We start from the raw sequence: 72,089 nt of genomic DNA, 5'->3' as shown, positions 1-72,089 counted from the left end.
AGAACATTAGCACAATCTGGACGAGAACAGGCCGTTGAGCCCAGCAAAGCTCGCCAGTCCTGTCCTCTTCATTCTTCCAGAAAACATCAAGTCGAGTTTTGAAAGTCCATCCAACCATCCATTTGCCAACCCGCTGAATCCGAACACAGGGTCACGGGGGTCTGCTGGAGCCAATCCCAGCCAACAAGGCAGGAAACAATCCTGGGCAGGGTGCCAACCCACCGCAGAGTTTTGAAAGTCCCGAAAGTCTTACCGTCCACCATGCTACTCGGTCCCTTATTCCAAGGGTCTGTGATTCTCTGCGTAAAGTTTAATAAGTTTCGCCCTGAAGTTTTTTAGTGGACACCGCGGCGGCGCTCGGCCTCGTAATCCGCGGCTTTTGTCAGGTCTCTCGTATCGATGAGCTGTCTGAGTCTGAGCACCGGACAGGTCAGTAAGGCTCACCAAACTCCCCGCTATGCCTCAGGACTCGCCGGACAGACAGAGATGTCTGCTAGCACAGGTCGATGCCCGTGACTCGGCTGTGGCGCTCGCAGATGTCACCATTTAAATGTTTTGTCGCCATTTTTAATTTGTTCCTAACCTGTCGGGCTCTCCGCGCCGCTACTGCGGATTTCTTTTCCTCGTTGCCATTCCTGATAACCCGAGGTGGGCTTAGTAGGCGTGTCCTGGTCGTGTATAGCGCCTTTCGAGTGTGCTAAGTGCACGGTAGGGTACGTGTGCGCCACCTGATCTGCCGCCTTCACGTTCATATTCAAAGAGCGCCGCTTTACCCCCCCCCTTTATTCCGTTCAGCGCCCTAAAGTTCAAGACAACAAAGTTAACGCAGCACAACAGCAGAGTCTAACGGTGCGCTGCAGCAAGGCGCTATATAGCGCTCGTCTGTTTGGTCATGAGGATCTGGCCATAATTCGGCAAATTGCGATGCGTCGGTGCCAGGCTCATGCCAGCTGGGATTTGTGTACATGGAGGCTAAATGATGGCAGCAATGCAGCACCCTGGCCGAGATACCAGAGGGAGGGAGTGATGGGGGGGGGCTTCGGATTGGCTGCATTTTGACAAGTAAATGGAGGCGGGCGCCCCGTTAGCTCGACAAGCCCTTTTAAGGCAGCAATTCTAACGGCTCGTGGAAGCTGACACTGCGCAGGCGACCCTTGAAAAGCGCGAAGAGGTCAGCGACATTCGCATTAAACCTGGACATGGAGGATGTACCCCCAAACCACTGGCACTGCCACCTCCTTCCTTAGGTTGGCATCGGCTGCCACTGGCCACGGGCTACATGTGAAGAACACGGACTGTCCCTTCGCCCCTCCTGCTTGTCCCACTGGCTTGGCCTCCCTTAACCTTCTGTCCCCGCAGCTTCGATTGTCACATTTCACAATGTAATGTCACCCGGGGGTCCTTGCGCTTAGTTTCAGTCGCATTACTCCATTCCGACGCCGAGAGTATAGTAGTTATATACATTCATTTATACTTCCCAAAGTGTTTTGGGTTATTTTTTTGGGTTGCGTGCCCACCTTTAAAGTCCCAACTGCTTTCTGCACAGGTGGCACTCGCCTGCCATCAGCGTTGGCCATCAGTTGTGCCACTCGCAGCCCATTAAGAGTCGCTGTTTGCAAGTTCACGCCGGCCGCTTGGGCGTCAGTCTGTCCCCTCGGTGCTTCGGGACTCTACTCCTGGGACCCCCAATCCCCGTGGCTGCAGGTTTTTGTTCCCACTCGTTGGTCTGGTGATGGAGGACGAAGCCCCGCGAAGCTTCTGACGTTTCTTGATTGTTCCGGAAAAAGCGCCGCCACTTCGGAGCTTCGAAAAGAACGGGCACAGTGCCATCTTGTGGTGAGCAGAAGTCATAGCACGCAGAGCTCAGGGCTGCGCACGGGCCACCACGGCTGCGGTAGACCAACGAGGAAATGCGGCGAACATTGATGGTGATGCCATTAGGGTTAGGGTCACCATGACTATGTATGGAGTGGCTCTGAAGCAGGAGTCAGAATTAGGTAACATCAGTCTTCGAGTACCAAGGGGCATAGAGAAGCACAGGGGCTTAGGGGATGTGCAGACTTGATTTAAAAAAGGTGGCTTCTCCTCAGGCGCAATGTTGGGACAGCCTTGGAGATACTTTCACATGGCACCGTGAAACAGGAGGGGTACGTGTCTTTATATGCCAGCTGATATAATGGCAATTATCGAAATGTGACCCTGGTAGGTTAATGCAGCATTAAATGGCACGTTAGGGTCCTGGCTTTGGCTTCAGTTGCCCTGCCGCCCGGCCTTGAATAATCACATTAAGAAGACGGACAGACAGATGGATGGATGGAGAGAAGTTCATTCCATAAGTGCAGCATTTACAGTCAGATAACGGGTCGCCGTGTCCCTGCACAACAGAACTGCTGCTTTCCCATCCCATCATAACCCTAGTGGAGAGTCCTGGTGCAGCACGCCTACTCACCCCGCCATCTTTTCTTCTCTTCTTCTTCTTCTTCTCCGCAGTTGTTCTTGGCACGTGCACATATGAGAGCCAGACCTACGCCAACAAGGACGTGTGGAAGCCGGAGCCGTGCCAGATCTGCGTGTGTGACGATGGCGCCGTCCTGTGCGATGAAGTCATTTGTGATGATGAACCTTTAGACTGCCCGTCTCCCGAGATCCCAGAAGGAGAGTGCTGTCCCATCTGCCCCACGGGTTCACCGCCAACGGTAAGCGAGCGCCGCGCATGCCCTGAGTGGATACGTAGCCAGAGCCGCGCTACAGCGCCCCCCAGAGGCCGGGGCCGACACTGCGTGGCACTCGCTGACTTCTGTCAGGGCGTCTGGGAGGTTAAGCGGGGCGTGAGGTGCAGTGCTGCCCCCAACAGGCTCTTTGCCTTTCCTTCTAATTCTGCACTTTTTGTTTTTTGGCTCAACTTTTATTTTATGTTTCTTTTTAGACAGTTGAAGCCTCCTGGCTCTGGTGCCAGAAGTAATTGTGATCTGGGAAAAGTGCCAGGGTCTTCCGAGGAAAACAATGAAGTCAGGCTTCAGGGAAATGTAAAATTAAGCTGAGGAGGTGGCTTAGGCCCAATGGCTGAAGGGCATCTCGGTGGGCAGTCGCTGAACGTTGAATTAAGCAACAAAACTTCAGGGCTTCTTATGACAAGTCATCCCTGTAAGGGACGTCCCCGAAACATACAGCAGTGATTGGCAGTGCCCTTGTAATGGGGGCAGCAGATCCACTGCGCTTTGCTATTCCGTCTCTCCCCCGGCCCACCCAAATACACACATGAAGTGGCGCTCGTCACCCTGCTTGTGTTGGTGGGCCTTTCTTCATGAATTAATATCCCACATACGTCCAGCAGGGAGCACTAACTCCTCAGAATGGCCCTCGCTGTATGAAGGTCGTGCCACCCACCGCGTCATGTCAAAGGCACAATGGTGACACCAGCCACACGAATACCCCCTTTAAAGGGGCTCGTCTGCGGGCAGAGCCTGACAGGAGACCCTCAGTAGAAGTCCAGTGCACCGGCGTCGTCGTCTTCAGATGCTGTAGGGGTGTGCAGGCGTAAGGGAGTGGGGGGGGCATGTCCAGGGCTCACAAATGCCAGGGTGTGCCAGCGCTTTGGCTGACTTGTATTGGTCTAATAAATCAATGGGACTTCAGCCCAGAGCTGCACCTCCCGCTTTTCAGAGGTTTCTGTAAAATTAACAAAATTCCTGTCAGATTTCTAGGACACAAAACTGAAAATAAAAACAAGAAATGAACAACAAAACATCGAGCAGCGATACGATGATCAGAACTCCAAATAATCGAGAAAGTCATTCGTGACTCGCGAGGAGTGACGGGCGCCGTGATGACAAGACCTACGACGAGCTGACCAGCGTCACCAGGACACCCTTTAATGACCGGACATTCAGACCAATCAGCCGCTGTCACCCGACATGCCAGGCCTGTTTCTTCAACACCACTCACTCCAGTCACTGGTCTGAGTTCACGTCAGACAGGAGGAGGTGACGGAGAGCGGCTGAATGACATGAGTTAGGGGACGAGGAGGTGCAGTGGACTCGGGGTCAGGAAGAGCAACAGACGAGGGGTCAACAGGCAAGAAGGGCGGAGGACCAGGGAGTGTGAGGTGGCTGAGTGGGACCGGAGATCAGGGAGCAGCAGTTAGAAATGCGGAGACGTCTTCCCTTCTGTCTCCGTTGTTCTCATATCTCCTGCTCATTTAATGTCATTTATTTAATAGAAATCACAAGCTGGCTAAACTGGCATTGGGTCTCGAATCCACGGAGTCATCACAGAGGGGCTTGGATGACATTTAATGTCAGTAAATGTAAAGTTTTACATGTAGGAAGCAAAAATGTGAGGTGTGAAAACACAATGGGGGGTCTGAACATTGAGAGTCCCCCTTAGGAGTCAAAGAGGACTATCAACTGGCAGACGGTGTGCAGACGCCATTAAGAAGGTTCACAGAGTGTCAGGTTATATAGCGCCTTGACGTGTGGAGTACAAGTCACAGGAGGTTCAGCTTTATAAGACAATAATGAGGCCTCATCTGGAGTCCTGGGGGCAGTTGTGCTCTCCATAAAGACACAGCAGCACTAGAAAGATAGATAGATAGATAGATAAACAGAGTGAAAGGCACTATATGATAGATAGATAGAGTGAAAGGCACTATATAATAGATAGATAGATAGACAGATAGATAGATAGGAAAGGCACTATATAATAGATAGTTAGATAGATAGACAGATAGATAGATAGATAGATAGATAGATAGATAGATAGATAGATAGAAAGATAAACAGAGTGAAAGGCGCTATATAATAGATAGATAGATAGATAGATAGATAGATAGATAGATAGACAGATAGATAGATAGGAAAGGCACTATATAATAGATAGATAGATAGATAGATAGATAGATAGATAGAGTGAAAGGCACTATATGATAGATAGATAGATAGAGTGAAAGGCACTATATAATAGATAGATAGATAGATAGATAGATAGATAGATAGATAGATAGATAGATAGATAGATAGATAGATAGGAAAGACACTATATAATAAATAGATAGATAGATAGATAGATAGATAGATAGATAGATAGATAGATAGATAAACAGAGTGAAAGGCACTATATGATAGATAGATAGATAGAGTGAAAGGCACTATATAATAGATAGATAGATAGATAGATAGATAGATAGATAGATAGATAGGAAAGGCACTATATAATAAATAGATAGATAGATAGATAGATAGATAGATAGATAGATAGATAGATAGATAGATAGAGTGAAAGGCACTATATAATAGATAGATAGAGTGAAAGGCACTATATAATAGATAGATAGATAGATAGATAGATAGATACATAAACAGAGTGAAAGGCACTATATAATAGATAGATAGATAGATAGATAGATAGAGTGAAAGGCACTATATAATAGATAGATAGAGTGAAAGGCACTATATAATAGATAGATAGATAGATAGATAGATAGATAGATAGATAGATAGAGTGAAATGCACTATATAATAGATTGATAGATAGATACATAGATAAACAGAGTGAAAGGCACTATATAATAGATAGATAGATAGATAGAGTGAAAGGCACTATATAATAGATAGATAGAGTGAAAGGCACTATATAATAGATAGATAGATAGATAGATAGATAGATAGATAGAGTGAAAGGCACTATATAATAGATAGATAGATTGATAGATAGAGTGAAAGGCACTATATAATAGATAGATAGATAGAGTGAAAGGCACTATATAATAGATAGATAGATAGATAAACAGAGTGAAAGGCACTATATAATAGATAGATAGATAGAGTGAAAGGCACTATATAATAGATAGATAGATAGATAGATAGATAGAGTGAAAGGCACTATATAATAGATAGATAGATAGATAGAGTGAAAGGCACTATATAATAGATAGATAGATAAACAGAGTGAAAGGCACTATATAATAGATAGATAGATAGAGTGAAAGGCACTATATAATAGATAGATCGATAGATAGATAGATAAACAGAGTGAAAGGCACTATATAATAGATAGATAGATAGAGTGAAAGGCACTATAAAATAGATAGATAGATACATAAACAGAGTGAAAGGCACTATATAATAGATAGATAGATAGATAGATAGATAGATAGATAGAGTGAAAGGCACTATATAATAGATAGAGTGAAAGGCACTATATAATAGATAGATAGATAGATAGATAGATTGATAGATAGAGTGAAATGCACTATATAATAGATAGATAGAGTGAAAGGCACTATATAATAGATAGATAGATAGATAGATAGATAGATAGATAGATAGATAGAGTGAAAGGCACTATATAATAGATAGATAGATAGATAAACAGAGTGAAAGGCACTATATAATAGATAGATAGATTGATAGATAGAGTGAAAGGCACTATATAATAGATAGATAGATACATAGATACATAGATAAACAGAGTGAAAGGCACTATATAATAGATAGATAGATAGATTGATAGAGTGAAATGCACTATATAATAGATAGATAGAGTGAAAGGCACTATATAATAGATTGATAGATAGATAGATAGATAGATAGATAGATAAACAGAGTGAAAGGCACTATATAATAGATAGATAGAGTGAAAGGCACTATATAATAGATAGATAGATAGATAGATAGATAGATAGATAGATAGATAGATAAACAGAGTGAAAGGCACTATATAATAAATAGATAGATAAATAGATAGATAGATAGAGTGAAAGGCACTATATAATAGATAGATAGATAGATACATAGATAAACAGAGTGAAAGGCAGTATATAATAGATAGATAGATAGATAGATAGATAGATAGATAGATAGATAGATAGATAGATAGATAGATAGATAGATAGAGTGAAGTGTTTAAAATAAGTGAAGGGAGTCAGTCCGGTGGGTCAAGATGACAACTTTAAGATGAGAATTAACAAGGACACGGGGACACAGCTGGAGACGTGTGAAGGGCGAATGTCACACAAACCTTAGGAAGAGAAGCACAGACACACGGAGTAAGTGACCAAGCAGTGTGGTGGACAGAAGGACTTTAGGGACCTCGACTTGCTGTTGTTTTAGATGAGTTAAGTGGACTGGCAAGCTTTGTTGGGCTGAGTGGCCTGCTGTTGTTTGAATTTTTCTTTTGTGCCATTGAAACACTAAGTGGGTCCGGGAACAGCGCCTCCTCCAGTCCACAGCTACTGGGCGCCGCCATGTTAAGATGGCCGCTTTGGTTTCATAATCCGGTTGATACAAGCCGCTCTAAATGCTTTGGTCAGGTGGCGTCTAGTAGTCACCCAAGATGGCTGTGTGGCACTTCAAGGTTGGCGCCGTTGCCCAAGTGCTTTATGTCCTTTGGTTGAGTTGTTTATCTTTTGGTTTTTGCTGACTGGTGTTCTCTGCTGGCGCCCGTCCTTTGCCCCCTCACCACAATAACAGAGGTGCAGGTTCTATTCAGTGAGACGAAGGCGCTGTAGACGTCTGCATCTCAAAGTGACCTTCACTGATTTGACGGTGGCAGATGCGTTGTGCCATCTGAGCTTTGTCTCAAGCCGCTTGCTGCCATCTTTGTGAGGCTCTTTGCTGCTTCTTATGAGATGTTTGCTCCTCCGTGCACCACCTGTTGGAGTTTCCTTTGTCTTGAAGTGTTTCCTTCTCAGTCTTTGTATATGAATTGATTTAGTTTTCCGTGTTGTTCTCTGACGCACTTAACCCTCGACGTCGAGAGGACATTCAACAAGCAGGCCACCAAAGCAGCAGGGCTGACCTCTGTGCCACTGTGCCACCCTTAGCTCAATTTCGCTTTTATTGCTGGTGTTTATTGTTAACACTAAATAGTGAAAAGCTTCTAATGACATGCTGTGCTTTCTGACAAATGCCATTTCTTAGAAGTTCTGCTACTTTAATCTTTAATGCTGTTATTCTCCATTGCATTTGATTCCATTTTCTCTGTTTGTCTAAAATGGACGGAAGCTTCAGCTTTTCAGGGCAGCACAGAACGACAAACCGCCACAGTCTTGTGTCATTTTCAAGTGTCAGGGAGTGTTGAAGTGTGACAGTTAAAGGGACTTCAGTTTATTCTGATGTCGCGCCCTCCATGGCAGACAAAGTCAAAGGGAATTCAATCGAGGCAGAAAGCTGAGGACTCAAATGTGAAATTGAGCACAAGATCAGACTTAATAAACACACGAGGTGCCCACACTCCTTTGGCACGAGGCTCAGGCTTACTGACAAAGGTCCTATCACCTGCACAAAATGGCAGATCACGTCACTGTCTTAACAAGTAAAAAGTGACAAGAATGACAAGAACAAACTTAAAGAAGAGAATGCCATCCAAAAATGAAAATACATGCACTGACATTCTGTGCCCACGTGTTCTAATCCATGTTAAGGTAATAGTTGGCACCTGCCACCCTGAAAAGTTTGGGTGACCACCCAAAGAGCAACTGGCAAACTGGCATTGTTTATTGATTTGTTAGACTGTTGGGCAGGCCAGGTCCAAAAGTGCCATCGGTGACCAAAGCCAATGGGCACAAGCGGGGTTGGTGGAGTCTTTAAAGGACACACTGAAGGCTTGTATGACTTTGTTTTGTGGTGCCAGGAAGGGCACTTTAACCTCAAAGGGGGTACTGGAAACGTCCAGATTGTTAGCACTGATTGACACATACAGCCCGTGAAATCCACTCCTCACTCCTCACTCCTGGCACTCAAAGCTGAGCCACCAAGAGTCCCCCGAAAGCGACAGAGGCTGGCTGGCGAGCTCAGTTTCACAATACCACAGCAGATGGCGACTTCACGGTTACCCCTGCACAGTTCACACCTTCACCAACATAAACGGCTCTCCAAGAAGGCAAGATGGCTGCCTTTGAAGGAGCAAAACGAGCAACAACTCACTAAGACGAGCTCACCTGGGCACATGGCATCAAAAACAAGGCACGTTCAGTGGGAACTTGGCAGGGAAAGCAGGCACGAAATAGCAGAAGTCAAACTGAACGATTCAACTCGGCGTTTGACACAGCGGGCTTTACCTCAGAATTAGCAGGAGAGTCTTCTTCAATTTAAAGAGTCTTCTTCTTCTTAATCCCGCTAAGCCTTCCTTAAAAGGATGTGCCATAATGGAGCAGGGTTGGTCCGCGCTGTGCCGTGCCCTCCTCCTAATGCCCGCGTGCCCTTTTCAGTGCCTCTTCATAGCAGGCGCAGTGTCCTCCATTCTGAAAGCAGGCACGTTGTGTGCTTCACGTCTGTCCACCTCCACAGCTGAATATTCGTCTGCGTCACACCAGTAGGAATGATGGAGAATTTCTCTTTGTGCGCTCGCTCGTCTGTCATCCTAAAGTTACTTGAAGCTAATTGTGAGTCCCTGGACGCCCCCATTCCACGTGTTCTTACACCGCTTCTTAATGTTTGCTCTTCATGCGCATCTTTCTCCCAGAGTTCTCTGTATTAGCAAGTCTGCTTGCATCCCAGAATTCAATGCTGCTTCAGTTTGTTTAGCTGATGGTTCTAAAGTGCCTTGAGCATAGGAAAGGCGCTATATAAGTAAAATGTATTAGTATTCTTATTATTAAAGAATAACACATCTAATGGACCTTTTTCTAAAACTGAAACTTTTCTCGTTCTCATTGGCCCCTCAGATACTCATCTTTGTTCCCCCCGGGTGTCCCGGACACGTCGAGCTCAGTCACCTGCTTGTCACCTCTTCTGGTTTTGTGCCGGCATTGAATGTTTTCTGAACTTTTGCACAGAGTTATACCCAAGGCTACTAGTCCTGGTCACCCAGCTGATTCACTTAAAGCGGCAGCTCATCTAAAATAAAGCGCAAATGAAATATTTAGGGTCAAATTTGTAAATTCTAAATGTAAATGTTTGAGGGAATTTTCTGGGATGTCCGCTGCAGGGAAGATCAATGACTGAAAATCCAATGGAAGACGTCAGCTTGTCCCTCATTGTGGCTGAGCAGCAGCAACTGCTCCTCTCAGACCCCCCGATGTCCTTTGTCATCAGCATGGAGCAAACTGGACAAACGTTTTGATTCTTAATGGCGCTGTTGGCACCTGCTGATTGGTAGACTCGCCACAAATGACCTTTTAGGATTCAGGCGGCGGTAGGAAGTTTTCCTGCTCTGAATAATGTTACTCTTATTTATTTCTGGACATTTTGAGCATTTTCACTGTATGGTTAGTTTCGTAAAATGTGTTCTTTGGAAGGATTGAGACTCCCAAGTCTTCACTTCCATTATGTTCACCAGAGGCTGCATTGTGTGATGTCACTGGTGCCATGTGGACTGCGTGTCATTGTTCATGGCTTAAAGGTTATGCATTTAGCACAAGTGTACGACTATGAGTTCGCGTGTTGATTTCTGATTTATAATTTCAACCCGTAGTGGTCCTTAATGACTACATAAATATGTAAATACATGTCTTAGCCCCCCCATGGTATTGTCACTCACTCCATTTCTTGATCCCTTTAATAAAATTAATCTACTTCATTCTGCGATGGGAAGAACACGGCCTAAGGACCACACAGAAGGTCTTCTTATCTTCCTGTCCATCCTTGTCCTTCTCCTTCACCATCAAGTTCAAGTTCACATTTGTCATCCTCAGTACAAAGAAGTTCTTGATTGCATGTCACCCAAGGACCTGTGACTACAGTACAATCGTGACCAGTGACAGACAAAAAGACAAGAAACACAACATGAGACTCTAAAAAAGAGGATCTACACAGGGAACAACCATCTGGTGGTCAGCTGTCACACAGCCGAGAAGAAAAGCTGTTCCTGAAGTTATTATTATTATTATTATTATTATTCTAGTGGTCCTAAAAGGCAACTGAGTCAGTGTGTATCATGCATGTCCTGGGATGGCAGACATTTTGTGCCCTTCACCACCCTCTGTAGTGCCCAGTAACCCTGGGCTGAGCAGGCGCCCTACTGTAACACTACTTGGCCAGCGTGCTGCCACGGTGGAGTGCCACTCAGACGATACGCACCAAAACCAGGAAATGAGAGACAGCAGGGCTCTGAAGTCAAAAGAATCAAAACCCAAAAGCCAACCTGACCAGGCGGGCTCCCTGAGAAGATTGTGAACTAACTAACTAACCCTTCACAAAGCTTTTACACAATAGCCGGGCTCCTGGACATCGTGTGGTACCGATGGGGGAAGAGAACCAACAGCAGTATTGGACATATTGGAAAACAAGATGGCAGATGTCAATGATAAGAAAAATGGTATCTCAAAAATATCATAATGTTGTAAGTTCAAAGAGCTGTGAAAATTCTATAAAGATCAGAGCAGGAAATGATGGGTTAAGCAAAAGTCTGGGCCAAACGTCATTCTTATCCAACTGGCAAAGCCCAGGACTTGAAATGAGAATCAAAGGTTTGAAAAATGAATCAAAATGTCCTGATGGCCTAAAAAGCTTCTCCCTAAATAATTATTTGGAATCGCGTAGAAGTTTGTTTCATCCACCATCTTGCCTTACTGCGACCTTCATCATCCTCTCATGAGAACTGCTCAGCGGCCGAGTGACTGAATTGTTAGAATCTCCTGACCGGCTACTTGCTGGTTGACCAGGGGGCCAGCTAAAGACTGATGGGGGTCTCGTTCGGCAACGCAAGCTCAGGCCCCACAGCGAGGCCGATGTCTGATCTTTTGTGCAGCTAATAAACTTTAAGAGATGGACGATTGTGTGAACAAACTCTTGAGGTGCTAACCGATGTTCTCAGCACCTTCTTCACTTTCACTCATCGAGCGCTGAGAGGGCGGGCTCTTGGAAATGCTGTGTTTTAATTGGAGGATTGTTGGTTCACCAGACACAAACCTTTAATTTCCTTTTTTTGTAGTCAAGTGTTTGTTGAAATTTAAATGTGTGGCTTATTTAAATCTTAAATATCTGCATATTCATAGACTACAGCTAACGCACGCTAAACATTTTGTTCAAATGTGGACCATGGACCTCCAGCCCTGAACCTCAGCTTTATACCCACTTACCTTTGCTGGCTTTATATTGTTGGTTGTTCCAATTGGCCTCCTGGGCTCCACTCCTACTCTTACTACCCTGACTGTGTGCCCTCGGGCCGGTGGCAGCAAGACAGCTGGCATCACGAGTTCTCAAGTGTGTCCCAGCAGTATGATCTAAAAATGAAGAAGCCAACTGCTATTAATGCACATTGTCAACGTGAAGCATCTGATCCATGTGAAGACTCGAGGAGGAGCTGCAGCCTTGTATTGATGTGGACTCACACCTGCCGTGGTCAGCCATAGACCCGCAACATTGGACTCAGAAGTGGTCTCCTTACAGTGTGAGCTCCGCTAGTCAGCCACACAGAGACCACCTCTGAATACCACGAGCAGGCGCCTCGTGGTGACATCGGCTTACCTCTCTGTCTCTGCCCCCACATCTTCTTGGCGGTGCCATCTGTCACTACAAACCTGAAGGGAGATGTTCAGGACTCCCAGAGGGGCCTGACCATACAAGAAGACAGACAGGGTGGGAGGGCACCACTAGGACTGGAGTTTGAGGGGGCATCGGGTAGGCAGGACACAGATGCTGGATTGTCATGGGATGTCATTGACACATCTGCACACAGGTACACCGGGACACAAGGCAACACAACACAAACCAAACACTTTTAGAGCAGCTGTTAGTCAAGATTTACACGACTCCTCGTGAAGGACACATTCCCAAATTTCTGCTTTCTCTTTATTTTTCAGAAAAATCCAGAAAATAATGGTGGTCCGACACCACCGGTGAGTGCCTTTGTGTCTGTGTGTCCTTCTGCTTGTCTCTCTGTCTGATCATTGCATGCTGTCATGGACTGGCATTAGAGTTTTAGATTTTGTTAATTGAATTTATTTCTCTTGGTTCAGTTAATTTTGTCTCTAAAGTCAATAGACGTTTGTTTCATTTTTCATTTTTTGCATTCTATACGTTTTGAATTCAATAATAAATCTGCAAATGTGTGAGATGCCATGTTTGTTTTTAATGGGTGCTGCCATTTTATGTGTTCCTTGCTAAGATCCACTGTTACGAATTGTGCTGTTGGACGTGAATAAACCAGCGCCGCACTACTGGGAGTCGTCCGAGATTGTGGATTCTCTAAATCTTAAAAAAGAAATCTGTTAGGAGGAAGCCTTTAAGGGTTTACTCACATGTTTACTTTCAGTGAGTTTGACCTGATAGTTTGGGCTGGCGCTTTGGGTTTCATGTTGATCATTCAGCACTTCGTGCTTCGATGTACAGCGTTATGTACGCCTAACTTCGGGTTATCACCCTGAGGCCAACGGGTTAACGGAATGGGCCAATGAAGATTTAGAAAAGGAGTTACATTGTTCAGGTAAAGCTCTCCAGTCCGACTGGGATTCCTGGTTACAGTTAGTACAATTTAGCAGAAAGTTTTGATCTCGTTTCTCAATTTAAAGGTCACCTTTTGAATGTTTGCCTGGTGTTAAGCTTCATTTGTTCGGTTCGCCTTGAGTGCGTCCTTCAGCCTCCAGCCTTTTTGCGTATTTGACTTGGTGTGCAGGATTCAGGAGACTCAAAGGGCGGCAGGGATTGCTGGCAAACGTTCTGCAAATTGCAAAAGTTGTCTGGTCCTTAAATTTAAGGCTGGGCAGAGGGCAAGGGCTTGTCACACAGCACGTTACTGTCAAGAGTCTTGGTCCTGGGTTACCGAGTTATCTGAAGATTTATTTGCCATTCCCCATTTCTAGGTTAAGATCAGTGCAGTCCAGTAAATACGTCAAGGCCAGGATTCCACCCCTCTGATTGTTATTGATGGTGACAATGAATTTGAATTTAAAGAAGCTTGAGATTTATATACAAATAGATCTACTAATTATTATCTAGTTGATTGGAAGGGGAACAGACCCAAAAATCAATCCTTAGTCCAGAGTGATCTACTCAGTGTCCCCAGGTTGGTCCAGAGTGACCTACTCAGTGTCCTCAAGTTGGTCCAGAGTGACCTAGTCGGTGTCCCCAGCTTGGTCCAGAGTGACCTAGTCGGTGTCCCCAGGTTGGTCCAGAGTGACCTACTCAGTGTCCCCAAGTTGGTCCAGAGTGACCTAGTCGGTGTCCCCAAGTTGGTCCAGAGTGACCTAGTCGGTGTCCCCAGGTTGCTGCATCAATTTCATGTTGTGCACCCAGAGAATCCTGGTAGGTGCATTTGGGGTCTGTCTGTGTCTTTGTTAATGAACTAGCAAAATGCTTAGATTTTGTTAAATGAATTTTGGTTAAAATGAATAAAATGTGATGTAACTTAATTTACTTTAGCTGAACACATAAATAAATAGTTTATTGAGGGTTTGTTTCACCAGTTAGTATGAATGGGTGATTTGTTTTTATGCATTACTTGACTCGGGTTCTGCCAAAAATATGAAATGTCTGTGTTTAGGAGAATAAGTGCGACTTCATAAGAGTCCGCTAAAAATTCAGTTTAAAACATTCCTGTGTAGACGGGGATCCAATTGGGAAAGGCTGAGTGGAATCTGCAAAACTTCTCATTAGACTTCAAACCGAGTGACTTGTGCATATTTGGAAGACATTTCTTTTTGTGTTCAAAGCAGTGTAATGACATGAATTGTGAGTCTCTTGGGGTTCTCTACGTTTCCAGACTTGTATATTCCTAATGTCAAGTTACTACCACCTGAACATCATCTCTTCTTCAATGTTTATAGTAAATTTAAATCCTGAATCTTCCTCCACATCGTCCTTACCGCGGTTCCATTGAATTCTTACCTGGTGCTCAGTTTCCTGAAGGGCCCGCTCTAAAGCTGAAACCAAAGTACCAGACGAGTCCATAAGGGAACGTCTAGCAAATGGCTTGATTGGACCTTCTCAAAGTTATATTGAGGATGGATTTTTTTTTTTTTGGAATGAAAGACTTAATTATGGCCATGCATCCACTTTCAGGAACTAAATAAAATAAACCTAAAAGTACAGTGACCCGAAGTAATTTCCCCCATAGGATTGTATGTAAATACAATTAATCCATCCGGACCGTACGAACCAGTGGCGGCTGCTAGCTTTTGAAACAGGGGAAGCTCATATTAGGCCTTCATCATAAAATTCTTTATGTTATTTGTACGTAAATTCTGCCCTCCGTTCCTTTTGCAGAAAATGGTCTGTGACCCTGTCGTACCAATTGGCCGTCTTTTCCAAGGACTTAACCAGTTTCCTCTCAATGGCCAGGAGAGCAAGGTTGCTCAAACGATCTTTGCCCATCATGTTGCGGGTGTATGACTTGACCCGTTTTAAACAGGAGAAGCTCCTCTCTACACCTGCTGATGTAGTGCCAATTGTTGCCACTAACGACAACAGCTTGTATAGCTGAGACATTGCACTATCCAACTCCATGTCTTTAAAAACACCAAGAAATCACACAGCTTACCCCTGCTCCCCTGTAAGTCACGATCTGAATATTGTACTTGAAGTTCAGATCTCAGTCTCCCTGAGTCAAAGAAATGGCCATAACTGTTCAGCACACTTTCAAATGCTGTCAATCAAAAAAGGGGTTCTGCCCTTTAAACAGCTCCTCCAATCATCATGCAGCAGCCCAGCATCCTGGCCCGCCCACTGCTCCATTCACTGAAGTGACGATTTTGGTGCATTTATCCAATCACCGTCCAGCTTTTCTGCAGTGAAAAAAGCTCCTCTGTGCTTGTCCATACTATGGACCCCATAGAGCTCCAGTGAAGCTGGGCTTCAGGAGGGTTTAACGCGCTGTGCTGCACGGAAATGTATGGCAAGAAAATCGCGTCAGACAATCTACAATAAATACCTGATTCTGAACGAGCTAGTCATGAAGGTGAACGCGTTCTAGCGCACTTTTATTAAAACCAATATAAATATGACAGTGCATATATGAGCATTTATTTTCTGACATAGTAGAGGAAGCGGAGCTTCCCTTGTAGTCTTAGAGCAGTCGCCACTGATACAAACTGTATGTAAATATATATTTTTTCAAGATTTTTAAGCACAGAAATAGTTAATTATACCATAGAATGCACAGTGTAATAGTAAACTAAATGTAAAAACATTGAATAACAGAGAAAACTAACATTACAGGAGTTCACGCTAACAGCCTTACGAAGCGCTCGCTGTAAACACTTTTTTTAATAAACAACCAAGAAAACTAACCTTTCATGAGTCGAGTTCTGCCATGAAGGAAGTGAGCAGGAAGCTGAGTGGAGAGGAGGTTACAGTTGTGAGGAGAGTCCTCTCTGCGCGATGCTCGTCTGACCGAGAACAATGCAACACGTGCGGAAGTCATTGGCGCGTACAAACCAGAGGGGGAAACTGGCTTGTTCATCAACCGAGTGTGAGGTCGTGAGCAGATGCAAAACTCTGGTGATTTGTACGTGTTCAGAGACGTTCGTGAACCAAGGTTCCACTGTACAGTAATTATGCCCATTTCCATGAAGGTAATAAGCACGTTCAGTGCTGCCACCGGACATCAGGGGCATTTAAGGGTCCCTTCTGCTTTAGCCAAAGCCCCAGCTGTATGTCAGTGTTTTGTTAACAGCGTATTTGGTGATGTTCTTGATTAGCGCGTTCTCGTTTACACTGATGATATTTTAATATCCTGTCCTGATAAGAAAACACAGCCGACTCCCGTTAATGACGTATTTTCTGATGCTGGACAAAAAAAAAAATTGTGAAATTGGAAAAGTTAAGAACAGGAAACTGGAAACTCTGGCCATTTTGGAATGAAAACCTCGACCATCAAACAAGTGCAACATTTTGTTGGCTTTGGCAGTTCGTCAGAAATGGTAGTTTTGTGATTGTGCCACTCGGCAGTCTGTCAATACGATGTCATACAAGAAATCCATTTTTACATCACAAAGTCTTTTTACTTCCATTCTCCTCCTGAAGCATCCAAACATCAGCCTCCCCTTTGAACTTTCTAGCACCGCGGTAGGTGAGCTGAGATGAGAGCCACTTTATTAATCCTAAGGGGAAATTCAGATGTATAGGGCAGCAGAAAAATGGAAAAAACAAAGATACAGACTCACAGGACAGATAAGACAGCCAATCAATCAATCAATCAATCAATCAATCAATCAATCAATCAATCAATCAATATTGTGCAGATATTTGAGAACAAACTTAATGAGGAGGGAGCACTGAATTACCCGATAGCAGTGGGCAGTAAAGACCCCCAGATGGTGGAATGAGCCAGTCGCTAAATGTGCTCCAAGAGGGCGCCCCCTGGAGGGCATGGAGGGGATCCTGTTTTGCCACCATCCTCTTTTCCACAACAGTTTTCGGTGTTGCTGGGGTTAACCCAGTGATGGAGGTGGACCTGCTCGGAAAGCAGAAGATACAAACAAATTGCATCCTTGCAGCTTTTTGTCCAAAGCAGGAAGTAATTGTGTTGTCGTCAGAAGAGAATTGCCAGCCATTAACCTTCCTCTGTGATTTACCAGAGCATAAAAATCTTCTTTTATTTGAAATCTGTGAAGAACTTTCACTTCCTGATCATCTTCTGTGCTCTCAGTTTCGTCTCACCTGATTTTTCAACCCCGCGGTGGCGACGACTTCATCATTGCAGGCCTACAAGCGGATTTCTCGATTTGGTGTCTTTGATGTAAATCACTCTGAGCTCCGATTGCCATCTTCTGATTTATTATTTTTATTTGTTACCTTTACAATGGCGATGCCACACCGACGTCACTTTGTGAGCTCCTTGTGCCATCTGCCCTGCCATTTCGCGAGTAGTGGCTGCATTGTTTAACTCTTGCTCTGCTGGCTGTTTAAGATGGCGGCACAGCAGGCTTGTCATCCGAGCTTATTGATTGTGCGGTGATTATTGAACTTCTTCTGACATCTGTTCTGATCCTTGGACCTTTTAAACGTCTTCATGGTTCAGTTGAGCTCTCGGTGTTTGACTTCTTTTGCCAGGTTTTTCACTCCAAGTCTGCGTCTCTCTAAAGGAAGTCGTTAGTTTGATCTCTGAATCCCTTCATTGGCGCAGGCTTCTCTATCTGTGCTCGACACGGTGGGCTGCGTCAGGTGTCTTCTTATTTGCCATTTTTATTGTTGTGGCAGAGACGTCACGGTGCCTCTGTTTTTCATTTCGGTGGACATCTTTCTTGCGTCTTTGTGATGTGTGACCTCATCGCTGCTGGCCCCTATGAAGATGGCGGCGCAGTCTCTAGTTCTCCTGGTTTGGAGATTTTCAAGACAAACGGTGGCCGTGTGTGCGCTTCAGCTTTCTCCGCCTGGGGATTTATTTTGGTTGGTTTGGTTGTTGCGGTTAGGACTCAGTTCTTTCTTTACATCACAAAGCTTTGCTGGTTTTGTCCTCAGCTCTGAGTTTGTCTCTCCCTCTGTTCAGCCGTTTAATGTCACAGTCATCGTGTCACAGAAGCTGCTTTTCTCCTGACAGACCCTATAGGTGGTCCAAAGGGCAACTTACCAAGTGTGTTGTCCATCCAGCTGTCCTCCTGGGCCCATGCCATTCTGGTCCAACGGTCAACAATATTTTCTGCAGGGTGAAATGAAAATAAAAATCTGAAATTTCTTCTTTCTCTTTATTTTTCAGGTAAATCCAGGAGATAATGGCCAGCCGGTGAGTGTCTCTTTGTCTGTGTGTCCTTCTCACTGCTCACGGCTGGCTGTTTGTCCTCTGCACACATTTTTCTGGGACAGTCTGCTTACCTCCATGTAGAAGTGGAGTGTGTGTGTCCCCATTGTGCAGAACAACTGTGTGTGTGTGTCAGCCACCATGATGTCCACTGACAAAAAGGAGTCTGCAAAGCCCTGGGTGCCCTGGCTGGAATGGAACACGTCAGGCTGTTGTCCTCCACCCAGGGCTGTGTTACGCTGCACTGCACTGCTGTCGACTGCCATAGTGAGGCCCTGCTCTGAAATGTGCCTTAAACTAAGGAGCGATGGCTTCCTTTACCTGTAAACAGGGTGGCACTTTCCAGTGGACTGCACTGCTAGGCTGTGTCCCACCAGGTGGGCTCCATTTCATGTCTCAGTGCGCCTGACCTTCTTTGTAGGCCACACGTTGACATTTCCCAGCAGCACCTTGTGAGTCAGTCACAGGGTGAGGTGTGTAGGGATGCCCCAGTGCCCTGGCACCCTGCCGTGCGTTGTACCCCAGTGCATGGGCACAAGTCTCAGGTTGTGTAAATGCAGGTGCCTGATATGCTTTCTTTTTCTTTTCAGGGTAAACCCGGAATAAATGGAGAACCAGGACTCCCAGGACCACCAGGCCCTCCTGGCCCACCAGGGGTGTGCCCAGACTGTGGTGGCAGTACCGGCTCAGGGGTGAGTATAGTGGCAGCTTGCTGTTTCTGATGCAGAGAGCTGCCCGGCGATGATGAAGTCCAGTCACACACTCTCTCTGCTCCTGTGCAGCCATATCAGCCTCAGTACAAGGACTCTGGCAAGTATGATGGTGGAGGACCAGGACCAGGCCCCGTCATCGGCTTTCCTGTGAGAGATGTTTCCTCTTTTCCCTTTTTAGCTATGATTATGGGCTGTTCCCTTAATGTAAGACGTGTCTTTGTCCTTTGATTTAGGGTCCCCCAGGGCCAATAGGAAGGCCTGGATCCCCTGGATCTCCAGTAAGTGTCTTCTCACTCAGATTCCTGTCCTGTTCTGCGGTGACACCAAAGTTCACTGTCGACCTTTTGGACGTCACACACGCAGTGCAATGAGGGGCAGATCTCGGAGTGTTTAACTTCTTCTGCTTTGTCTTTCTCTCCTTCTTCCTCATCCTCTTTTGCGGTCTCTCTGGCATAGGGTACACCTGGCTACCAAGGACCCCATGGTGAAACTGGCCCACAGGGTCCCACTGTAAGTATTTGTGTCATTTCTTGACATGTCAGTGTGTGTGGGAGACAAACTCAGCTATCAGAAGGACCCCCGTTGCACGTTACAGTAACGCTGTCACCCTTTCTTACAGGGACCATCAGGACCACCCGGTATAATTGGACCCGTAGGCCCTTCTGGCAAAGATGTAAGTGGCTGAGGTTTCATTTAATTCAAGAAGCAAAAAACGAGTCAAATTTAGCGCAGAGACAGCCCATCCACGCAGGCTCCTTTGTTGTGCCATCAGTGCAGAAACACAGCCATTGAAAATTCTGCCTTCCTTTACAGGGGGAGCCTGGAAGATCTGGAAAGAATGGAGAGCGCGGCTTCCCTGGACCTCCGGTATGACGACTTTAGACTTTTAACAGAATAACCAAAAAGAGAAACAACTCAAATGTACCTTTAAGAGTCCCCTAGTTGTCCCATCGACGTCCCCTTCAGTGCGTCAAAGTGCTCTTGAGAAGAGAAGCCTTTCCGCTAGGCCTCGACCCTAATGGCCCACAACTGAAGTCCGCTGAGCAAAGAATAACGGAGAGCTGAAAGTCTTTAATCTCATTTCAAAAAGACAATTTCAGGGCAGGTGGACGGTCGCCTTGGGGGCTGCTGGGGGTCCGACAGCTCCGTCCATTTAACGATAAAGAACGTGTGAATTACATTTACTTTTATTACTGTACTTGAGTAGATTTTGTAGGGAATTGTATTCTTTAAAGTATTTTTAAATCTAAATAGTTTTACACTTTCAAAAGTATATTTACAGTATTTAACAACAGTCTTACTTTGTTACATTTTCATGGCAGATTGTTACAAAGTACAATTAATCGTCCGTGTTCAAAATCCGCAGTTCAGACTGGAGAATTAAAAAAAAACAAAAAACGAACATTTGGGGATCTCGTGGGTCACGACCTGGAAGTGGTTCAGTAAATGGTTCCTGAGGGGACCATGCGGTAACGGCCCCATTGATTGGCTGTGGCGACTCTGACTCCGCCCCTCACCTGCTCATGCTCAATGCAAGTTTAGTGCTGACAGCGACACTCTTTTTGAGAATTGAAAAGGAGACGGCGCCACACGTCACTGGTCACATGTAGAAGAGATCAAGGACGCTTCATCCAAAAGCTGCCAAGTTACCCGCATACAAGACCTCCGCCTTACATTAAAACCTTAGAAATTTACCCTTCACAAGTTTCCAACTGTGTCCCCATGTTCTTGATGAGCTCATTTTAAAATAACAGTCTCGTTCCACTGGGCTAATTCCCTTCATCATTTTAAACGTGTCAGTTAGGTCTCCTCTTCATCTCCTTTTGTTTAAACTGTGAAGGCTCAGCTCTTTTCATCTTCCCTCATAATTCATCCCCTGTAGCCCTGAATCAGCCCAGTCGCTCTTCTCTGGACCTTCTCTTGTGCTGCTGTGTCTTTATGGAGACCCAAACTGCACCCAGGACTCCAGATGAGGCCTCACCAGTGTGTTATAAAGCTTGAGCAGAACCTCCTGTGACTTGTACTGCACACGTCAAGGCGCTATATAACCTGACATTCTGTTAGCCTTCTTAATGGTTTCTGTCTGGAAGTCGATAGCTTAGAGTCCACTACGACTCCTAAACCTTCTCATAAGGTGGACTCTCGATTTTCAGACCCCCATTGTGTATTCACTCCTCACATTTTTATTTCCTATCTGTAATTCTTTACATTTACTGACACTAAATTTCATCGTCCACAAATCTGCCCAAGCCTGTCTGCTGTCCAAGTCCCTCTGTGATGATATAACGGATTCCAAATGATCTACGAATCCACCTATCTTGGTATCATCTGCAAACTTAACCAGCTTCTTCCTTTTATTCCTATCTAAATCATTTATAGATATTAAAAATAGCAGTGGCCCCCTCACTGCCCCTGGCTGGTCAACACTCTTAACATCACCCAATTCTGATGAGGTTCCTCACACCATCACCCTCTGCTTCCTGTGTCTGAGCCAATTCTGCCCCCACCTACACACCACACCCTGACGTGCCACTTCTTTTAGTTTGATGCCCACCCTCTCATGTGGCACCTCATGAAATGCTTTCTGAAAGTCCTCATCAATCATCTCATCTGCTCCTCTCTGGTCGTGTCCTTTTGTTTCCTCCTCATAGAATTCCAGCCTGTTAGTTAATCACGACCTCCCTCTTCTGACCCCACGTTGACTGTCCTGTCCTTGTCAGGTGTTGCTCCATCTTCTCCTTAATAGTTCCTTCCATTAATTTTCCTGTGATGCCCATTAAGCTTACTGGCCTATAGTTGCTCTGATCTGCCCGGCCACCATTTTTATATAAAGTGGTAATATCTGTCATTTCCCAGTCCTTTGGAATCTCTCTGGTGTGTAGTGACTTCCTAAAAATATGTGTCAAGGGTTTATATCTGCACTCACCAACCTGCTTAAGAACTCGAGGGTAAATATAAAATATGATCCGGTCCTGGGGCCTCATGTATAACACCGTGCGTAGAACTCACACTATAACATGGCATAATCACAAAAGTGGGAATGTGCGTACGCACAGAAAAATCCAGATGCAGGAATCTGTGCGTACGCAAACTTTCACGTTCTTCCGCTACATAAATCCCGATCAGCGTGAAAAGTAACACACGTGCACGCGCCTTCTGTCCCGCCCCAACTCCTCCCAGAATTACGCCTCTTTGAATATGCAAATCGATATAAATAGCCTTCTGTGAAAAGACAATGGGAAAAGCACGGGGGAAAATATAAGAATTTCAGCGAATACCAAGTGGAGGCAAAGGAAAAACGTACTATTTGTGGGTTTAAACAGTGGGATAAGGAAGTGACAGAGTGTTGGAGAAACTCGAAAGCTCAAGTACACAAAGTCGCACAGTGCCCGAAATAAAAAAGAAATCACATATCAAAGTCGCCGTGAAAAGGCGAGTCGTAGCCCACCGTCTGAGTGTCATATGAAAGCTTATTAGGGTACAGACAAAAAAAAAGGCACACAGTGGGAAAAAAGCACGAAATGTCAACTTTAATCTCGAAATTTCCACTTTAATCACGTAGTTTATTTTGCCATTAAAGTAGAACATCATAAACTTCATCTTAAAATCGTTTAATGTACTAGTTTCTCAAATCCCATTGTAACTAAAGTAGGATGTTAAATGCTTTGTTTTGTGTTTGATCTTCTATGTGCTCTGTGTGTGCAAATCACTACGTGCTTCTGTTCTTTCTCTTTCTCCGACAGGACACATAATCCATTACATTCGTGATATTACAGCTCTCTGAATAATTAAAATACTGAGATGTATACGTGATATCTTTTTCATGATCATAGGAGTTAAAGCATGTTATTAAACATGGGAACACGGTGGTGCAGTGATTGTTCATATCTCACGCAAGAGGCTTGCTGCGCCATGCGTGACCTTCGATGAAATAATTTATTACAGAAGTACTGTCTCTTTCAAACGTACTAACCTCCAATTCCTGTCCTTACTTTTCTTTCTCCAATCGCCACACAATCAGCTCTGTAATAGACGTTAAGCCATCTGTAAGCTTAGAATGCCGATTCTTCAAAACTTTTAAGGAACATTGAAATATCTTCGTAGTACATGTTTAATTATTCTATTCGTCTATCCTTCCAGTGTCGCGTCAGCACCAGCAAGAATACAGTGCAAGGCAGGAACAATCCCTGAACTAGCTAGCGCTGCGGCACCGTGTCCTCACATGTTTAATTATTAACAATACAGATTATTTAAATGAAGTTAAAGTTTTATCTGTATAATATAATCAACATATTTTGCTGCATTTCATCTTAAAAATGAATACCATCATCATATGTAAATACGCGCTTTATAAAGTGGCGCAAGTTGTGTAATATTATAACTGTAGTGCAAGTTTACAGTGAGGTGATTGAACTTATAAGTAAACAGTTCTACAAGGAGCACTTGATGGACTGATTGAGTGCGTTTAGAGTTCTTGGGATGAAACGGTTTCTAAACCGCGAGGTCCGTACAGGAAAGTCTCTGAAATGATTTGCTGTGGCTCAGGCAGCGTCTGCTTCATGCTGTATTCCTGATAATTCTCTTTCCAATCATCTGCTGCTGTGATTTCCCACTCAGATACAGTGATATAAATACTCCGAGTGGTGCAGCGAGAGTAATATGGAAAAAGATGATCTGCTGTGGCAACCCTTAACGGGAGCAGCTGAAAGAAGAAGAAGATGCAGTGAACATAACAATGCTAAAGCAGTTCTGGTATTTGGAATACTATGGCTATTACCTAGACCATTATATTGCTGCAGGTTAATTACAATCAGATGCATTACACTAATAAACAATATGCAGTTAGTTTCAGTGTATTTATAAAGCCGCGTCAGGAATGTGGAGCTAAGAAAGAAAGGGTGAGCACACCGGAACAGTAGCACTGCGTTGACGCTGGGTGCCGCCAGTCTGCAAAACCGAGCGGAGAAATTGCGTACACCATGGTATGAGGTACCGTGGAAATGTGCGTGGCTTTACACCAAGTTTAGGTTTTATACATCGCGATTTGAGCGTGGAAACGTTCGTACACAACATTACTGTGCGTACGCACCGTTTATACATGAGGCCCCTGGTGATTTGTTTGATTTCAGCTTATTTAATGTGAGCAGCTCTTCTCTCTCTACAATTTCCAAATCCCTCAGTACCTCCTTAGTAGTCCCTGTTATCTCTGTGAGGTTATACACTTGCTCACTTGTGAACACCTCAGAAAAATGTAACTCTAGGTGGTCCGCTATTTCACTGTCTGTATCTTTTAATCTCCCTTTACTATTTCTGATGCACTTCACCTCCTCCTTGACTGATCTTTTACTACTAAGAATCTCTTTGGGTCGTCTTTCTCCTTCTCTGCTATTTCTCTCCAGCTGTCTCTTAGCTTCCCTGATATCCTTCTTAATGGTTGCTCTCATGTTCTCATACGCTCTACGATTCACTTTGCAGTCATTAGTCTTATATGTCTTATTCATCTGTTTTTTCCTTTGCAACTTCTTTTTTAAATGTTTATTAATCCACCCAGTTGTCCAAAGTGGTAAGCGAGTGCCACAGGGGGCCTCATTTTAAAAAGAGATTCCCCTTTATGTGCATTTAGCACAGACACCATTTCTTAAGCACCGGTAGTACACTTCAGTGAGTTTGTGATGTTTAGCAGGAATGTTCTGTACAAGAATTAAGGGCTTTGCAAAATGTTGGGTTGTAAATGCTGATAACTGTAATGTCAAGTATAGCGCCTGCCATTGTGGTGCATGCGACACCCAAGAACTGGTCTACAGACGACACACACACACACACTCGTGATGTACTGGCACTCTTTGTGGCAAGAAAAGTGCTATATAAATGTAAAGAGTTATTATATTAATATTATTATTAATACAAACATGAACAAGTGACAAAATCAAAGGACTTCTTGTACTTATCGCCCGTTTGTCCTGAATGTACGTGTGCAGCACAAGCACCAAAGTCTCACTGCCGCTTGTTAATCGTTGTTCTTCTGTGCTGTTTAATATGAACTGGGGTTCGAGTTTCTACAATGTGCTCCTTTACGCTGTTTCTCTAAGGCTGAACCTGACGAATGCCACTTTTGTCTGCTAATGCACTTTAGTTACCAAACTGTTTTTCTTTACTGGAATCTTTTCTGTCTCAAGTTATACTCTGATAATAATTAAATAATAATACATTTTTGATATCGTGCTTTTCCCATGCCCATAAAGCTTCATAGAAATTAAGAAAGCTCAACCGGGCATTGGATACGAATAACATGAGCGTCAAACATTAAAGATAAATGGAGGACACGCAAAACACTGAAAGAGAATAAAATACAAAATACTACAAGAGAACCCTGAGCAAGTGGCATCATCACCACAAGTCACAGCAAACTGAATGAAGGGTCCGCATGTCCGGGGGCTCCCTGCTCAGCTGAGTCTGAAGTTGTTTGGGTTTCACTCCAAAGTCAGGGAGCTATAAAGCCCATCCAGAGCAGGGTAGAGACTTTATAACACAGCAGCAGCCTTGCTGACGTCCATTATGAGTAGCGTGAAGCCACACAGCGATGTCGACTAAGTTTAAATCTCGGAGGGAGAGGTCCACGCAGTTGATGAAGGGCCCAGTTTGCTAATCATCAATGCCAAGCTCTTTATTTGAAGTTTGGTTTAAAGATGAAAGTGTCTTCATAGGTTGAAATTCAGCCGAAAGCTGCAAACAAAGAGATGGCACTGGACCCTTCTGTCATATTTGTTCTCTGTTTGGAATTTTATCAGTCAGTTTGTGACATTTAACAGACAAATGAACAGAGCGCAGCTTTGCATGTAAGAGTTTTCTACTTGAGGTGATCCACTGTACGTGAGAACATTTTCTAAAATAAAATCTAAAGAACGAGCATAGCAAGCGTATTGACTTCATATTTTAATGATCAGTGTGTACTTGTGGCCTGCTGCCATACCTGTCAGACTCGTGCCAGCGCAGGGCACGGCGACGTGCCAGGCAGTGGACGGTGGGCCCCTTGCGTTAGGCGTCTGCAATAAGAACCACAAGCTGTGCTCTCCTTGGACTTTTTAGGATTTCTTTTGAAATTGTATAGGCGTGAGCAGATTAAATGCCTTTGAAATGTCGCTGCTTTATGAAGTGGAGTACACCACCGTTTACTAAACACCACTCTGCTCACAGCATGGACATTGCAGGGTTTTTACTAATTTATACTCATTTAGTCTTTCGTTTTTGTTCTAAACTATATCTATCTATCTAAACGCTACTTTTACTTGACTATTTTTTACTGAGCCTACTTCTTTTATTTTTCTCCCAGTAAATTTGTGTCTGCGTTGTAACCCTTCCAGTTTAGTAGACTTGTTCCACCTGTGCACAAGTCAAGGCGCTATATAACCCAACATCCGTCTAGCCGTCTTCATTACACTCTCTGGCTGTAGACACTGCGACCCCCCAGGTCGTCATTCAAAGCCCCACTTTGATTCTCCTGATGCCGTCCAGCTGTGTTTAGCTGAGCTCCAGGCCCGACCGGGTGGTCAGTTACATTTTAATTGAGACCATTTACTGTATGTACATTTACTAGGACTCTGTGAGGTGCCTTGAGCATGGGAAAGGCGCTATATAAATAAAATGTATGATCATTATTACTAAGAGCCCTGATGGACACACCTAACTCGAGAAGCTCCTCTTGAAGTCACCCTTTGATCTTCAGGCATCACGGTGGCACTGCTGTGACATTCCAGCTCTGTGCTCCCCTCTGGGTACTGCACTTGTGCCAACCTCACCAAGAATCAAGCGCCTTTCTGCCCCTCTTGGCTCTAACTCTGGGATGACACTTTACATTTGTTTGCTCTTCATTGCACTTTCTCATATTGTTTGATTTGATTTGTAAGTTTCCTTGGAAAAAGTCTCCTGCTAAATAACCAGCAATGGCAGGTGGCAGCCCAGTCCCCAGGTGGGTTGTCTCCTTTGCCTTATCCTGCCCCTCTCAGCACTTATGGCCTTTAGCCTCAGGTTCATAATGGTGTCAGTGTGAAGGGAGGTGGCATTAGTGGCCACCATGGGTCACCTCCCAGCTAACCCAGTGACTTCCAGTGATTCTCCACCCAACCCAATGACCAGCACTCTCTTTTATTCCCCCAGGGCATGCAGGGCCCATCCGGCTTGCCGGGATTTCCTGGAATGAAAGGTCATCGCGTAAGTTCACTTTGTTGACTGCTGCTGCACTGTTTATACCTTCACCGGCTCCTCCATTTATGTTCTTCTCTTTGTTTCAAGTCTCCTTCCCGTCATGTAATTCCTTTGTCACCTTATTTGAGTGGGTGGTCCCAGTGTGGGTTGTTTGTTCCCTTCTTATCATTTTTATTTTTATTTAAGGGTTTTACTGGAAGGGATGGATCTGCAGGTGAAAATGGCGCCCCTGGGCCAAAGGCAGGTCTTTTTGTCTTTACTGTACTCAATCACGCAGTTGTCTTCACAGAAGACAAGCTAAAGTTGACAGGTGCCCAGTCATTGACTTATCTCTCTTTTTAGGGAGAACCTGGTGGACCAGGAGAAAACGGTCAACCTGGCCTCATGGTAAGTGGACGTTCTTCATGTTGGTCTGGTCAAAGGTCAGACTGCACCTTCTGTTGGTGACCCCCGCTGTGACCATCTAACCCTTTTGTTTTCTGCTTTCAGGGCCCACGTGGAATTCCTGGTGAAAGAGGACGTCCTGGGAATTCCGGAAGTCCAGTAAGTGGCCCCTTTGGCTCCAGCAGCACCTTAGTTTTACAGATTAAAGCTGAACTGAGTGCTCTGCTGTGGAGATTCACCAGTGACCTCGATTCTCTCCTTCCTTCTTTCCTTCTCAGGGCGCTCGTGGGAATGACGGCTCTCCCGGATCGGCTGGATCGCCTGTAAAGAAACTTCAGCTTTTCTTTAAAACAGAAGAGGAGCAGCAATTTGGCTCCCAGAGGATGATGTGTAATATTAATAACGCAGCCTTCTCTACTCTTCTGTTCTTAGGGTAACCCAGGACCCCCTGGTCCCCCTGGATTCCCCGGCGGTCCTGGCCTTAAAGTAAGTCCACAGTGGTGACTTTGTACCTATTCCTTTTCCTTACCCCTGGTCCGCTCTCCTTTGACAAATTTTCTGTCCTTCTTCTGTACCCCAGGGAGAAAATGGCGGTCCCGGAGCGCGTGGAAATGATGGCACCCCCGGACAAAGAGGAGAACCAGGCCCCCCTGGCCAAGCTGGAGCTTCTGGCAATCCAGTAAATGTGCCTTGATATTCTTTTCTCACAAGGGAGCCTCTCTTTGTTCCTTTGTAACCTTCTCCCTGCTTCTGTCGAATTCTTTTAGGGAAGTCCTGGCAGAGATGGAGCAGTTGGTTCCAAGGGTGCAGCGGTCAGTACGTCTTTCCTTCTGCCCGTCCTCAAAGTAGTCAAACAGCTGCTTTACATGCTTTAATGGAGATCTTTCTATTTTCAGGGTGCACCAGGAATCCCAGGAGGCCAAGGACTGCAAGGAGGTCAGGGCCCACCAGGCCCCGCTGGCAGTAACGGTAGCCCCGGACAAAGAGGACCCCCGGTAGGCCTTCCCTCTTACAGACTTTGGGGGTGTGTAGTCCTAGGACACTAAATATCCAGAGTACTTAAATCTGATGTTACCTCCCTGAAGAATTCCCAGTTCCTGGCCCACTGCTGCCCCTGGATTGGGTGCCAGGATGTGGATGGAGTCACATGATTTTTGGATCAGTACTTTCCAACTCCACATGCTGCCCTGCTTACATGCCCGTAAGCTGACCAATGAAGGACACTGGCCAAGAATGTCCTCCCCTGACACTCATGCTGGGAAACACATTTAAAGAAATGAATGGATGGAGTGCTAAATGTATGTCTTGATGGCACCTAGTCACATGAACCATGGGCATACAAATGAGTGGCATCTGGTGCTGAAGATGTACCTGCTCAAAGGTGGCACCTGCGATGAGCTGTCTGCATCCATGGGTCACCTTGGTGTGGTCATCTTAGACAAACGTATGTCCATCAAGGATTGAGAGGCGAGTATGTGACAGACAGACAGGGTCTGCACTAATTCTTTAGAAATCCCCTCTCCCAAGATGCTCTGCTCAAAGGCAGCGTAACGATCCGTTTCAGCACACAGCAGATGCTGGAGTAACAGCCTGGGTTGTCAATGCATTCCTGCTTGCTGCTCTTGCAGTGGTCTCATATTTTTGATGAAAGCTGCTTAGTGTTGTGTTACCAAAACTGCATTTCCTGTGGCCAACTTGAAGGATCAAAAATGTAAAATGGATCACATGACAGGAGAGATTCATATCTATGTTCAAACTTGTGAATTAAACCTCCCAGTACATAACTCGGCAGCACTGGTAGCATTGGGGTCTTTCCTGTGCTGGCTGTCACTGTATTATCGCGTTATGTCCCTCTACTTACCCTTTACTCATGTCCTTTAAGGGTACGTGTACTCGTCAAGTTTATTAAGATTAACACACACACACATACTGTAGACATCCGCAGACATGGAGACCCTCACCACACAAGTACCGTATGAAAGACGTATACACAGCGCGTGATTCCCAGCACTTTAACCCACACAAGTGCCGTATGAGTAACACAAGCACAGTCTGCTATCCCTGGCACCTATCATAGGTTTGACGTCTTACATATATCTCAGACCTAAAGATTACCTTTGGTCTCCAAGAATATATTCAAACATACTAAGACTCAACATCCTCGGCTATCGGCCATTTATCATCGACCAGTGAATGTCTTACTGTAACGCACTCTTCATTACTGGACTGAGCTCTTCATCCGCAGCTTGATAAACCTGGCAGTCCTGGCAGATCATATGGCACATTCTCACTGCTCCAGGTGCTCAAAGACCTCAAATTGACCTTATTACTTCAAGCACCCTAAGTATAGAAAGTTAAAAGCAGCATGGTATTTATTACAGGAATAATAATAATACCAGTAGAGAAAAGCATAAAAGAAAATATGGATGGCAAAGTCTGGATCTATATATACAGTATAGTCTTAGATAAAGCTTGCAAAAAGTAAAGATGACCAGGATGAATGTCGCAGGCGGCCTGTGATCTTAGCACTCGTAGTTGTTCTTGAGATGCTCTTCTGACGATCAGATGGAAACGGCTGCACGTTGTCGGTGCCCTCTTCTAACGTCGCTCTGCTCTCTTCTCCTGACGTCTTCGTACCTTTTTCTTCCTCCCTCCTGTGTCCCTCTTCAGACAAGGCATATTTATTATAAAATTCTACTGGGGGGTTTGCAACACGTGATTGTTAGATATTCTGATTGGCTGGCTGTCCATTTTCCTAAACAGTAAAACTTTTTGGTGTTGCTTAGCGCCTACTGGCATGTCTTCCTATCCCAGGCTGTAAAGCCATTTAGCAACTTGTTGTCCCAGATGCCCACCCTTTCTCAGGTTATAAAGTAATTGATAGCCTGAGGCATCGCCATGTCTTCCTCTTTTTGTCTGAACAGACAGCTGTTTTAAAAGTGAGGTACAACTGGGAAGAGGATATGCTTTGATGTGTCCTGTGTTTAAGTTCATCTGCTGTTGTCTTGAGCAAAATATAAGGAAAATATAAACCAACATTTACAGATTTTGTACCCCAGAATGGTCAGCATCAAGCAAAAGTGAGACCTGACCAATGACAGCCATTAGGTGGTCTTGGTGCTCACCAATGTTCAGCTTATCCTGCTGAAACCTGAGATCTGAGAGACTTCATGTAGGGTCATTGTCATCAGTTGTAGCTCGTGGAGTTGGAATGGTGGCTGATGGCCTCAACGTTTTTATTCTCACACCTCCAAATTTTCACAGTTTCACACAGGCAATGCCATTCTCGTCAGATCGTTCCTTTAATGCTTCCATTTTCTTATGTAAAGCTGACTTTGCCCAGTTTTTGAGGGTGGGCTCAGCGTACAGAATATGAACACAGGAATCCCCAGTCATAGACCTCCGTCGCAGACGTTGACAGCACCCAGTCAGTGCCAACCACAACCAACTTCGACTTCCATTCATCCAATTCTGAGTTATGGAATAGATTCCTAAGCCCATCCAACATGTCCGGTGCTGTCTGACTCGCACCTCATTCACGTAATCCGAGTCAAACCCACAGGCGCAGTGTAAATATCGTGTGCCCCGTTTTCTTAATATCTCCAGATTTATCAAAGAGCCTTTGGCTGACTTCATCTGTTCCCTTGACTCCAAACTGATTGTCTGGGTGCATTGTTTGTGTTCCCCCTTCACGTGAATGATGCCCACCTCTGACGCTCACGACGAGCCTCGCCAGGAGAGCCGTAGACGGGACAGGCGCGATTCGCTATATGAATGGCCTGAACATCACAGAGTGTCTGGCATTGGTCCTCATTTCTTCTGCTTTGCCACCTCACAAATGGCCGACTCGACTTTTCATCTTGGCTTGTATGTTTGTCAGCTGTTGTACGTTCATCAGTTCATATGCTCTTCTCTTTTCAGGTTTGTCATTTAGCAGGTGACTGAAATTCGTTGCCCCCGTAGAAGAAGCTCAGTTTTTATCTGCTAAATGCGGATGTTCACAGCAAATCTTACACCTCATCTCAGGTTTCAAGCCACAGTACCTGCTGCAGCTATTTTTCATTTCTTGAGGCAGCCTCATCTTCTTCACGGGTCGTGGGATGCCGAAGTCGTTACATTTTACGTCTTTGGTTTTTTGACTTGGTGTGCCACGACTTTTAGAAGGCAGTTCAGGTAAAGGTGACCTGTTCTGCTACCCACCATCTAGTTGTGTGTGTGGTGTGGATTTGCAGGTTTGGATGAATCGACACACACATTGTCTCTGTTTGGCCACACGTGTGCGCTGGCACACCACTTACGTGCACTCCAACAATAGAAAAAGCTAAGACTCAGGTGGAGTTCTGCTGATTTTCTATCCCAAGACAATGAAAAGTCAATCCGCAAGCAGCAAGCGCCATGTCCAATCTGAGGTCCGAGACTCTCAGCTCTGCAGCATGTTGGCGTCTGTCCTGAGATTTCAGTGACATTAACAGGTGACAAAGGTGTCTGAGTGCCTCAGTAACGAGATGCTGACTCCATGTTTCCTGTTCTTTGTTTGTTAGGGAGAAGCAGGAAAACCAGGTGGCAAAGGTGAACCCGGCACCAAAGGCGAGAATGTGAGTTGGGCAATCTTTTTTTATGCCATTTGGAAATGTGACTGCTGGAATTTGCTTCTTTTCTTGTAATTCTGAGAGGAAAAGGAGCCAAAACATGGAGGAGGGATGAGTATATGAGAGGCATGACCTTTGATCTGAGCGAAAGGCCCCTGTGCTCCTCTTAAAGCTTCCCAATGTTGATGTGACCCCTTAAATTAGTGAACTGCTCTCGAGGCTCCCACTCACTATGGCTTCACCTCTCCCAGGGTGCCACCGGACCCCAAGGACCTCAGGGATTACCAGGATCAGATGGAGCAAAAGGACAGCCTGGGGAGCCTGGCGCATCTGGACAACCTGGGAATTCTGGAGAACGAGTAAGAATCTTTTCCGAGTTCTGCGTTCACGTCGTCATTCCCAGTTGACGTTTCTCCATTTGCTCACTCATTGCCTCTCTTTATAGGGCTTACCAGGCATGCGAGGAGTGCCAGGTGGCAATGGCCTGCCAGGAGAGAAGGTATGGCTGTGTGTAGAAAGGTTTTGTAGTCTGTCTCAGTTAGGGTGGGTGAAGGGGCTTCACCTGTGATACTCAACAAATGTCACCTCTCACCTTTAACTGGTACCCATCTTCAACAGGGACCTCAAGGGCTGCGAGGAGAAGTTGGGCCATCTGGTCCAAAAGGGCAGCCAGGTGAACCCGGTCAGACTGGAACACCCGGATTTCCAGGACAAAGAGTGAGTGGCAATGGGCCTGCCAAAGGCGAGACCCTCAGGTCAGACTTCCTAACACATCCGGTGTCTTTGTTTCCTTCCGCAGGGCTTGCCAGGCTCTCCGGGACATGGAGGCGCTGATGGAAAAGCAGGCCAGCCGGTAAGCAATGCGTCCACGGTGTGCTGTGCTTCCTAAAGTGTGTCCCTGAGTGTGACATACAGACGTCAATTCGGCTGACATTAAAGAGGGGACATTTTGAGCTGGAGGAAATAAATAACAATGGGCACCAGAGGCTGGCGATGTGTCGCTACATACATGTGGGTAATAAGGGCCCTGTAATGATGAACTATCCAGTCGTCAATGGACATGTGCCCGCTCTCTTCTCTTTCTGCCTTCGTTTTCCTTGCGCTTTTTCAGTTCCTGGTTTTTGACTCGAGGCTCTCGCCTTGTGGATTCAGGAAAACACAGCAGGCAGGCAGTGCCAGTGCAACATGTGGCAAGAAATTGGTCACCATCAAGGACACAGGGCACTGAGTCATTGGCACAAAGGCCCACAAATCCATCACCTCCTGTAGAGAGTCAGGTGAAATTGTATGCCTCGCTGGTAACTGTGGTGGGCTTCTCAGAAAGCCAAAAGGAGACTCTCTGGTGGACTCAAGTGCAACAGCAAGAATGGCAAGAGTAAGCCTCGTCCATATGGCCAGCTGGCACAGACCCATCAGTTGGAGCACAAGCAGGTGAAGTGACTCACTCAGGGTCCCACAGCCTTAGGGTCTGAAGACCAGAGACGTTTTAACCCTTATGCCACTCTGCCTGCCCTCATTTGTGAAACGGACCCCCGAATGTGTAACCTGAACTTTGGTCACCGTTTTCTCCGACACGCTGATGTCCAGCACCAAGGCACACTGTTTCTTCCTGTCTCGCGTCTTTTGCCGAATGCTGTCCATCTGTCTGTCAGTGAACCTCAGGATGGAGACCACTAAAGTGAGCTGCTGCATAAAACAAACTTTTTGTCTCCCAAAAGCTCCTAAATGTCATTTTGTCCACAGGGTCCTCCTGGTGAAAGTGGCCGTCCTGGACCTCCTGGCAACCTGGGTCCCCGAGGTCCTCCTGGTGTGATGGGCTTCCCCGGTCCCAGAGGGAATGATGTAAGCTTCTTTGTCATTTTGTCCTCAGTGACACCTCCACAGATGGTGGCTCTTTGAGCCTATCCAGCCTCTATGGGTGGCACAGTGGCCGCTGGGCATGCCACTTGCCAGCACTGTCATTGAATTTGAGCTAACATGGCATTTGTCTTTCAGGGTCTTGCTGGGAAGCCAGGCGAGAGAGGACCCTCAGGGGGACCTGGCACACCAGTAAGTCTGGCCAGCTATTTGACATTGGGGGAGCGGTGGTGGTCTGTCCCAAAATGAATGACTGCAATGTCCTTTTTTGTCTTGCAGGGGACAGATGGGAAAAATGGTGACCCTGGCCATCCTGGAGGACCTGGCCCTGCGGTGAGTAGATTGGTGTTGTGGAGGTCTTCAGGAGATGCTGATGCCACCTAGAAGCAGGAACAGGGGGTATGAGGTTGAGGTCAGAGGGAGTAAGAAATAACATTTTTAACCTGATGTTGATGAAGGGGCAAAGAACAACAAAATGGGCAAGAGAAGGTGAGATAAAGTCATTGACACACTGGCAGGATGGCATGGGGGAGTGAGGAGATAAAGCTGGCACAGAGGCAGATTGATGAACTGTAAATCCTGGCATTGAAACAGAAAAAGAACACAGGATTAAAGTGTTTCAGTTATAAGAGCATGAGAGCTGGCAAAGGGGCACTGAGCGAGCGAAGGTACTGAGACACCAAAGACAAGCAAAATGCCAACTGCACAGAGACTGACTGGTGCCAAGGCTTGAAGAACCAAGGGTGCAAAGGCAACCTTGGGATTGCTTCCCAGTTGTCTGTAGCTTCACCCTCAGAGCCATGTCTGGACCCTCTGACCTTGACATTTCCTGCTCATTTACTTTCCACAGGGACCTGCTGGAGACAGAGGACCTCCGGGTGGAAGTGGCCCACCTGGATTCCAGGTAATATGACTATGACGTGAGTGCCACTCTGCCATACTATGCTGGGAATGTCCTTTCACTTCCACTTTTTCTTTCCTTTGCCCACATTAGGGATTGACAGGCCCACAAGGACCCTCAGGAGAGCCTGGAAAATTAGGAGATGCGGTGAGTTTTTGGATGAGGTGCTTGGTGTGGACAGATGTGGGGTGAATGTGATGGTAGCGTCACTGCACTCTGAGTTTGTCACGAGTATCTTTAGGACTGCTGGGCACAAGGGGCACACAAATAACCAAATAATCCTGTCTCTGTGTGCAGGGCCCACCTGGAGAGAATGGCCTTCCAGGAGGACCAGGTCCCAAGGTACGTCATGTCATGTTTCCCCTTTAGTTGCTTTCCTTCCATTTTTTACTCACCTGGGTGATGGCTGAAGAGGAATTTCAGCCTTTCATGTCGAAAGCAAGCAGGGCAGAGAAGGAGCCGAAAGCAGAACAAGTGTGAATCGACTGCAAGGGCAAACTCCGAAAAGTCACCCAGAGCTACCACAGGTTGGCAGTGGCAGTAGGTGTGAGCATTGAGCTGGCAGCGGCCATGTTGAGGTACTGAGTATGTAGCTCTGTGTGTCGCTGAGGCACAAGGAGGACAGTAGTGGCACATACTCTAAATGGGGCACCAGTGGGCAGTTTAAAGAGGTCACCAGTGGGCCAGTGTGCTGGGTCTTCAACATGTCACCAGGTGTGAAGGTGTTGACTGGCTTAAGCTTTGTGTGTGTTGGTCCTTGGATTTCAGGAGTGTTTTAGTATTCCACCCTCCGTGGGTTTCCTATTGTTTGGACCACAATCAGAAGAGCAGATGTTGGGGTGCTTCAGTCTTTACTCCAACGAATCACAAATCATAAGGGCAGACATGTTAGACTGATGGTTGGCACACTGGACAGCTCTGCCATGCCATCTGGTCAGTTCTCAGATGGAAAATCAGCAGACCCACATGGTGTACATTTGGCGTGAAGTCTGCTTGGCACGCTGACAAAGGTTCCTTTGGTGGTTCCTTCCAGGTCTGCCATTAATGAGACTTTTTGAAGTCCAAGTTAATAAGAGAGAACGTGACTGGGATGCTGGAGTCCGTGGATGTGTTTTTGTAGTCTTCAGCAATGGCATCGTCATCATGGGTGTAAGAAGAACATGTGGACGTATTCATGAGTGAACTCAGCATCAGGTGAAGCCAATAGTTGAAGAGACTTTCCAACGTGGCTCTTGACTTTCCTTATCTGTCTCCGACATGGAAATGCTAGATGATGCTTGACATACAAGAGATTTGTGGTGTCACTAAGTTAAACTATTTCTGGAGTAGACATTAGACACGCGTGAGACACGAGCACATCGCCGACTGACAGAGTCAGAACTCAAGAAAAACTCCAATTGCACCATAAAATGAGGAGAGCGTGAGATGAGGGAACTCGATCAACATCAGCAGTGCACAGAAAGTGAGGCCAGCGAGGACGTGACGAGGACATGGCAGCCAAGTAGATGGACAGCTTTAAGTCACCGGAGATCAGTGGATTTCTTTGAATGTTTTCATAGGCAGGTTTGGAATCTTTTGGGCTCGGAAGTCTCCCTAAAGATGAGGTGGCAGTTCATGAGTACTCGCTGGGTGCCGAGTCTCTCTGAAGGTTCATTTGATCTTATGTGCCGTTTTTAGGGTACCTCGGTGGGTTTACATGTATAATCTGAAGACGTCTTGTGCAATGAATGTCTTTGCCGTTTTTATTTATTTATTTATTTATTTTTATTTCACTTGGTGTTACTGGGTGAACTTCTAAGGCTGGCATTAATGCATTTCTTGTTTGCTGTCGCTGTAATTAGTACTGCAGTGGCATTGCCTTTTCATCATGGATCTCAGGCCTCTAAGATTTACAGTCTCCGTATTCTATTTAGTTTGGCTTTGGATTAAACGTAAGACATGTCAAGGTAGATACTTAGCCCCTGAGGTTTTATCATAAAGCACTCGCCAATTAAATGGCACGTAGCCTCAGAGGTGAGCCTTCTGTAACCTTAAGCATTATAAATGACAGCAAGTGACGCTACCCAGAATTCTACAACAAAATCCTCCAATGAAAACAATGCTTTCTAGTCTGACTGATAGACCAGATGTGCTGAGGTACCCCAGTCATCGGGTAGTCATCAAGAAGAAGAGAGAATTGACTCGAGTGTCCGAAGTCCTGACCACCTCAGACACCGCCGTCATGAAAAGAAATGGCCAACACACACCAGCGTCAGGGTATGACGCCTGTCTCTGCAAGAAGGAAGAAAAACAATAAATTAGAAATTAGAAGTGTGTGAATGAATAAATGAAATGCCACAGGTAGTCAAAAAGAACAAATCAATAGGCACTTAAATAATAAAAGTAACAAATAAAGTGGAGTCCTTAATTATAGGCTCATTTTTAAGAGTCCTATGATTATAACAGAAGTCCGAAACTATGGTCAGACAGCCAGGGAGGACAGCAGGGTTCAAGGTCAAAAGACCACCGAGCCCCCTCTGGGCATTCGGCCTCTCATAAATTGTCCCCAATTGTCTTTTGCTGCAATGGCCTTGTCGACAGTCACTGCAGAATCAAGTGGTGGACTTAGATTAGGTGGTGGTGATGGCTGTGGTGCAAAAAGCCACTGCAGAAAACCAGAAAAGAAAACGAGATGTGAAGAAATGAATTAAGACAGCAAATCCAAGAAGTGTGTGACTTTTCAACACACACACATAATCTCTTAGAAGTTGAAATAAAATACAAAAGCCAAATTTAAACAATGGCTTTCTGGGAGTTCAGTTCATGGCCTTCATTCTGCCCTCTCTGCTTTGTTTGTTTCTTACAGGGTGAGAATGGCGTCCCCGGTGAGCGAGGACTTCAGGGACCACCTGGACCACAAGGGCAACGAGGAAACGCAGGCCCACCCGGCCCGGATGGTGGAAAGGTGTGACTCGTAGCCCCAGAGCTTTCATTTCTTTGGCCTTTTCTTAGTGCTGCTGGTGCACAGAAAAAGTATCAGAAGGGACATTTTGTTAACAGTAATTGGCCATTTTTCATCCTGACCAGTTTCTCCTTGGCAGCACATGACAGATGGCAGCTAGACGCACCACGTTGCCCACTTCTGTCATACACAAGATCAAGTCAGACATCAATCCAATGTCTAAGCAGTGGCTGCTCTTGACAGGATTGGCCCTTTGCTTGTCCCCACAGGAGACAGAGGGTTATGGTCAGGGGACGATGTTACAAGTGGTGTCCAGCAGGGGTCAGTGCTGGGGCTGCTGCTCTTTTTAATATCCATGAACTATTTGAGAAGGACAATAAGCTGGTGGAGTTTGCAGATCCTACCAAACCAAGTGGAAGGGCAGATAATAGGGAATCATCAAGACTGCTACAGAGGGATGGCACTCAGGCCGGGCATCCGATGAAATTGTGGCCAATGAAATTTAATGGAAGTAAATGGAAAGAATTACACGTAGGAAGAAAATGTCTGAGATCTGAGGACGCAGTGGTAGTCCACATTATGAGGAGGAGCTGAGAGTCATAGTGCACTTGTAACTATCTACATGGGGACCGTGGACAGATGTGATGAAGAACGCTAAGAGGATGTTAGGTTATATAGCGCCCTGCCGTGTAGAGCACAAGTCAAAGGAGGTTATGCTCAAGTTACATAACAAACTGGACAACTGTCTTCAGTTCTGGGCTCCATATTACAAAAAAGAGTGACTGGGCTGATTCTGGGACTAAGAGGTCCGAGCTACGAGGAGAGATTGAAGGACTTGACCTTTTCAGTTTAAGAAAATAGAGATTTAGAGGGGACATTGTTTAAAATTAGAAATGCATTAGTCCAGTAAACTTCAATTGGCCTCTTCCCATCACAGCTAATGTTCTAATGCCATTTATCTTTATCTTTTAAAGCCCTCCAAGGGTCTTCTCTGAGCATTTGTGAGGCTGTGTGTGTTTAGGCAGGGTGACAGGCCCAGTCATAGTGAGTACACCCTGCATGGAGTGACACCTCGCCAGGGTTGCTGGCCCATCTGCACTACACCATCAAGTGGAACGTATTGTGCCAAGTCATTTTTAGAGCCCCTTTCTTAAGACCCTGCCAGGCAAAAGTCTTAACATTATGTGACGAACTTCAGCACCCAGCTGCTCTCACCTCCATGTCCGTGGTGATCGCCCACAATGTTCTTCTTTTCAGGTCACTTTGGCTTCCATGATGTTTGTGTTCCAGAAACAACTGCAATGTGTTTGCTTTGTGATCTGCTTAATTTTCACACATTTGTCCTTTCTGTTTTTTAAAAAAGGGTCTTCCAGGCCCCCCTGGTCCCAATGGACCATCTGGTGGCCCTGGACTGCAAGGGATGCCAGGAGACCGAGGTGGACAAGGAGCCCCAGGACTCAGAGGTGAAAAGGTTTGTATAACGTGCTGCCTCATCTCTTCCACCTCCTTGTTTCTTCCTCTTCCACTTCCTTCCCAATCTTTGCCAATCTTCTTTTCTTCCCTTCGCTGCTACCATCAAATCACATAAAGGGAAGAGAAAATGCCACCTTTGCCAGTCACAGTGGTGGGCGTCTGAAGGATTCTGCTTCATCCTGAAATCTTTTTGTCACTAGAAATTCCTGCCATGGCACATGCCACCACACAAGGACAGGTGGAGGGACTCCGAGACCAGGAGACTCCCAGGTGCTTTGATCCGTGTGCAGTGCCCTCCTGCTTATGATTAATGGAGTTGGCCTTTCCTCCCTGCTGCCTTCTTCTGCTTCTTTATCTTCTTTTGTTAAAATGACATGAGTTGGCCTCAAACTAACGGTGTGTGGTGCCCCCTAACCAGCTCTCAACACGCACCTTTTAAGAATTTAACCCAAAGTTTTATTTCTCTACAGGGAGAACCCGGCAGCCGAGGAGGTGATGGATCACCTGGAAAAGATGGCATGAGGGTGAGTGCTGTGGCCTGAGGTTTGTGCGATTCAAAGTGCGAATGTCGGGGAATTTTACAGAGTGAGGGGTGTCTGTTAGCGCCTTTTTATGTGTGGAAATATGTAGTGGATGTGCGCTCCCTGGGAATGTGTGCTTTTGACATTGCAGTCCAACCTGAACCTCCCAAGTAAGCACGGCAGAGATTTTAAGACAAGATGACTGCTGGTACAAAAGAAAGGAGCTGCTTTTAAATACACCTATAACCACTGGGGAAGCCATCACGGCTGGACAATCGTCTTATGATGTGTTCTGTCGGGTCTTTGACAACCACAAATCAGGTCAGAGACCTTTTCAGATCATCCAAATTAAAAGCTTCATTGAATGATGGAGATCTTGATGGTCTCTTGGCTTGAGATGAACCAATCGAATAAGAACATCTGCTGACGTCACCACACGTGACACCATACAGTCCAGTAGCTCTTATGAACCATGTACAGCAGTTAGTTCAGTAGAATTACATCTTGGAAAATAATCCATTTGCACTCTTCATCCATCTGCCGGACCATCCAGTCACCCCACTTAACCTTTAGAACTGTGTAGCAGTAGAGGCTTTTATCGACCTCTTGAACCCTCAGGTACCACTCCAAACAGCAGGTAAAAGTCCAAGACTCTTTATTTTTGTAATAATACCGTGCACAAAGCATCCTCCACTCCACACTACTCATATAATCAATAAACCAAATACAAATACCAATCCTTCTCTCCCAGACACTTCGCCACTCTACCTCCCAGCTCAGCTCAACGTCTGGGATTTCCCAGCATCCTTTTATAGTCCTTGACCTGGAAGTGTTTCGCCCCCTCAGTCCACGTGACTAGGAACACTTCCAGGTCATATAACAACTCCATTTCTTCACTCCAGAAGCACGCCGTTCCTTCCGGTCATGTGTTCATGACGGACTTCTGGGTTATAGGGCACATAGCAGTCTGAGAGCCTCCCCACAGTGGCTCCTGGTGGCCCCCATGGTATCCAGCAGGGCTGCGCATACAAACTACAAGGTCCATAAGGCCCTGCTGGAATTCGGGGAACCTCCATGCTGTTGGGAGAGCTCCACCTGGTGGCCTGGAGGTGTTGGCCGGAATATATGGCCGGCAATCCCTCACAACTGATTTAAATCACCAACCAGAAACAGAAAACTAGAAAACGGGGCACAGCTACTGAGGAGACAAAAGGCGGACAACAACAGGTTAGGAAACAAAACTTCAGTCAGAAACACGTCGAGTGAAAATCAGTAAATCAAACCTGTTACTGTAGCTTTAGTCAAATCCAGAACATAAATCAGAAACACAATTAGTCACACGCACGACTCTCCCTGAACTCGGGCGATGACCGATCTGCGATGCTGACTGATCTGCTGTTGAGGCCCTGCTGTCACTCGACGTCACTTCAGTGAACGAGTCTCTCATTACCGGTGCCCTCAAAATTCAATGTCAGTTCATTTCGACTGCGGCAGAAGAACATTTCATAACAAAAGCCATCAAATGTTTAGAGTTCTAATGTCCTGAAAACACAACAGAAAAATTCTAAAGCCTAGAAAAAATGAACTAAACCACATCATTGTCACAATTATATTATACCAAGTAATGAAAACCGCCATTTGTTCTTCAAAAGATAAATAAAAAGGAGAGTCAAAAACCAAGCAAGAAAAGACACTGCCAACCTGAGCGTCTCGCCCAAACGTGGATCATACATTCAAAGCACAAGGAGAACGGTCCGCAAAGCTGAGAGACAAACGTTTAAACAAAATGGGAGCAGAGCGAGTTGATTTTAATTTTTTCACAAGACTACAATTAGTATGACGTGTGTAGAACATGACGGGTCTCATACAGTATCTGATGGTCCTGATTTGTACACCAGACCTGAGGTCACCAGGGCACAAAATGGCGTTGTGGCAGAATGCAAAATAAAAATAAAAATGAAGAAAACCTGGAGAGTCTAACAAACTTGAAAGATCAGTCGTGTAGACGTTCATATTGAGGTCTTGTGAGAATCGATGTCACAAGAAGGCTAAAGTCAGCAAGCAGAAACCTTCAACTTCTCGTTCAAGAAGAGCTGCGTACCTCCTTCAAACTGATTCAAAATTCAAGCAAAGAACATTTACAACTGAAATAAGATGGTGACTGCAGTGTCACAAATTGGAGTGATGCCAGTCAGAATGACATCCTGACTAAAACACAATAAATAAAAAGATGGAACACCTGCTCAAATTCCAGAGGTCTCAAACGTCTGTAGGCCTGAGTGACAGCGAGTCAGCTTAAAATGGAGTCTGTGACATCACACGCTGCCATAAGAGGAACACGTCTGCCTCGGCTGCTGCTGCTGTTACTGTCATACGATGGCAGGATTGCCAAACACACAAAATCTCAAAAAACAGTAAGCGGTGCGGTGAGGCGAGGCCAACACAATCGGACCACAAGGCCATGTGAAGAAGTCCACAGCAACCTTTAAAATGAAGAAGGACGAGGGGGTTCAGTAGGGAACTGAAAGTGCCGGGGAGGTGACTGGGGGGCTGCACACATCCCGCGTGTTACGTTACTGACATCGTAAAGACTGTGAAATTAAATTAACAGACATTAAAACTGCTATCTACGACATGGCTGAATTGTTTATGAGATATGGAGAAACATTTCATTCATGTCTGAGACGTTTTGAAAAAATGAATTAAAATCAGATTGTTTGTTAAACTAGAGAAGCTTGAGAGTGTGACTTCTGTAAAATGACAATGTGACCTTTGAGATATTAAGTAAGTGACAGTAATTCAAAAACTGTCCAGAGATTGTGCCAAGGTTTATTGTACAGTATTAGTAAACAATTACAGAAAATGTACTAAAGACAAGATTGTATACAAAATACACACAGAAACTGCATATGAGCGTCATCTCCATAACATCGATAATGAGGAAATCTGCTGAAAAGCTCGATCGGCCCTCCACCACTTCCAGCACCTTCCACTGCAGTTTGACATCCCCAGCAGCAGATGCCACAACACAAGGATGAGTGCGGCTGCAATTTCCCAAAAAGCATTTCCTCCTTTAATACAAAATGACACAAATCTGACCAAACGCATGACTTAGAAGAGGAGTTTCACTGCTGTAAAATTCATATGGACGTGTATATGAGAAGTGCAAAACGGCCAAGTGATGAATAAGCCAGGCGAGCTCTTAGCTTTTAAAGAGTTTGTGGGAAAGCTTAGCATTTCAAGAGTTTCTTTTGTCTTTTCTGCAGGGTCCTGTAGGTCCCATTGGTCCTCCTGGTCCCAATGGTCCTTCTGGTGAGAAGGTGAGTTGAGATACAAAGCCAGGCTAATGTGTGTGACCACCACATGATGGGCTCAGTTTTGACTTTTTTCTCTCAGGGTGAAGTAGGCCCTGCTGGTGGTCCCGGACCTGTTGGTGGTCGAGGCCCCCCTGTAAGTCTCTCTCATATTGCCTTCAAGATGATTGTCTCATGTACTTTTTCTCCTCTTTTAAAATCTCTGAGTTTGTCATCCTCAGGGAGAACGTGGAGAACCTGGATCTACTGGACCGGCTGGCTTCCCTGGAACACCAGTATGTTTAAAATTGAAGTGTTTTATGTAAAGGAACCCCTGTTGTGGTGTCACATGCTTCCTCTTATCACCCTTCTGTCTAGTGCTAGATGGATTACTGCATTTGTGAACTCATTACAGTTTCATCTCCAGTTCATTTTATCAAAGCTTTTCTTGTTATTTGTAATATAAAACGCGACTGTCCCATGGTGTTATGGAAGGTGAATTATATTCTTTCTGGAGTAGCTGATACACCACCAGTGTAGTGCAGGACGTCACGATGAGCGGATCGCTAGACAGCCCAGTCCTGTCATAAGTGACTCCAAATGCTGCTGTCAGAGTAGTTGGGATGATCGTAAATCTGCATATATCTCATAAATCACAAAAGATCTTAACTTACAACATCCCCAGAACTTATGACCTAGTGAGGCAGGAGCTTTGTGGCATTGTTTCAATTCCTGATATATTTTAGACAATATTAATCTGGATTGTGTGTCCAGTATGTAGTTTTCACCTGAATTAGATGAAAAATGAGCATCACAAACAAACGAATTTCACTCCATTTAACATGAACTCTGTGGCAACTGAAAGAAGTAAAGTGCTACCAATACTCTTCTCTGCACTCGTTTGAGTGTTGATGAAGAATGAAGGACGTGAGGCAAATTCATTTTTACAAAGATCAGAACATGTAAATAGAAAAATATGTGAGTGGTGGGGACTCCATACTGAGAGAAGAGCTGATCAAAGTGCCAACGCCATATCACTATCAACATCTCTTAAGGCGGAGATGGCAAATGGAACAAAGTCAATGCAATGGAGGGATGGCTGGAGTGCTGAGCTGTCCTGTGGTGGATCTGCAGGCAGAGGCGTCTCCTCCTTCTCATGTTTCCTGCATTGGTGTCACATTTGAGTGTGAGAATCACAATCTGGTTACAGGAGAACTGATGATAATTACTGACGTCTGGAGAAAAGAGCACACATTCTTCTTCTTTTCTCTGCACATCTGACCGGAGAGGTGCAGTTGGCGCACTTTCCCCTTCTTTCCGTTGTCTCAAACTACTAACACCAATATATTTTCTTATCTGAGTGTGCACCCCACGTGTCTCCTCTCAGGGACTGCCTGCTGTTTGTGACAAGGACGGTTCTTTGTGTTCATTTTTTGAAAATAGGGGCTAAGTGGTGAGCCTGGAGGAAAAGGAGAGAGAGGCCCCAGTGGAGAAAGAGGAGCACCTGGACTGTCAGGAAATCCGGGACCACCTGGTGTCGCTGGGCCAGCGGTAATGAGTCCCTGGGGCTCATGGGAGTGCTTGTCTTTCATAAGTGTCTTTGCCCAGCAATAAGTGTTAATACATTTCTGGATTATTTCAGGGTCTACATGGTCCTGCTGGAGAGAAAGGCGGCATTGGACCTCCTGGAGGCCTTGTATGTATTTCCTCTATAGGTGGGGTGTGTGAGTTTGTCACTCTCTTTACACAGACTTACTGTGCTTTGTTTCCCTTTCTAGGGACCCCCTGGCATGTCAGGTCCTCGTGGAAGCAATGGCCTACCCGGTCCAAATGTACGTAACAAGCCCTCCGCCTAACGCATGTAAAGAATAAAGCGCAGTGCGGTCATGGCGTCTCCAGAAGGCTTGCAGACATGTTTAGTGGCAAAGTTTAGAGAAGAACACATCCACGTGGTAGAATCGAAGAGGGACAGTAATGATGATGATGGCCAAGCTTGTACTGCAGAGCGATTTACTAAAAGCATCATGGTGGTCTAAACTGCCTAATTAGCCACTCGAGTCAGAGTCCTCGAGGGTCTCAGTCCAAAGCTCAGGAGTCCTGGAGCTGAACAATTGTCCAACCACAGCAGTCTTATTAATCCCTCCAACGTTCAGAAAAGTAGCATCTTGTAATAATGACGTGTGCTCCGGCTAAAGCTGTTTAAGGCTTCGTATTTCAGAGCCTGGGTGCCAACGTAGAGCCCTGAATGTAACGTGGTAGTGACCTCGAATGAACTGAAAACGACAAACACAACCATCTGATCTGAGCAGCCCCTCAGTGAATTCCGTTCTGCTTGAAACAAATTCATAAAGGAGCTGCCCTGCATGGCCTCCATTTTCTTGAGATTGCCAAGCTAGAATAAGCAGTAATGGAAGGGCAGGCCTGGCACCGCAGCTAGAATGGCGGGGGTTCTTTCACCCTGCTGGATGGACAGCAGAGTCTGTGGGACGACAGCTGTTATGATTGGTGTTTTTCATTAATTGTTTTATGAGATTTCCTCAAGTCTTATGCACAAAGTATGCAACTGTTTTGGGGTTTTACTAGCTGAAGAACTCCATTCTAGACTTTTTAATCTAGAAGGGTTTTTCATAAAAGTTAAATAATCTTACCATTATACTGTGACGCCATTTTGTTTAATTATGGGTACCACCATTTTGAGAGATTAGCATTATCAGTTCCTATGGTAACACCACTGGTGCGACAGGATAAAGTTCAGCGCTTGTGTTTCTGAGGCATTCGAGATTAGGATAATAGCAACGTCGGTGTGTGAAGAAAGTCCCTGATTAGCGAACTGTCTTTCAGTATTAATTGAATACTCCAGTTTATTAAAATGTTAACGACACTTAATGCTTCATAGTGATGGCCAAGAAAAAAAATTGATGTCATGCGTTCATGCACAATGGAGGTTTATGATTCAACAATCACAGCATGTGACCAACGTAGGATAACAACAAAGAGTATCAAAAACGTCCATGAAACACTCCCGTGTCACTCATGTCGCATTAATCCTCATTCGAAACGCTTTTACTAAAATAGTTTCAAATAAACCACTTCCAGAAAAGGAAGAGACGCACACACACACATATGCAAATATTTTCAGGTTCTTACATTTTGTCACAAGCCAATAATGTGGAGCACTGAGTGACAACACAAGTGTGTCCTTCAGCACGTCACACCACCAAAGCCATTTCATCTGCTGGAGGACTTCTAGTGAGGAGCAAAACAGGCACATTTGGTTCACACGCAGTTTTGAAAGATGACACAAACATTCATTTTGCATGCACTTTGTATCTGTGAAAGACAAATTAATACAAACTAAATAAAAATAGCTTCTGGTTGTTAAAGAATGAGCCCTCATTTCCAGTACTGCATTTTGTTATGTAATGGAGGTGACGCGCTGCTCTCCGGCCACATCACTTCTCTTCTGTGGCTCTCGTTCACACGCTGCAGTCAAGCGCAGCTCATTTTTAAAAATGTGACAGGCTGCGTGTTTTACGCACTAAATGGACCCCATTGTGCACATTCCTGGGTCTTCCTCACAGACGAAGGCACTATATAGGAAGCCCTCCTCTTGCCGTTACCTGGCAGCTGCCTTTTCCTGATTTGTGATTTCTGCACACTCCGGACACAGTGGAACTTCACCTTTAGGACTGTGATCATAACTGGCAAACTGGGCATCAGCCCACCTGAACAAGCACAACGCACACCTCACCAGTGACTACATGTGACTTTTGTTCCACTAGAGATCTTTATTTAAGTATTAAATGACAGAAAGAATACTTGGAATTACTGCAGGACAAGGCTTCCAGACAGAAACTAAACAGCTTTCTTCATGTGACTATGACACACATTTTGCTGGCTATAAAACCATTTTTGCGAAACTTTTTGCAAAGCAAATCTCTAACATTTCTCTGTGAATGTAATTCTGAGTGACTCATCACTAATTGTTTTATTGTCCAAACTTTTTGTGACTGCAGAGAAACCAAACAGATCTACAACAGGTTTGTTTTAGTGGCTTTATGTTCCAGTTTGTACCCATCAGTAAGACCCTAACCCCATACACATTGCTCAGTCTGCCGCCTCTGATGCCAACTGGCAGCCACTAGACACAGTTTTACATGGCCCTGCAGTCTGTGTGTCATGAAGAATCAAATGTACTGGCACTGCACCTGAGCCCAGAGAAGGTGGCAGCGGAGCAGAAGTACGACCATCTGCTTTACAATGACTTGCTGTTGTCCTTTCTTCTGTTAAAGGGAAACCCTGGCCCCCCTGGACCAACAGGTAACCTCGGTAAGCCAGGACCGCCTGGACCTGCTGGCAATGCTGGGCCTCCTGGAGGACCTGGCTCATCCGGACCAAAAGGAGAAGCTGGTAATCCTGGAGAAAGGGGCGATGCCGGACCTAAAGGAGAGCCAGTAAGTGACGTTTCAGTAGTGGGGGCTCTTTGCTGTAGTGATAGGCCAGATGGACATGCAGTAATGGCAGTTGGCCATCAAAGGGTGTTTCAGTCTTTGTCTTGCCAATGTTCTCTGGGTTTCTCAAATTGTCTTTTCCTTTCTTATAGGGTCCAGCAGGACCTGGTGGACCTCCCGGCCCCTCTGGGATTCTGGGACGTCCTGGACTGCCCGGTTCTAGAGGTCCTGTTGGTATGCAAGGCTCAGTTGGCCCTCCGGTAAGTGAAGTGTTCTGGAGAATTCCACCCTTGACTCTAATGAGGTATTTGCTGCCTTCTTTATGTGTAGTTCAAGCACTTTCCAAATGTGCCACCAAATACCACGACAGGGATGCACATTTTGTCCTCTCTTAGGAGTAGACGGAAAAGCATTTTATCAAGTTTCCTAAATTAGGAAATTATTCCTAACTTCACCACGATTTAGCGTGAGCTCTCCTGACTTTCTAGCAGCTGCCAGAAGGTGGCGATCAGGCAGAGGTTTTCATCCCAGGAAAGGTGAATATTTCAGAAATGCTGGACAACAAAGAACTCACAACGAACCTGTAAAAGTACATCAGTTTGACAGAGAGGGGATGAAATTTGTAATATTCTAATATTCTTGCACATTATGTGATTGTGCCATCTAAAAGGTGAAGCCATTTGCTGTCAGATGATATTAAAGTGAAGGCAGCTTTGCAATAGTAAGGCTTTGGGAATGTCACAACCAGACATTTCTTGAATTTTGAATGCCCCTACAACACACAAAGCAATGTTCAGATCATACATTTGCCCACCATGCCACCCGTGGTAATGTTAAAGCAAGCTGCATTCATGCCAATTTGTATGCACCCTAACATCACTTCCCCAAATGTGGATGAGCACCAATATGTCAGTCCCAAGTGATATAACAGCATCAACACACGGGTGGTCTTGGATGAAAACTGTCTTGTAGCAGCCAGCAGATTGCCTGAAAACAGAGGGGTCCGGATGGATGATTGACAGCCAGATGTCACAAAGTTATGCTGAGCTCCGCATCCCACAAACCCCTGGGACATTCGTGTTACACTTTACCAGCAGAGAAGGTCCAATAAGGATAAGTAAAGCCACGCAGAAGGTTCGTGGGGATTGTGGACTGTGGCAGATGATCAGGGCACTGAAATAGTGAGAGAGACGTCAGAAACAGCGCAGTTGTTCAAAAATGGGCCTGAGGTTAAACACATCGCTGTCCTAGTAAGGCTTTTATTGCAATTCTTCAGAGTAATTCACTTGACAAATACGGGCACAGATCTGTGCCACTGTTGTAACAAATACCTTTGCACATGTGCTGTGGGTTTATTTTTGGTTCTGAATTACCAGAAATCCATCCCTGTGGTTTATTTTCGGGTTTAAGATGAACCGAATAAGTAACTCTTTGTGACAGTCTTGTTTTCGATAGTCATGTGACTGCGACTGTCAAGCGTGACATACAAACACCACTGCTGTTCATTTGTCCCTCGTCCCGCGTCCCTCGGTGGATTCTATGTTTTCAAGTTTGTTAGTGTAGTTGGCTGAATTCTAAGTAGGCCGTTGTGTGAGGACTGAGTTTTGGTTTGTCGTCTTTGCTAAGTTTCCACTTCATGGTGTATTTTGCTCGGCCCGATTCTCATCTACCTTATTTTGTTTATGGCTTCTGTCTGTTTTTGACAAATGTCTTGTCTGATGTTTATCAGCTCATATTTATGTTTCTCACAAATATCTTCAGAGAGCTATTTGTGTCATTAACAGCTGCAACTAAAATTCAAAATATGCCAACCAAGAACCCAACCTTAAAGTCAAGAGAACCACTAAACTTCAGGAAGTGCTGGAGAGCAGAATGAGCCTGATGCCCACTAAAACTTGGACATTTGTTTAGTTTTTCCTCAACATTTTCATTTTTATCTGTTCACTTTATCATTTTTCTCAGTTTCCCTAAGTTGTAATTTATAGTTTCACTTTCGTTTTGTATTGGTATTGTGTCTGGGATATTTGCACTGTATCTACTCTTCATCATTATTTTCTGGGTATTATGCATATCAGTAGCCAGGATGTGATGGCCAGCTGAAAGAGGCTTTAATAATTGCAACATGGGATGTCACAAGCCAGACTCTGCCCAAGATTGTGCATATTTGATGAAAGTCGTTCCCCATGTGATCTTCAGAAAGACTTTCGAACATTAAAAGATTAGGAAGAATTAGACGAGAACAGGCCTTTCAGCCCAACAAAGCTTGCCACTTAATCCTTCTAAAATCACCTCAAGTCGAGGTTTGAAGTCCCTAAAGTCCTCTTCTCCGCCACACTACTTGGTCACTGATTCCAGGTGTCTGTGGTTCTCTTCCTAACGTTTGTGTGAAATTTACCCTTCACAAGTTTCCAGCTGTGTCCCCGTGTTCTTGATGAACTCATTTTAAATCACTGGACTCATTCCCTTCATAATTTTAAACACTTCACTCAGGTCTTCTCTTCATCTCCTTTTGTCTAAACGGTAAAGGCTCAGCTCTTTGAATCCTTCTTCATAAGCCATCCCCTGTAGCTCTGGAATGAGCTGAGTTGCTCTTCTCTGGACCTTCTCTAGCGCTGCTATGTCTTTATGAAGACCATAAACTGCACCCAGGACTCCAGATGAGGCCTCACCAGTGTGTTATAAAGCTTGAGCAGAACCTCCTGGGACTTGTACTCCACACATCAAGGTGCTATATAACCTGACATTCTGTTAATGGCGTCTGAACACTATCTGTCAAGTGATAGCGTAGAGTCCACTAAGACTCCTAAATCTTTCACATAAGGTGGACCTCCCATTGTGTATTCAAACCTCACATTTTTACTTCCTATGTGTAATTCTTTACATTTACTGACATTACATTTCCACAAATCTGCCCAAGCCAGTCTGCTGTCCAAGTCCCTCTGTGATGATTCAGTGGATTTTTGATTGTCTGCCCGTCCACCCAGTTTGGTATCATCTGCAAACTTAACCACTTTATCAAATGCTTTAATGAAAGTCCAGGTAAATAATCTCATCTGCTCCACTTTGATGGTATCCATTTGTTGCCTCCTCATAGAATTCCAGCATGTTAATAAAACACAACCTCCCTCATCTTTTCAGCATGGGTTTTGAATAATAAACTCTTTTAATGTCTTCTACAGGGACAAGATGGAAAGCCAGGAAGTGCCGGGAGTCAAGGAGAACGTGGCAGTCCAGGATCACCTGGACCCCCAGGAACGAGTGGACACCCTGGTGAACCTGGAAAAGATGTAAGTATCTAAGTCATTGGAGGTTGACCCCCAATGTAAGTGGATGGTCTGGTGGGAATGTGCTGGCCCCTTGCTCATGGAGCAGGACACGTAAATGCTCCACCTGTAGACTTTATGAAGATGGCTAACAGGTTTGATTCTTGCAGCTGAAAGCTTTCCCCCAGGACAGCTGCACACTTTTTTCAGAACTTTTTTACTGACGACTGTCTTGGCTGACCTTACAAGTCTGTTTGTCTTGGGTTTGGGGCTGAGGGTGGGTTTAAGCTTTGCCCTTTACGCCTCTCCTTGCTCTTCACAGGGTAGTCCAGGTTCAGAAGGTTCCCCCGGTAGAGACGGCTTCTCAGGACCAAAGGTATTTCATGCCATTTCAGTTCTTTAATACAGCAGAAGTGCTTTGGGTTTGAAGGACTAGGTGACCATAATAGTAACTGGAATTCTGTTCTGTCTTCAGGGAGACAAAGGTGAAGCAGGAAATCCTGGAAACAATGGTCCACCAGGACACCCAGGCCCCCCGGGACAACCAGGACAATCTGGAAAAAATGGTGAAAGAGGAGAAAATGTAATTTGAGTTTATTGCAGATTTCTTCTTCCTTTCTGTGTATCCATGCGTCTCTTTTGTCTTTTCTGCTTTCATTTTAAATTGTTTCTTGCTTCCCATTTGGTGTTTCTTATATCACAGAATTTGATTCTGTCAGTGAAACACAATTTTGTTTTTGTTTTGAAGGAATTCAGTGATTCTTACATTTTACTGCACTGCCATTTTGTTTTTTATGGGCGCCGCTCACTCTGTGGTCTAATTGTCTACTGTTTCTAACACTTTGGCACACAGAGGCGACTGGACGTGCATGACATGTGACATGACTGTCACAAACGTATGAAGGTCAGCGTCGGTCACTTCTTCATCATCTGAAATTGCAGATAAATCGACGAACCTTCTTGTGTAGTCCCTTGTGATTTAGGGCTCCGGTTGTCAATCGTTTTGATTTTCGTTGAGTGCCTTGGTTTATGAAGTTCCTGCTATAGACTTTTCACCCATTTTTTCTACTGCATGTTATGTTCTACTTCCTTATTCATGTCAGCATTTGGGCAGAAGGATGGCTCATGGACAATACGTCGGTGCTGTAAGCTCAGGCTTCATTCACTTCTAGCGTGAACTTTGTGTATTGCCACCTGATCCATTAACACATACATTTATGACTGCTGCACCCCACATAGTCCAGACAAAAAATAATAACACCTTTCATATGCTGCAGAAATATTCAAATAGGAATAAATCATAAAACTGTATTGAAGCCAATAGCTCAAATTCAACTTCTGTTCCTTAATCAGCACAAGAAATGAACAGACAAATTAGGATTCATCACAAAACAAATTAGATTAGATTTGATAAAATGTATTAATACTGAGGGGAAATTCAAATGAATACAGCGACAGAAGCATAAAAACAAGGATACAAACTCACAGGACAAATAATACAGCCAATCACGCAGTGGCGGACCGTGCATTTCACACCTAACCCTAACCCTAACCCTAACCCTAATTTATGGTTATAAAAACCATCTTAATATGCAGAAATACAGTATGAAGAGCCGTTGCATCGCAGATAGATAACTCCTGTAGCCACAATAAATGCCTTTACTGAATAGACAAACCCGGGGTGAACAAGTTCCTTTCTACTGTAGCTACAGCCCGCGACACACATAAAAAACATCAATAATAACTCATAAACTTGCAATATTATTTAGGAAAATCGCAACATTTTACTCACCAAAAATTCAGATTATTTGTAAACAAAATCCATCCTCCTCTCTTTCCTCAAAAACAGTTCAATTACTCTGTCGTACAGATTATCCGTGCGCTTCAGTTCCATCATGAAGTCCCTTTCTTTCGCCATCGAAGCTAATGCTGAAAGTCAAACCTGCCCTGTCGTATTTCTGGCATAAGTTTTAATTCACTTTAGGGCTGAAAATGTCCACTTGACAGAAGCAGTGGACACGGGAATGCTCCCCGCCAAACATACCAATGTGTACAGCTGCCCTATGATGCTCTCATTCAGATTTTTCTATTACACCATCCTATCCAATCAACGGGTCTGAATACGGTGACGTTGCCGTACGCCTGCTAGAGGGCCCAAGTGACACCAACTCAAAATCTGATTGGTTGAAGCAACGGTTTAATCGACATTTATTTTGTGTTAAAGGGCCTGCAGAACGGATTGTGAAGGCCTCCGGGCAGACGTCATTGACTTTGACCCTGCCTGGCAACAAATGATGGCTGAAATGTGATTGGTTAAATACTTAAATACGAAAAAACATGTCTGGAAGCAGCACAACCATCGGAAAAGCTATGAAAGGAAGCGGACAGACTATTTGGAATTATATAATAAGTATTCATGGACAAAATATAATTAACATCAGTTTGTGATTCAGATATTTGTTTAGGCCAGCAGAGAAGGCCTTGCAGGCCCTGACGGCCCGCCACTGCAATCACGCAATAAATAAATACATTTAAAGAGTACATTTAAGCTTTGAATGGACTGATAGCAGTGGGCAGAAAAGACCCCCAGAGTTTCGGTGGTGGAATGAGCCTGTGGCTTAAAGTGCTCCATTCAGCGCCTCCTAGAGGGGATTTTCTATGATGGCATCTAATTTTGCCACCTCCCTCTTTTCCTAAAAAGCTTCCAGTGTGTCCACAGCTCATCCTGAGATGGTGCAGGCCTTCCTTGTAACTTTGTTTAGTCTTTGTGCTTCTTTTGAGCTCAAGCTGCTTACCCCAGGAGACCCCAGCGTAGAACACCACACTGGCTACTATGGACTGGCACAACACTTCCATCAGCTTGCTGCACACATCAGAACACCAGAGTCTCCTCAGGATGTCCAGTCTGCTCTGGCCCTGCTTGTCCGGTGTTTCACAATAAGCAGTTTGCTCCATTAGCACATTTGCCCGTCTCTTCTGCACCACATCTTTTGCGATTTCACAAATGTGAAGTCACATGCAAAATGACTTTCTGGAGGGTGTAGAAAAGGTGCTATATAGGCGCCTGACCCGGCACAGAACAACACAGAGGCACATATAAAACACAAGGACTTTTATTTTCTTCTTCACCCGTGGGCGCACATCTTCCCCGTAACCCACAGAAAATACACAGTCCCAAAAGCACTCCTTTTCCACACAACAACAATAACGCTCTTTTCTCCTCTCCCACCACTCCTCCGCAAGCTTAGTCCTCCTCCTCCCGACCCTGGCTCCTCGAGTGGTGGTGGCTGGCCCTTTTTATACCCCACCCGGAAGCGTTCCAGGTGCTTGACCACCTGGTCCTAATTGCATTTCCGGGTGGGGCTGCAGACTCCATGCAGCTCCCCCTAGCGGCCATCTGAGCCCCCAACCAGGCTGTGGAGGACTCCATCTCCCATGGAGCCATGCGCCAGGTTGGGGAATCATCGTCCGCCAGGGAGGCTGCCACCAAGCGTCCTGGGGGAGGTATTGAAGTGTCCATGGCTGCTCCCCCAGAACAGATGCAGCAGGGGCGTCCCTGCCGGGCATGGGACCCGGCTGTCCATCACAAGGGATTACATCTTGCTTGAAGAAGGGGCCTGAGTTGCCTCGAAAGCTTGCATATTGTAATCTTTTTAGTTAGCCAATCAAAGGTGTCATTTTGCTTGGCTTTTCTCTACATTCATAATGGCTAACACGGTACAACACCCTCGTACTGGAGGGATGTCACTAAACGGTATGTCAAATGAAAGTCTGCTGATGGACTTGTCACTGTTTGCTGATCCTGATTGTTATACATCATGTGATTAAGTTAAAACGATGATTCACTATTGTAGGAGAGCACGGTTTTCATTCATTGTGGACATTGCTGTTTTTTTTACTGGTTCATTACGGCTCATCAGCCCTGAAATAAAGACGTCACCTTTTAGCTCATGTAGCGACTTTCCAGCCTGTTTAATTTCATTTTGAGTTTTTTCAGTTTCTTCCTCTGGGATTTCTTTTTTATTGTCTCATTTCTCTCCATTTTTAAAGATTGTGACTCTTTCTCCCATTGTTTTTCTTTTTGGGGGCTCTGTTTCCCCCTTTGCAGAAGTGGACCGTATATAGCGTCTTTTGCACTTTTGCGTTACAAGGCAGGTCCTATTAGAGCACCAAGTCTTTCCAGTGAAAGTCGCTTTAGGCTTTGGTTTTTGACCACATACAGTAGGCTGTTTTAAAGTGGATCATGGGGTGGGACATTCACTTTTACTTCTTTCTCCTTCTAGGGCTCACCTGGATCTGCTGGGTCCCCAGGACCTGCTGGAATCCCTGGCCGTGCAGTAAGTGACCAGTCCAGCATATTTCACAATCAGTAAAAAGCTGTCAAATCAAATCTCCTGATGCTTATAATTTAATTTTACCTCATAAAGGGTCCTCAGGGTCCCCGTGGAGACAAAGGAGAAAGTGGTACATCTGGAGAGAAGGGCATTAAGGGTCACAGAGGCTTCCCCGGAACACCTGGCATACCTGGACCACCGGTAAGTTGAACATGTTATGAGTTTGGAAATCTGAAATGTGCAGAATCTTCTTTGATATGGAGGTTTTGAATATTAGTTCAGACATGTCATCCATTGGTGTTGCTACCACACATGGTGTCATTTGCCACCTGCATTTAAAGTTAAACTTTGTTGTGTTTCCTAGTGAGGATCTTACTAAGAAGTCAGGACTTTTGTATTCACCTCCACTTTGATGAGTGCTTAGCAGTTTGGTTCAGACGTTGTGGTGTTAATGGATTTCCTGGTTTAGACCTTTGCTTGTTTACTTGACTCTCGTTATTCTCTCTGAGCTATTAAGGCAGAACGTGATGCACATGGAGACGCTGAGTGGAGGGGCACAGAAAGACTGGGATGTCTGGAGCCGTAGCTCTGAACACCTCTCAGTGTCTCCCTGACTCCCCAGCTGACTTGTGTTCTTCTCCGTCTTATTCCTGCATTGGCTGATCTTCACTAGCCTGTTAGAAATTCAAATAGTGTGGTGGAGGGGATGACTTTAGCAAATTAGGTGGATAGAATTGGTGACCTTTGTTGGGCTCAATGATCTAAAGTTTTCTGCTGCTTTATCTTTTTAAGAACACTTTGTGGTTTGACCCCCTCAGGTGTGTTGGCTGAAGTCTTCAACGTCCAACCGGAGCACTTTGTTTAGGTTTGAGGCCCAGCATTTGTTTAGCTTTAGATTTTCTTTTTGTGTCAATCCCTTGCTTTTTAATTTGAAGTTCTGCCCTTCTGGTTTGTTATCAGACTTACGTTCATCTTGCACACACATTGCCGGTCCTCAGTCTCTCACAAGCACAATAAACGAATCGGTTTACAGTGTGCTGTATTCTTATATTACTGCTGGGTCATAACAGTTTGCATCCTTTAATGTATCAAAATGACCGTGACGCTTCCCGTCTGTTTGACCAGCAATACAATTTTAGGAAAGCCCATGTGTTTGAAGCCCCGTCATAGGAAAGCGACAGGCCTACTGAAGGAGAAAGCAGCCCCCTTATTCCACATTTTAATCAAAAAGCAATGGCAAAAAGGTCAGGATGCTGCCTTGATGGTTTCAGGCCGTGTCATTTTTCAGTTTTTCCAAGAAGAAGTAACAAGAAGACAGGAGTTGGGAGACGATTAGGGAGGAGTGAGTAAGCCATTGAAGTTAGTCGGGGCTAAAATACACAATGGGAGGCTTAACGCTGCTCATTTTACAATATGCTTTCTTTCAAAGGGACATTCAGGCGAGCCTGGAGCAGCTGGAAATCCTGGAGTTATGGGCCCAAGGGTGAGTAGAACAAAGCAGCAGCCAGAAAATATTGACTTGAAGTGCCATAAGCTACTTTGTCTGCCTTGAGGGACATTTTAAGCACCCTCAAGTTCCTGCTTCTCATCCTTCATTGTAATTGTTCTTGTAAAAACGTTTGTCCAGATTGGTAGGATGTGACTGGAACTGCACTGATATGACAAATCTGGTGTGCCTACCTGCTGGCACCACAACAACAAATAGTAAGAGTGTCTTTCTACCAACAGGGCCCTCCCGGCTCCACCGGAAGTCCCGGCAAGGATGGCGTAAGTGGTCACCCCGGTCCAATTGGACCTCCAGGACCAAGAGGACAACGGGGAGACAGTGGCCCCTCAGTAAGTGACACTAAGGCACAAGAAAAAGTTTTTGCTCAATCAGAGTTTGTAAAGTTTTCAGATATGAGAACATTCATTTAACCTAATTCATTTTAAAGGGACCATCTGGGAATTCAGGCCCTCCAGGACCGCCAGGTCTCCCAGGCCCACCAGGTCCCTGTTGTGGCGATTCAACAGGCCCAGGTGGTGAGAAAGGACAAGACTGGATGCCATACATGGTTGGAGACCAGAACACTGAGGCAGCGACCACCCTGGCCCAGATCACTACAGCCCTGAAGAACATCAACACGCAAATTGAGAACATCCTGACTCCCGATGGATCAAGGAAGAACCCTGCTCGTAGCTGTCGCGACCTCAGATTCTGCCACCCAGAGTTTAAAAACGGTACTCCACCTTTTATTTCTATTTCTCAGAAAGCTATAAAGCTGCACAAAAGATGAATGTTGCATTCTCCTCCACATAATCATCCTGGGGCAGTACAGATGGCACATCTGCCTGTATAGTCCAGTAAGAAATGCTGTAATGTGTGTTGCTAAGCCTTAGACTTCCTTTAAGTGTTTCCCCATGAAGTCTCAGCACTCACTTAAACTTGGCCGGGTTTATACTTCACACATGCGCCTGTGGACGCTACTGCTAGGCCAGCGGTGTGCTGTTAATACTTTATGCTTATACTTTATGTAAATCTGGAAGATTCCAACCAGATGGCAGTGTGAGAAATTATAACAGTGAGGAAAGAACATTCAGCTTCGCTGTCTTGTGAATTTCCCAAAACATCCTTTAAATTCCCGGGACACCCTGACTGTCTCTGAAAAGGATGGATGTTTAATGATTACATCCAGTAATCCAGGGACGCGCCCACTCCAGCTAGCATTGGGTAGAAACAATCCCTGGACAGGGCATCAGCTCATCGCCAGGTGAACACAAGCTCACACACATCCATTAGCGTCATTTTAGTGTCACCAAATCCACAAACCTGCATGTCCTTGGAAGGAAACCACAGCACAGTGTGGAAACCCACCAGGAAAATGCACTGTGAACTCCTGGCAGGGACCACCAGTGACCTGCTTTGCCACTGTGCCACCCCCACATGCGCCATTATCAACAGTATTCATTATTGAAATTAAGTTAACAACTTACCTGTAAAATATAACATACATAGTTTAATGCATTCCATCATGAAAGTGATATCAAGTTGAAATCTAAGGATTCTACATGTGAATATCATAAAAGTAATGTGTTCTGTGTGCCAGTCGCTGCCTGCCGCTGCTGTCAGCCCCAGAAGAACGTAGCGATTGACAACTGAGTCGGTTTTAAGACACCGTATATGACGGTCTACTTTAATGACAAAATAAACTACGAGATTAAAGTTGAAATTTAGAGATTAAAGTCAAAATTTTTCGTCACCCTGTCCCTAATTTGTTTTTTTCTCAATGGTTCAAATACACTTCTGTACATTCTGATGCTGTTGCAAAGGTGCAAAAAAAAAAAAAAAACACGGCACAGAAGATGGTATGTGAGACCTTTAAAATGTATTGCGTCATTGCAATGGCGAATATGCGACACGTGTATTGCCAATGTGAGAAATGGGTGAAGAAAAGCATTTATGTCAGCATTTAAGTCTGATGATTTGCTTCACCACATCAAACCATTCATCAAACACTGAAGTACGCACATTGATCCTGTAGGATCTGCAAAGCGGCCTGCTGTCACGTGTTGATAGAGGAGCTCTGACGTCACGTTCCCGCACTGCTGGTACTTAAACTCGATCACGCGTCTTAATTTCTGAGGACGTGCTCAGAGGATGTGTCAAATGAATGCTGGGACGTGTTTGTGTACGTGTTGTGAGCGTGAACTATAAAGGGCCCCTCATTTGTACGGGCGTTCACTCATGGAGGTTGGAGGAAGCTCATGCAAGGCTGCATCGTGACCCCATTGGTTGTGACTCATGACACTAATGTAATTTGACAGTTCACTGCATCCCCATTTCTGTAGCTAAGGTCGCTCTGAAGATTTGCTGGATCAGTTTCTATCTTACGACTAGCCAACTACATTAAATAAAGTACAAACATGCGATGATGCCAGGAATTGTAACTGCTGGCCAATGGCCCTTAGTATGTCTTCTTTGATGATCCATTCATGATGTTTCTCAGAAGAAATCTCACACAGTCAAGGTTTTCTTTTGCCACAACTTGACTAATTTGTCCTCCTCCTCAAGCGTCCAGGAATTGCCGTCAAGCCTGTGACAACATAAGCGCAAGGTTGCTACCTGATTGCTGAGTGGAAACTTAAAGGCCAGAAGTGGCTCTCATGACATCTCATACCTGACCAACTCTAGCTGACTGACCTTCAGTGAGTTTTGTGCCATTTTGGAGTCCACAACTTGACCCTTCTAAATCTTTGTACATATCCTGTGTTGTCTCATTATAGATCAGTCCATTATGGAGAACACAGTGATGGTGTTTGTTAATTGAGAGTGGCAGAGGTTTTTAATTATGTCGATTAACAGACAGCACCAAGGCACCTGAAGCAAGAATTTATTGCTATAAATAAAGAGGTTAAAACACGCTGGTGTTTACTCAAAACTAAATTCTGTCAGCAAAGTCAATGCCTTTGAATCAAATGAGCTCCATATATCATTTGTGCCACTCACACTTTTATAAAATACCTCTGGTGACGTCCACACCACAGCAGCAAATGTGGTCACAGGTATGCAAAGTCTCACCGATGGTAAAGTCAAATAGATTACTAAATATCAAACATTTATTAACAGCAAAGCAAAACTAAAGCAGCACACCCACAGAAATGTGACCAGATGAAGGCCCTGGACATGTCAGTCAGCGGGCACCACCAGTGTGCAAACTGGCCACCTGCCTCACAACTTGCAGGTCCAGAATATTTTTGTTTTGTATCCCTGATTATTGTCAATGAAAAGAGGAGGCGAAGGTCAGAGACAAGAACAAAGAGCACACGTTGTGATGGCCTTGGGAACGGCAAGCAGAAATGTGTACAGCATGTGGAAATGTGCGGGCAACGACACTTCAGAAAGACACTTACATTTTTTACTTAGCAGACACTTTTATCCAAAGTGACTTACAAAACAGAAATAACTAGACTCACTCGATCGCTAAATTTGTAAGGGTTATAAAACGTGGAGCAAGTTAGAGTTGGCTGTCCCCCAGCCTCACATTGTGTAGCGGCCACTCGCTCGGTCTCGTTGATCAGTGCCATGTCTTGGATAGCTTGATGACTGTCGGTGAATCTTCAGATGGCATCTCTGACTTTCATCAGGCTGCCTTGCACTCCAGCCTATGCAGATCTCAGGGTTTTCCAGAGTGGTCTTCTGTGTGGCATTCATCTGCGCCTAATCTAGTTTGCTTCATTCATGAGTAAGAAAAAGAGAAGTTGTTAGATGAAAATAAATTGAAATTCAGTTGGAAAGAAAAAGATTTGTGCATCATGTGATCATTCAGAATTGCAGAATTGCTGCCTTGAGCCCCACTATTGGAAATGAAAGGGACATCTAGATGACCATGTCCTGGAAGTCCAGCATTCAAACCCAGATGATAAAACAATGCTACATATGTGAAGACTCTGTGCCTGCCTTTGGGAAAGGGGTGCACTATATAAGATTAATCTGAAATCTGACAAAACTCAAACGGTGACGGACCCTCTCTTTTAATTCCAATTCAGACATTTTCAAATTTCACAGTTAGTTGCCCCTGCTTCATGCACTGAGACTGTTATTCTGTTCCCTAGGTGAATATTGGATTGACCCCAACCAGGGATGCAAGATGGATGCTATCAAAGTATTTTGTAACATGGAAACTGGTGAGACGTGTGTCAATGCCACCATTAGCAGTATTCAGCGGAAGAACTGGTGGAGCAGCAGCGTCAAATCCAAGAAGGCAGTCTGGTTTGGAGAGTCCATGAGTGGTGGATTCCAGGTGAGCACTTCTTGCTAGGGTTCAATATATGACTGCAGGTCAGGGCTACAAAGGGAGCTGGACCGCTTCATGTTAATTTGTGGTTTAAAGTCACTGATGAGGAGTTTGTCCCTCTCTCAGCCACTGCATGTCCTCCATGAGACGTTGTCAGCAGCAGCAGGAATCAGACACAGGTCACTTGAATCAAGGCTGCTGATTTAGTTGGCTCCTTGTGATGATCTTTCTACTCTTTGCTACCCCCCCAACTTTGCTGTATGTTATCACTGCCACTCTTCCTCCACTTTGCAGTTCAACTATGGGGACCCTGATCTTCCAGAAGGCAGTGCAGAGGTTCAGCTGGCATTCCTCCGCATTTTATCCACTTCAGCCCACCAGGAGATCACCTACCATTGCAAGAACAGCATTGCATACATGGACGCTGAGAATGGCAACGTGAAGAAGGCGGTCAAGCTGCTCAGCTTCGCCGATGCTGAGATTAAGGCTGAAGGTGTGAGCAGGCTGACCTACAACGTCCTGGAAGACGGCTGCACTGTGAGTCATAGCTTCCATCCTTTCTTGTTTCTGAATTTCTTTATTCATTTTTTTTGGTTTTAGAAATTTTTCCTGTACTTGTTGTCATTTTTCTTTATTAACCATTGGCGGTTCTATTGTTATTTATTGTGTGCATTTTGTCATTTCTCTTAATATTTAATAATTTGGTTTGCTTTTCCTGCAATGCTGCTTTGCTTGCTGGGTTTGGTGCTCCTGGAAGTCATTCAATGTGTTGTCACCAGCATGGCTCCATTTATACTGGCAGCACACTGTCACAATGTCCGAGATTCTGGATGACCTAACAGACCTTACCTCAAGGGCCCAGCAACTTAGTATTCTGGATCTTGATTGGCCATTTATAACTTTCAACAACGCCTTTGTTTTGTGTTCTGCCTTTGGCAACTCAGTTTTTGATTTCTGACTGGAGACTTTCTGCCTGATTTCATCTCCCTGTCCCTTAGTATTCACATCTGCCACATTTACTTATTTGGTTTCAAGCTTATAATTTCTTATCATCTAAATTGTCTCCACAGGAACACACTGGCAATTGGGGCAAGACAGTCTTTACATATAAAACACGGAGAACGCTACATCTTCCCATTGTCGACATTGCTCCTATGGATATCGGAAACCCAGATCAAGAATTTGGTGTGGACATCGGCCCCGCTTGCTTCTTGTAAATCAGCTCTCCGTGACTCTCTGAGGTTTACCGACGACGTTCTGCTGACAAATCTTCTATGACTGAAGTTTTTGCACAATGGTTTTCAATTGCTTTTACTCTTGTTGGTTTTGGACAATGTTACTGGTGCTACATGGTCTTAAGCAGCGATACTATTCTGAGCGGTGACAGTGGAGTGGACGTGAGATTCCAAGACAAAATTCCCAATGTATTGCTACCTCACCATGGACCGGGATGAGTTTGGGGAGCTGCGAGTCATGAATCACCTTGGCCGCCCGCCATATTGCTTTTAGCGGCGCTTCCTGATTCTTTTCTTGCTGGAGTGTAGGAGAACTGCACTGGTGCTAAAGAATTCCCATTGCCACAAACCCTGAGCAGATGAGAGTTCAGTCAGACACAACATCCCAGCCCGCTCAGGACCCTCCACCCGCCGACTCAGCCACCGCACACTGTAACGACATTACATTAGTTTGCTGTGATTCCAATCCTTTGTATATGTCAAACTCCTGGATCTGCTCATTAAAATGTTTTTTAAAATTCTGCTTGTCCAAATTTCATTTTTGTAATATAATAAAAAACCTGGGGGGATGGATGGATATGAATATGAAGATCAACTCAATGTCTCACACACAGTGTGGTGCAGCAGCTAAGGCCCAAGTCTGTGGGTTCAGCTCCCATCTGTGCCTCTCTGTGGGACATCAGACAGGTCACGTCACTGTCACGAGCTCCCCCTGCATCTAGTGAGTGGATCACATAAAGACATCGGGCAAACATAAAAACAGAAACTTCATGGTTCAGGAGATATTCTTCTGAACAGGCCTAATGCTGTAACTTTCCACAAACAAATGTCCATCAATCCATCCATCCATCCATCTTCCACTTATCCGAGGTCGGGTCGCAGGGGCAGCAGCTTGAGCAGAGATGCCCAGACTTCCCTCTCTTCTTCTAGCTCTTCTGGGAGAATCCCAAGGCGTTCCCAGGTCAGCCGGGAGACATAGTCCCTCCAGCGTGTCCTGGGTCTTCCCCGGGGCCTCCTCCCGGTTGGACGTGCCCGGAACACCTCACCAGGGAGGTGTCCAGGAGGCATCCTGATCAGATGCCCGAGCCACCTCATCTGACTCCTCTCGATGCGGAGGAGCAGCGGCTCTACTCTGAGCTTCTCACCCTATCTTTAAGGGAGAGCCCAGACACCCTGCGGAGGAAACTCATTTCAGCCGCTTGTATTCGCGATCTCGTTCTTTCAGTCACTACCCATAGTTCATGACCATAGGTGAGGGTAGGAACATAGATCGACCGGTAAATTGAGAGCTTTGCCTTGCGGCTCAGCTCCTTTTTCACCACAACAGACCGATGCAGAACCTGCATTACCGCGGACGCCGCACCGATCCGCCTGTCGCTCTCACGCCCCGTTATTCCCTCACTCGTGAACAAGACCCCGAGATACTTGAACTCCTCCACTTGGGGCAGGATCTCGCTACTGTGGACACTTTTTGTGACTGAAGACAGAGAAGAAAATTAAAATTAGTAAAAACCTTTTATTGATACATACCAGACAAGGGTAAAATGACAGAGAAACACAGTCCTAGGACACCGCACTTCATCTGCCTCGAGCGCAGATGTCCTTGCTCTTTTATACCTTTCTAGTCTCCTGATCGTTGACCACGTAAGCAATAAAAATAGCGTCCTGACTCATTTTGTATTATTCCAATTGGTAAAGTCCTTACCCTAAAGGTATATTTTCTTGTCACACACATCATTAAAAGAAAACTTCCAGAAAGTATATATGCTTTTTGTCACGTACGCAAAACACAAACAAGTTTGATCATTCTGTTCTATTTTCTGTACTTACACACATACATTTTGTTTAATTACATCATTTTATGTTTTTACACTCCTCCCTTTTTGAACAAAATGATGTGGGCAATATAATTAAATTGAAATGGTTGATGAAGGGGAAGGGGGGGGGGAAATCGGATGGGGAGGAGAAAATGGAAGAAGCTATACGAGACATGTGCTCCTCATGTAACATATATGCCCTTTCCATAGAGGCAGTAAAGTACTTAGATAGAGATCACCACCCATCCTTGGGTATCCTGAGAGGGTGCGGGTAACAGTCAACAGAAAAAGTATTTTTAAGATAGTCATTTCTTGCAATGCGATGCGTGGATCCAGGCAGGCAGTCCTTCAACTTTCACGGCATGTGGTGTGGATAGAAGAATTTGGAATGGTCCTCTCCACCTAGGCTGATGCCAGTGTTTCCTCCGAGTATCTCGAACCAGGATCCAGGTGCCCAAGGGAATTGGTAAATCCTTGGAAAGGGGGCTGGTCCTCCAGGCTTGATTAACCTGCTGGTGGATTTCCTTCAACGAGGTTCGGAGACCTGCAAGACTAGAGAGAAGATCATTGTCCACAGTATGCAAATTCACATTTCCTACAACCATGCCAATGGGCATGGGACGTCCGGTCAGAATCTCAAACGGCGATAGTCCCAGTTGTCGGTGTGTCCGTCCCCTTAGTCCCATTAAAGCTAAGGGTAGTGCATCCGGCCATGATAAATTAGTTTGTTCACAAATTTTTGCGAGTTTAGCTTTTAAAGTGCCATTGCATCGTTCTACGATGCCTCCGCTTTGGGGATGGTATTTACAATAATGGTGCACATTAATTTGGAGCCAGGTGGTTAATTCATTTATAACGGAGTTCACAAAATGAGTGCCATTATCTGTTTGTAACTTTTGAGGGATACCCCATCTTGGAATAATCTCTTTAATTAGTGCTTTAGCTACTGTTTTGGCATCGTTGTGTTTTGAAGGGAAAGCCTCTACCCATCGGGAGAACACATCGACAATCACAAGACAATATCGGTACCCTTTAGACGGGGTTAGTTCAATGAAATCCATTTGGAGGTGTTCAAACGGACCCATTGGATTAGGGGTAACGGCGGGACTTACCTGGGTACCTTTTCCCACATTAAACTTTTGACATATTGCACAGCGTCTGCAAAATTGCTCTGCATATGTAGAGAAACCTACAGCTTCCAATGTTTTTCAACATCTCGAACCATGGCATCTCTACCTGCGTGATTGAGGCCATGGGCGATTTTTGCCATTCCTGGGAAAGAGGCTTTTGGGAGAAAAGGTTTGTTAGTGTGTTTATGAGTCCAGACTCCATCAGAGAGGGACCCTTCTTTGGACCATTTTCTCCTTTCGATATCCGTGGCTGCACTCTGTAAAGAAATAATTTGATTATCAGGATCCTGGTCATTTCTCTGTTGGAATAAAGAAATTGGTGTGTTATTATATGCAGCCTCTTTAGCAAAGTGGTCAGCTAATTCATTTCCTTTGCTAACAGGATCCTGTTTTCCTGTGTGAGCTTGACATTTAACAATCGCTAGCTTCGATGGTTTGGTTATAGCTTCTAAAAGGGATTCGATCAATTTCTGATGTTGGATGGGTTTGCCAGTACTGGTCTTAAATCCCCTTAGTTTCCATAGTGCTCCATGATCATGGCAGACTCCAAAAGCATACCTGGAATCCGTATAAATTGTTACGATCTTCCCTTCGGACAGCTGACATGCTCGAGTGAGTGCTACGAGTTCAGCTGCTTGTGCACTCAAGCTTGATGAAATTCCATTTGCTTCCAGCAGGCGGTCCCCTTGGACCACTGCGTAACCGGTTGAGGGTGCTCCATTTTTCAATCGCAAGGAACATCCATCCACAAAAATCATTTCTCCAGTTTCTAAAGGTGTTTCCTGTAGATCTACTCTAGGTTTTACAACCTTTGCTATTTCATCATGGCAATTATGTGGTTCTCCTTCGTTGTTAATTGGGAGAAGAGTGGCTGGATTTTAAGTGGAGCATCTTTCAATTGTAACATTTGACAAAGTACAGAGTACATTCTGATAGTGTATTGCCCTAGCAGTAGTGAGATGTGAAGTTTTGGCTTGTACTAGGATAGAATGTACAGCGTGAGGCACTTTAACTGTTAGGGGGCTCATGAGAACTACATCCGTGCTTGCTAATACAGCTTCTGTTGTTGCAGCCACAGCACGAAGACACGGAGGAAGTGCTGCGGCCACTGGATCCAGTTTTTTTAGAAAAATAAGCCACCGGTCTTTGTTTATCTCCATGTTGTTGCGTCAGTACTGCATTCATAAATCCCTGCTTTTCGTCCACGAACAAAGTGAATGGACGAGAATGATCAGGCAAACCAAGCGCGGGCGCAGATAGAAGAGCAGTTTTGAGGTCACAGAGAGCCTTCTCAGCCTGTTCATTCCATTGGACCTGGCCAGAAAGGGGGATGCCAGGAGTATTAGCCAATTGTTGCAACGGCTGTGCTCTTTCAGTAAAATTTAGAACCCACTGTCTGCAGTAGCCCAGAATACCTAAAACAGACATAACCTGTTGTTTTGTGACCGGTCTAGGAAGATTTTGGATGGCTGTAATGCGATCGCTAGAGAGAGCTCTTGTTCCATACGTAATGTCATGACCTAGATATTTTACAGTTGTTTTGATTAGCTGCAGCTTAACTTTAGAAACTTTATGGCCATTGTCCCCCAAAAACAGCAACAATTTCTGGGTATCTTTTGTACAATCTTCTTCCGTAGCGCTACATATCATTATGTCATCTACATACTGTATCAATGTACTACCTCTGTCCGGCCAAAAGCCTTCTAAATTTTGGGCAAGAGCTTGTCCATAAACACAAGGGGCTTCAGTGTATCCCTGAGGCATGACGGTCCATGTCCAACGGCGGTACCGCGTTTGACGAGATCGGAATGTACGGCGGAGATGCCAGCTTCTGCTTCGGGAGACAGAGGATATTGGGCACGGTGCGGGCGGAAGGAGGATTTCGGGTGGATCACCAGAGGCTCACAATGGGCTATCCTTCCATAATCATTCTTTCCCTGGGACCATAGTGAATCAGGGAGCATAGAGAGCCAAGAAGGGAAAGTGGTTTGCAATGAACAAGCAAAAGAGGAAGGACGGCACAAAACGCGATGTACTAAAAAATCAGTTTGAAACACTACTTTAGTTATTAAACGGTCAGGAGTATCAAAAATACCCGGAGTAACTTGTAACCAGTCTGTTCTTTCAAGGCATTTTTCTACCCATGGTCCTATTTCCCCCCATTTAACAGTGCGTGATTTAGCTAAGGAAATATGAGGCACTGTGCTGCCAAGATAATATATGTGCTGTGAGCATGTAAGATGAACAGAAGCAGCTGCCTTTGTGGATGAAATAAAAACACAGGAGATGTGAAGGGTTTCGGGGCAAGTACCAGAAGTAAGGAAAGATTCTAGCCAGGGGGTGTCTACTTCTATAGGGAAGTATTGGGCAGTACAGTGTAAAATGTCAGGGGCCTGTAAATTGGGAAAGAGACAAGGGGAAAAAGAGTGTAGGGCTTTGAGGAGAATGGTGTGTGGGGAAATATCTAAAGTCCAAGCTGCAAAAGAGGGTTTGGGGTAAGGGGTAATTTGACACAACAACTTGGGGGTTGAACAGAAAAAACCTTTGTCAGTCATAGAAATAGAAAGAGAAAGTTTTGTCATGAGATCTCTTCCTAAAAGGTTAACTGGACAGAGCTGATTCAAAAGAAAACGATGCAGTAAGGTATGTCCGCCAGGACGTGACTGGACTTGAAGAGGTTTTGATACTTGAAGAAGGTGAGGTTGTCCAGAAGCAGTAAGCACAGTAACAGTCTCGTTCGAGGCAGGGACCTTTGCCAGCGAGAGGGTAGATCGAGTGGCACCAGTGTCGATTAAGAAAATAGTCTCAGTGCCATCAACGAACAATGTCAGTAAAGGATCAGTCTCTGAATTATGGGTGAGCAAAGGTAGTTGAAAAGAGTGGCTGGAGGTCCCTGCGTTTTCCTATGGCCAGTATTGTTGGTCAGGGGTGTCAGAAAAAACAGGTGGAATAAGGGAAGGTGGGGGCTGTTGCTGTCTGTGAGGGCACTCCCGACGAAAATGTCCAGTTTCACCACAGGCGTAGCAAGAGTAGGAATTAGCATTGGAATTTAAGGGAGAGGGAATAAAAGGATTCTTATTGTGGTCAACAGGAGGAGCTCTAAAACCACCTCGTCCTCTTCCTCGTCCTCGTCCCCTTCCTCTAAGGCCATATCCTCGGCCTCGGTCAGGAGTATTCCTGGTATAATAGTTCATCTGTGCTGCCAATAATTTGGCATGAGAGTCCGATTCCTTCTGCTTAGTTTGTTTTTCGGCATGTTCAGCATGTCGTTTGACTTCATCAAACGTGGCACTTTCCCACTCAATACAGGAAGTGCGGACCTTGTTTTGTATATCAAGGCGCAAACCGGAAACAAAAGGTGGAACTGCAGCACGGGTGCGGTCATCAACATTTTCCAAGCCCGAGTGATTAGCCATAAGGTCTTGAATCCTATGTGCCCATTCATCAACCGTCTCGTCTCTCTTTTGTTTTGCAGCAGAAATAAGGGACCAGTCCGTTCCTTTTTTATATTTTTCTGCAATATTTTGTCTCAACGCCTCCCATTGTGGGTTAAATTCGCCTTCTCCACCTATCCCCTGTCCTCGAGTTAAAGCTGGGTTCCATACCCATGGAACGTCATTGCGGACACCCCTGCTAACAGTGGCCCATGTGGTCCCAAGCTTTCGACGAAGTACCTGGGTCCATTCAGCAGCGTTAGGCTTATACATGCTATCTAACTGATCAAGTTGTTCAACAAATTTTAGTCCTCCTACTTCCTTTGGATCTGGAAGTGCATTCACGACATCTTTTAGTTCTTGGATGTCCCAGTTCCGATTTATCATAACTGTTGTGGGATTTTGGGGTCCGGCTGGATGGGCAGGGTTATAATGAGGATTGGGAACTTCTATTAAAGGGCAAGTAAGTAAAGGTGAAGGATCAGAAGAGAAAAAAGTTGGAGCTGGTTTGTGAGTGGAGGTTTGACTTCGAGTGCATTTGGAGACGGGGGTTTGTCTAGTACAGGGTGGGTCATCACGATGGGTAGAGGGGTCATAGTGATCTGTGCCTGGGGGATCATCGGGGGAAACTTCTGCCAGTTGTAGTGCAGGGGGGGCAGTCGGAATGGGGGATAGAGGAGGGGATAATGGAGGTGCCTGAGGTTGGTACTGAGGAGGGGAAAAAATAATAGGATAAAGGGGGTCTTTATTTGGATTATTCTTCCTTTTCCTCCCATCTGCCTGTGGTTCAGTGCCTATCTGAACTTTCTGTAATGTAATTAGTAATTCCTCTTTCTCCTTTTTAGCCTTTCCCTCATTTGCCCGCAACAATTCATTCTGTTTCTGTACTGCTTCTAAATTTCTGTCTTTTATTACTAATTCCCATCTATCGAACATTATCCATTCGATACGGTCCACTATTATAACAACCCTGCTTATTCCTACACAGGATCTTCCTAGTTTCCTGTATTTCACTTACATCTCCTGTCCCCTCTATCGGCCAACGCCCACCACTCTGTCTATTCCATTTCTTACATGCCTTCTTGAAATCTAAACCTGTCTTCTTTTCTATAAATTTCCTAGGAGACCCATTTTTACGGGGCGTCTGTTGATCCTCCGAAAATAATTCTTCCAGCATTAATGATTTTGATCCCCCTGTGCGGCGATTAACAGGCTTACTGTTATAAGTTCCCATTATGTCCCCTTGCCCTCCCATCCATCCATCCATCCATTTTCCAACCCGTTGAATCCAAACACAGGGTCACGGGGGTCTGCTGGAGCCAATCCCAGCCAACACAGGGCACAAGGCAGGAACCAATCCTGGGCAGGGTGCCAACCCACCGCAGGACACACACAAACACACCCACACACCAAGCACACACTAGGGCCAATTTAGAATCGCCAATCCACCTAACCTGCATGTCTTTGGAATGTGGGAGGAAACCGGAGCGCCCGGAGGAAACCCACGCAGACACAGGGAGAACATGCAAACTCCACGCAGGGAGGACCCGGGAATCGAACCCAGGTCCCCAGGTGTCCCAACTGCGAGGCAGCAGCGCTACCCACTGCGCCACCGTGCCGCCCCCCTTGCCCTCCCGGGTCCTGTATTTAATTTTCCAACTATATACTGATTCGCCTAATCCCTTGTACGTATGAATCAGCGAGGTATTAAGTGTGCCACTCACTGTTCCCTTACTGTTCCCTTCTTTTTTCCCAAGGGGAGACACCTAACTATCGGTCCTGTCCCAGTTCCCAGGAGAACACGGTATTGCTATTAGTATGTAGATTTATTTATTCCGTCCTAACAGCAATCCTGCAATCTGTGCTCTTTTTCTGTTTATGTTTCCATACATATATATACCACCCCGTTACTCGTCCCGTTAGCCTGTCCGCTCACATCCCCGGATTCCAGCTCAGGTGACTTCGTGTCCGATTCGGTTCAGCAGAATACTACATCAATACGTCCAGCCGAGTCTAGGATATGGGTGAGGCCAGTATCCTTTCGTCAGACCTTTCGTATGCGTCAAACTGCTTGGGTCAAGTCTCCATCACCTTAAGCAACCCGTTGAGATATGAGTATGACTAGACGGTCAACAGGAAACTCGCCCTCCCGTAATAAAAAAAAATGCTCGGAAATTCCCCGGTGCTTACCCCAGCCTGGAAGTGTGCAAGCTCTGTCTGGAAATCCGTTCAGTCACCGTGGATGTAGCAAAGAGGAGACCAGGGGCTCCTCACGCAAGAACTGTTTCAGGACAGGGCAGTCCTAACTTTTGCCGGAGCTGCATGCTCTGCTGCCGGAGCGCTCAAGTTGACGGCAGTCCGCTGGTAAGACGGATCACTGAAATGGTCTCGCTGGAGGAGTCGACCGGCCGTCTCTTGCCCCACGTCCGGGCGCCAAAAACTGTGGACACTTTTTGTGACTGAAGACAGAGAAGAAAATTAAAATTAGTAAAAACCTTTTATTGATACACTAGCAAAATACCCGCGCTTCGCAGCGGAGAAGTAGTGTGTTAAAGAGGTTATGAAAAAAAAAGGAAACATTTTAAAAATAACATAACATGATTGTCAATGTAATTGTGTTGTCATTGTTATGAGTGTTGCTGTGTTTTATATATATAAAATACACACACACACATATAAACATATATATACATATACATATACACATATATATACATATCTACATATATATATATATATATATATATATATATACATATACACATCCACATATCAACATATATATATACACATATATACACACACACACGCTTTATGGGTGATGATTGTTTTACTGTTTTAATCTTTATTTTATTTTATTGTAGAATCAACTCCTATCTGCGCACACCAGGGCGGCCGTGGTGAGATGCGTATGGTGTATTCACTCCATGTTACCGTGCATTGCGCTGTCAGTGGTATTTTGATAAAAGAATTTGAACAACATATAAGAAGCGTATAAATTATTAAACAGTAAAACATTAACATTTAAGAAGTAAAGTTACATGAAGTACTACTGCAGTGCCTTCGGGTATACCTCATTTTTTGTTTGCCCATTACATGCTTAAATGTATACATTTTTTGGTGCACCTACCCGAGAACACGCGACATATAACCGAGTGTGGG

At 45.0% G+C, this 72,089-nt stretch overlaps 2 protein-coding genes across 2 annotated transcripts in view; both read left to right on the top strand.

Annotated features, from left to right (window-relative positions):
* The window catches only part of LOC127529060 (collagen alpha-1(III) chain-like), an 18,909-nt gene extending 5,915 nt beyond the window's left edge, over positions 1–12,994 (top strand). The window contains exons 2-3 of the mRNA XM_051931440.1: positions 2,491–2,696; positions 12,743–12,994. Of these exons, the coding sequence (XP_051787400.1) occupies positions 2,491–2,696; positions 12,743–12,826 (290 nt within the window). The 3' untranslated portion in view covers positions 12,827–12,994. The remainder of the gene's footprint in view (positions 1–2,490; positions 2,697–12,742) is intronic.
* A 5,573-nt stretch (positions 12,995–18,567) lies between these two features.
* LOC114655219 (collagen alpha-1(III) chain-like) lies at positions 18,568–63,067 on the top strand (the record flags this gene model as incomplete). Its single annotated transcript, XM_051930444.1, has 49 exons — positions 18,568–18,600; positions 19,206–19,307; positions 19,398–19,475; positions 19,562–19,606; positions 19,785–19,838; positions 19,948–20,001; positions 20,142–20,195; positions 27,483–27,536; positions 27,717–27,774; positions 27,877–27,917; positions 28,020–28,073; positions 28,193–28,237; positions 28,347–28,400; positions 28,495–28,593; positions 28,682–28,726; positions 28,811–28,909; positions 32,456–32,509; positions 32,755–32,862; positions 32,949–33,002; positions 33,122–33,220; positions 33,303–33,356; positions 34,247–34,345; positions 34,499–34,552; positions 34,640–34,693; positions 35,211–35,264; positions 35,355–35,408; positions 35,559–35,603; positions 38,107–38,205; positions 39,566–39,673; positions 40,146–40,199; positions 43,463–43,516; positions 43,593–43,646; positions 43,732–43,785; positions 44,933–45,040; positions 45,132–45,185; positions 45,268–45,321; positions 47,782–47,943; positions 48,093–48,200; positions 51,120–51,227; positions 51,526–51,579; positions 51,679–51,786; positions 55,487–55,540; positions 55,631–55,738; positions 56,967–57,020; positions 57,266–57,373; positions 57,472–57,757; positions 61,130–61,317; positions 61,606–61,848; positions 62,382–63,067. Coding segments are annotated over 49 exons (4,065 nt in total), but the record flags the coding sequence as incomplete, so codon positions are not given.
* Between the last annotated feature and the right edge of the window lie 9,022 nt (positions 63,068–72,089).

This window comes from Erpetoichthys calabaricus, chromosome 8 (genome assembly GCF_900747795.2).
Source record: "Erpetoichthys calabaricus chromosome 8, fErpCal1.3, whole genome shotgun sequence".
Classification (NCBI taxonomy): domain Eukaryota; kingdom Metazoa; phylum Chordata; class Cladistia; order Polypteriformes; family Polypteridae; genus Erpetoichthys; species Erpetoichthys calabaricus.
Note: the sequence above shows the minus strand (reverse complement) of the source record. Positions and strands in the feature narration are given on the sequence as shown.